We start from the raw sequence: 72089 nt of genomic DNA on the forward strand, positions 1-72089 counted from the left end.
TAAATTAATATGCATATTCAGGATGAGAACATGTTAATGAAATATGAATTTTAACCCTGATTGTACTTGACCGACACTCTGCGCCGGATTTTTAACGTGCTAGTTCACAAGGTTACAGTCCGCAGGAAGACATATCACCTTACCCGGACACATTTATCTGACCTCCAGCTGACCAGTCTTTGTGCTTAGCTGAGAAGCAGCAAATATCAATTTTAAAGTCTTTGGTTTGACCTGGCCGGGGTTGCACTCAAAGTGAACACGCTACCACGAGACCACCGAGGCATCCAAAGAAAAAGAAAACATATTTTTAAAGTATTTCTGAACTAAATGTATAAAAAAGATACTCCTCATTTCATTAACTCAAAAATGAAACAAATAAACAAAATCAGACAGAACACACAAAAGAACAAATAATTTACACAAAATATGGATAATACACACATGACACATACAAAAACTCAGAAAATGCATTGCTTTCAATGACCTTTGATGATTAGTATCTCATTACTCAATTCAATGTACTATCATTTTTTAACATCTTCAAAACCAGTGATATTTTGCGTATAAGTTCTTTAAAAATCAGACAACAATCACATGCATGTGATTATATTTAGGGCTATTTGCCATCTAAAAAATCCATGTTTTTATCAGAACTGCATATTGATAAAAAAAAAACCATAATGCAAAATGAAATTTGTTTTTTTCTAATTTTTTTGACTTGAGGATTTCAGTTTAAGCTAGAAATAACTGACTGTAATTTACTTTACTGTTTTTGTAATTCAAATTTAAAGAGTTACTTTTTTTAAAAGGTATTTTAACAATTTTTTCGTATTTTTTAAAATCTTTATTTTTCAAGACTGAATTTTTTTTACTTTAAACATGTTAAAATAATTTGCTTTATTTTGTATAATTCCACAGTTATAATTTTGTGCCTTAGTCATTAATGTTATTGTATGGGCTATATATGCTAAAATAATAATTCTTATTCAATATTGTGTGTAAGATCGATATTGATTTGACAACATTGAAATTTGTAAGAGGGGAGAACCACAGTTTCCTTGTCTGAATCTTCGGGACAATATTTTTGATAATTGAAATACGCATTTAACAGAGTTTGCGTTAATATTCATACATATTTGCTTCAGGACATCAAACTTCATGAAGTAATGCAAACCTCCAAATTGTGCCGAACTAACCTTATTCAAAGAGCATGTAAATAATATTTAGATTTGAACCACATTTCTTATACAAAGATGTCAAACAATATACAATATCTTATAGATTATGGCTGTGAATCATGACTAATCTTACCGAAAACTGCTTAAAATGGCCACTGATGGTCAAATTTATCTGGTTTCAAAGTATTTCAGTTATCTTCCTCATCATGCTTATTATTTTGCCTATTTTTTTACTAATTCTGTTTGTTGTTGTTGTTAAAGCCAGAAAAAAAATCTGGATTCAAACATGTTATTAATCCACAATTTTTGTTTGAAATTTTACCAATGATAATGGGTTATAAAGAATACCTTTCATCATTCACTGACTGAGGTAAAAACTTGGTGAGCAAAGCATTCAAAACTTTAGTATAAATGTTAGACATTCAAATGTGATAATAAAAGTATGTAGAAAAGTGAACATAATATCAAAATTTGCTTAGTGTCATTTGTAAAGACTTTGCTTAGTGTCATTTGTAAAGACAACACACTTAAACGATGGACAGGTTTTACAAATTTGAATAAAACATTAAAGAGATCAATGAACAAAGCTGCATAAGGGCTTCTTACTCAAATATCTAGAAATGAGGGTGACCATTCACATTCCTGAAGGTCAGATTGATTCTTGACTAATAAGTAGATTCAATGACAATAAAAAATAACATACAAACAAGCTATAGAAATGTATGCATTTGTTCCATCATCTTTATGAGAGAGATGTTACTAAAGCAAATAAAACTGATTAAACACTAAAGATCTTCCTCTTTTTCATTGCACAACTACACAGCTTATTTTACTTGAAGCACCTGAAAAATACATGGATAATGCATAAGAATAGTAATATTAAGTATTTCAAACAAGCTTGAACCAATCTTCATAAACTGTGTCAAGTATCTTAAACAATCCACCTGACTGTTTATGTATATATAATTGATCTTGGACAGATGGATGAACTGACTGGTGAACAGAAGGAAGACAATTACTTATAATCCTCCAATACACCAAACATATGTTGTAACCCATTATTTATAGTATTCGAAAAACACATCTAGACCAAAACACAAAAAAATAATCTTCAAGGTCAGGTGAACCCTTTCTGGTTGATGTGTAAACAATTATTCCATTAACCAAAAACAAAGTTGACCTATTGCTGTCAGTAATCGAGAAATGTATCTAATTTGAAAAATCATGGCATGGTTCAATGAACCATGTATATGTGGTCAAGGTAAGAAGAACTGCCAAATGGACATGTTCACTTTGCAAACACTTTACAGTCATGCCATACACCAACTATTAGTTGACCTATTGCATAGAGTATATGATAAATGGACTTAACTAAAAAAACTGAATAATGACCAATGAACCTTGAAAATGAGGTCAAAGAGAGATGAACACTTCTAAACATAAATGTTGACCTAAATAATACCAAACATTAAATATAATTGATCTTCTACTATTATTATCCTTTTTAGAAACACATCTTATCATAGAAACTTAGCATTCACCAATAAACCATAATGATCAGATCAAGGTCATATGAACCATGACGAACATGTCAAATTCAAGATAATCATGCCATGCAGACATGTACGCCTTAAAAAATATTCCATACACAAAATATAGTTCACCTATTGTTTATAGTATCTGGTACCAGACCTTATCATGAAAACTTAACCTTAATCACTAATCCATGTGGTCACAGTCAGGTGAACTCTGTCTGATGGACTTGTATATCTGTGAAGACTCTATGTACCAAATATAGTTGTTTCGTTACTCATAACTGAAAAATTCACTTAACTAAACAACTATAGCTTTTTAAGCAGTCATTGAGCCATGAACATAAGATCATGGACAGTATTCATATGCCAGATGGAAACTTCAGAACATAAGGCATCTGTGTATGTATATATTCATGATAAGAGGTTTCCAGGTATTTTTCCCTCTGAAATATAAAGCTTTATGCAAAGAACTATTGCTGTTGCCTCTGTTTCCCTATGATTCAAATTCTGGGACATTGTAATCCACAGGCACAATAAATAATTTGCTAAAACAAATTTACTCATTATTTTATGAGAGAACTTGATTCATGGTTTCAGGATCATGATGATAGGACTGTGTTTAACATCCTGTGCTGATGTGAGATGAATTTGAACTCTGCCTTGTGCTAGACCAACATGCTGAGCAAGAACTTTTAAATGCAACTTCACATAAGGTAAAAGTTTGTAAGAAGGCAGTCCGCCCTACCTGGGCACATTATCCTGACTTTAAACCAATCAGTATATGCTCTGACTACTAAATACTGTGTGCTTAGCAAAGGACATCAAATATAAATTTTCAAGTCTTTGGTTTGACCTGGCTCGGAATGGAGCCCACATTACCTGTAGCACTCATGGAGACCACCTAATTAGTGACTTTCAAAACTACTCAATAGAAAGTAATGATTAAAAAAAGTTTCATGACCTTATTAATGACTTTTGGTGCAAAAACCATCAAATGTATTAGAGAAATAATGTAAATTTATTGATCTTTGATATTGCTATGATTGTTAAACAGTTTAATTATTACACTTTCAGGAAATGCTGTAAATAAATGTTGCTACATGTGTACTAAAATTTCAGCTTAATATTTTTTGTGAAACCTGTCCTGTTACATTTTTCGCAATAATAAAAGCATCTGAAAGTTTTCTGAATTAACAGTAGAACAATATTGGAATAAATAATACCTTCTTTCCTGACAGCTAAATATGTGTCCTGAGATTTCTAATGAACAACTGAATCATCAAGTATGTTTTGAATTTTTCTGCTGATACACTTTTTACCAGTGTAAGCTAAAGTATTTTCCCAGATAAGAACATTTCTAGGGTAATGAAAACCTCATTCAAAACAGGTCTTATTCAATAAAAATGTTTTCAAAGATCAAATCAGAGTGAAAAAAAACTTTTATTAAAAACATAAATAAATTACATGAAAAACATAAAATAAAAATGTTCAATAATAAAAAATTAAAAAGGTAAACAAGGTTACGGAACATAGCTGGTACGCTTGCATCAACCATGTTCATAAATAAGCTTCTCAACAATACAGACAATATAAATTTTGTTTCTTATATATGCTTACAGAGGATTCATTAACATGTGTCTATTACAAATGTATAACTGATTAAAGAACAATCGCCCTAAATCCATGTCTTATGTTCTACCTAAGAATAGGGTAGTGGAATATAAGTCTGATGATAAATATGCTAAAATTCATATTTATTTTTAGGGTTAATTAGTTTTCCAAATTCATGTGCACTTTGTTTTTTCTAATGTTCCTGAGGAGAAAGGCCATCCATTTTCACTGAAGTTTTTATCCTGTATCTGATAACAATATTTAAGAATTAGACCCAGGTTAAAAATAGACCTCTTCTTTTTAACAATTTGTGTGAGCCCTATCATAATTTATTTTATAATTAAAAGTAATTAGTGATTATGTAATTCAAATTACACCATTGCACATGCCCTCTCTAATCTCCCTGGAAGTACTCTATATGCTTTAATTTTTCAACTTCACATGTAGGACATTGACATGTAGGATATACATATTTGCATTTCCATTTTAAGAGATTTTTCTGATTCCTGCATTTCTTTTTGAAAACATTGTAAGATATTGCAGGATCCTGGAATAATAAAGTCGGTATCAATGCTCTCTTTCCCAATGCTTGTGCCATGGATTGGTAACCTTTGCACAAAAGGCGATGAAACAAAGGAACAAATTCCTGTCCATTATCTTTACGTATATCAAGTTCTGGAAATAACTGTTCAAAATCTGTCTCAATTATTCCCAAATATGCAGCTACATCCACTAATGAAATAAGTTGATTTCTTGTAGTAGGAAGAGCCACACCATAGTTTATTCTATGTCTAAGATGCTGAAAACTTTCGAAATTTAATCCAGACAAATCAACTAAATAATAGTCCGTGTGATCATCTTTTGTCATGAAAAGTTCCGTAAAAAAACAACAAGTAAAGAACTTTGCATCAAACGGACCAAGACGGATCTCCTTCTCGTCAAATTTCACATGTATTTTACTGACAATAGTCTGCCTCATGTCTGTGAAGTGAAAAGAATAAGAATTATCAAGCTTGTCCAGGTACATATTGTTTTGTTAGCCAATTTTACACCCATGAAATTGTTCACACAAATCATGTTTCTTACAAACATATCACCATGATCACAGGCTTTTTCTTGTTTTTGCTTTAATGAATCAATCTTCAATGTCACAGCCATTTTAACAGCTTTAATAACTTTAGTTATATCTCGGTCGTTCACTCACTCACTCACGGTCAGTGAAGATATTCCATTCATTGATTTGATAAAGTCTTATGTACCTAATTATTTTGTCAGTCAGAGGTCAGAAATGAAAAAAAATTTCCTTATTATAACAAATTCACATTATTTCCCTCTGTCTATAACATGTATAAATTCTGTGAAAATTCCTTAGACAAGTAAATAATGAAATATTGAAAAATTGTAAGACAGTCTGCTGTGATTATGAAGGCTCACAGAAATTTATCATGCCATTTGAAAATGAGTCCCTTGAAAGAGATAACATTCATTCATTGAATTAAAGACTTTTAACATATCATATATATTGACCATTCTCATGATTAACTGAATACTTTTAACATATCGACAGATTTGTAATGATCCACTGATTTATTGCTATTTGTTAAAGATTCAGATGCAAATATAACACATTTATTCAGGAAGAGAACAGTTTTAAACAAGCAATTACAAACTATTGTTGGGTTATTGCAAACTGCTACAGTACAATTTTCTGGGACATTATTACCATAAAATTTTTGGGCATCATTACAACATTAGACCACTTTACAGATTTTGTAACCCTTGATTTTATTAGTTACACTTTGAATTGACTGTTTGAATCTTATTTGCTGATCTAGATCTAGTTACTTGCCCAATCTTAATTGACTGTTTGAATCTTATTTGCTGATCTAGATCTAGTTACTTGCCCAATCTTAATTGACTGTTTGAATCTTATTTGCTGATCTAGATCTAGTTACTTGCCCAATCTTAATTGACTGTTTGAATCTTATTTGCTGATCTAGATCTAGTTACTTGCCCAACCTTAATTGACTGTTTGAATCTTATTTGCTGATCTAGATCTAGTTACTTGCCCAACCTTAATTGACTGTTTGAATCTTATTTGCTGATCTAGATCTAGTTACTTGCCCAATCTTAATTGCTGATCTAGATCTAGTTACTTGCCCAATCTTAATTGCTGATCTAGATCTAGTTACTTGCCCAATCTTATTTGCTGATCTAGATCTAGTTACTTGCCCAATCTTATTTGCTGATCTAGATCTAGTTACTTGCCCAATCTTATTTGCTGATCTAGATCTAGTTACTTGCCCAATCTTATTTGCTGATCTAGATCTAGTTACTTGCCCAATCTTATTTGCTGATCTAGATCTAGTTACTTGCCCAATCTTATTTGGCTATTTAATTTCTACATTCTTCATGTTCTTCAGTACATTATTTATAATAAGCATGATAAGTAGAATCTTTGTCAACAGGAATACATTACAGTTAGCTATAGGTTCTAGGATATATCTCCAAATCAACAAATTCTTCCAGACAGGAAGATCATCCGATACAAGCAATTCAAAAATTTGACATGTATGAGGGATATCAGACTTGTCAAAGTTAATAATATTATATGCATATATCATGGTTCTATAAATTTTAGAAAATTTTGCTTGCATTTATTATTTGCTGCTTTGAACAATGGACAAAAATGCGAAATTGATTATTGCGATTTCAGGAAAAGCTACTTACATTATGATGTTATCAAAATTTACAATACAACTACAACATGTACAAGTTTGTTTTTTTTGCAAAAGCTATCCTGTTGCAATTTTCTAAATGATGAAAACATTGCAAAAATGTCTAAACTTACAGTATATAATTATACATATTAATGCATGTAAAAAACAATTTAAATATAATTTACCTGGGAAAATGTCTGTATCGTCTAGACAACACACAACCATTTCACATGCATCTGTGCTATTTAATCTGTCAAAACATGAAACATAAAATATCATAAATGATAAATGAGAATCAAGTATTAATTAATGTTTTCATGTATCATTTAAAATACAATTCAAAAATCATAATCTCATTATAATTATAGATCAGCCCATATGAACCATGTGTACAAGTCAAAATTCACCTAAAGTATAAAAATAAGGAGATGTGGTATGATTGCCAAACAGACAACTATCCACCAAGGTTCAAATGAAGTGGATGAAAGCAATTATAGGCAACAGTATGGCCCTCAACAGTGAGAAAAACCCATACTGTATAGTCGGCTATAAAAGGCCCCAAAATGTTACCTTTTTGGGACAAGCACCCATAAAGATAAGCATCTACATGACAATGTTAAAAATGTTTTCCACACACATCTTTTTAGTCAACAAAAAATGTATATGAGACTCTAAAAAAATGGATTCATGTGTAATAAACCATTTTGTGTAAGTATGTATTTGTGATAAATTTCGAAAAAGTGTAATGTATCATTAGTAGATTTATATGAAAACCAGCATGTCAAGATAGATTTTGGTACTGTAAAACATCATACAAATATTCATGGTTATTTATTGAGTAGGTTCGCTACAAATATTAAAATCCTGGAAGTTTCACAATCCACTGAACAGAATCTGTCCTAAATAAGTCTGGCACATTCTGACCTTATTAAGTCTAAAAATGATATCATTTCTTTGTAAAAATGCATAATTTGACTTGCAGGAGTCTTTGAATATTCTGACTTGTTTATGTCAAGAGCTCGGACTGTATACATGGTATATATATAGTCTAAATAAAATTATATAAAAAAAAAAAAAAAATCATTTTGCTTACGGTACCTAAATGTACCTACCCTATTTTTTCTAATGAGAGACAGGAAACAAGTACATATTTTTTTTTAGCCTTTAAACATACCTGAACATAACAGCTGAACACTGTGATCCTACTTTAGCTTTTAAACATACCTGAACGTAACAGCTGAACACTGTGATCCTACTTTAGCCTGATAACTAACCTGAACCTAACAGCTGAACACTGTTATCCTACTTTAGCCTTTAAAGTTTAAACATACCTGAACGTAACAGCTGAACACTGTGATCCTACTTTAGCCTTTAAACATACCTGAACCTAACAGCTGAACACTGTGATCCTGCTTTAGTCTCATATCTAACCTGAACATAACAGCTGAACACTGTGATCCTACTTTAGCCTTATAACTAGCCTGAACCTAACAGCTGAACACTGTGATCGTATTTTAACCTTAAAACTAACCTGAACCTAACAGCTGTACACTGTGATCCTACTTTAGCCTTATAACTAACCTGAACCTAACAGCTGAACACTGTGATCCTTCTTTCTTTTCAAAGTCTTTCACTGTTCCATAAGAAGCAATAAGATCTTGTAAAACAGAAATGTCACAATCTACTGGAAGACCATCAAGCTGAATAACTGAATCACCATTCAATTTCCATGACACACCTGCATGATTTGATGGTCCATGACCATTTTGTTGGCAAGCATTAGAATCCATTTGACTCAAATTAGTCTTTTTGCATTTGTTGCTAACTTGTTTATCAGTTTGATCTGTGTCAGTGTTGTGTTTATTTATATCTGGATAATTACTATGAAAACATTTTGCTCTCACTACATCTCTTTTCTTCTTTTTACCTTTCCGACTAATCTTTTCAAAGCTTTCACTAATCTCACTTTCATCTTTATCAGAAGTAGCTGAAGTTCTTTGATTTTCACTCTCAGTTTTTGATAATGACAATGTGGAATGATCAATATTAGGACTAGAAGAGGAATGATCAATATCAGGACTAGAAGAGGAATGATCAATATCAGGACTAGAAGAGGAATGAGTATTGCCACTGATGGCATTATTAGACACATTTCCCTGAGCTTCAACGATACCATCACCTGGTAATGTGAGATCAAATTTGGCATGAGGTAGAATATCACAACCTTTAACCTTGTTGCTAGTTGACAAGGTAGTTTCAGATTTATCACATGGTAAAAGTGACTCGGTAGAAACTGACACATCTGTATCATCAGAATCTGTCCAAGTTTCATCATTTTTACTGTTAGAAACGTAAATTTCATCACTAGAATACCAAATTCCACCTTGTGCTTTAGCCTCTACAACTAAAGGTGGAACTGGTTCTTTTGCACTTTGAGAAAATCCTCGGTTAGATGCTTCAGATACTGAAATGTTTTCAAAATCCTCTAAACTCAAGTTGTCCATTTCTGCTTCAAGTTTGTTAAAATATTCATCAGTTTTCTGTCTTAAATCTGAGATCATTTCAATATTTTGTTTATTTTCCAGATAATCTTCTTTTTTTTTATTATTTTCCTTGTATGAATTACTGTCCATTTCTAAACTGTCATCTTTAAATGATACATCTTCAAACTGAGCCTCTTCAGTAAATTCGTCCTTCCAAGAGTCCATGAGAAATTTGGCCATATCTTTAAAATTTGTTCCATTTTTGGTATCCACAGTTTTTCTTGTTTCTTCAAGAGTTTGTTGTTCACTTTCAGATTTTGCAGACAAATGTGGAAAATCTGATGTCAGAATAAGAGGTTTTGACTTTGGTTTCCTTAATTCATTTTTCCAGCTGGGACTTCTATGTGATAAGCCAACATGATATATTCTTTCATCTGCACTACTTTCAGACTGAAAATAAAAAATAGATAAATAACACTTTAACTTTCATGCTGAATTATACATAGTCTTCAATTACATCTTCCTGCCATGTCACGAAAATTATGAACTGGTCAGGCAGCTACACTATACATACATTTCAATTATTATTAACCAATTTAAACTTTCACTTAGTTATTCATATTTTGATAATTGATGCGTGGTTAGCTTTTTTCAGTTGCATATATTATTCAATAATACATTATTTAAGTCTTAATCATTAATAGATGTGTGATTTGTTTTCCTCAATTATTCATTGCCTAAAATTCAATCATATGTATTTCCATGTGCATTTGGGCTTATTTTTCTTTGTTTTTTCATTGTTGGAAATTGAATTGTTATGTTTTCATAATTCATGTGTGGATCATCTGTTTCAGTTCTTCATTGAATGAAATTCAATCGTTTAATAACTCAAATAATTGTGATTTCACTTATACCTTAATTGTGAAAGGTAAACATGTTTAAGAAAATATTAGAAAGAGTGATAAGATTAGTATCAGAGTTGGATTATCTACCCTTGAACACATATTGAATGATGAATACGAAACAAACTATATACAGTACAAAAAATTAAGTTCACTGTGAATGTGATGGTGTTTGATTCACTTTTAGGCCAAAAAATAAAAGTTAGATTGTTTGATGTTGCCTACCTACCCAACTCAAAACATGAACAAGATATGGACAATGCCCCCCCTCTGCCTTTTTTTCTGCTCTGCCATATGCATGAGTATAGTTCCACATATTTTAGATTTGACAAACAATGATGTTGGCATACAACTTGAAATTGTTACGCTGTCTGTAAGACACAAATGATGCCCCCGCCTGACCAAAAAAATGAACATCCTACAAAATATTAAAGCTGTACCTCCAAAACTGTAGGAGGAGATAGCCGGACAAACAATGTATCCTACTCCAGAGGGACGAACGGACAGATGGACGGACAGGGGTAAATTAATATGCCCCTCAACATTTTGTCGCAGGGGCATAAAAAGGTAGCCTGTAGAAAAATTTATGACACAAGATTTTTTCCTGCTCTTATGTTGTTTTCTTGTTTAAAACATGTAACTTAAGTTGTTGGCCAAAACAAATAAAATCCCTACCTACCCACCCAACCGGTAGGCAACATCAAACAAGGAATTTGTTAAAGGTGGCCTGAAATATCTCTCTTCCTAGCTATATAGGTAATATTTGACAGCAGGGCTCTTGCCACTGGGCAACTGGAGCAAAAAAAGTCACCTTCCTGTCCCTTACTTCACTTTTCCTGATCGCCAAAATTGATATCTAGTTGCCCGGATGTTTCTTGACAGCCACTTTCAGTCGCTTTTATCATATTTAAGATATACAAAGTAAATGATCTTTGACAAGGGATTTGGAAAGGAATATTATGTTTTTAGTGCAATAAATGGATAAACCATTACCTTAAGGCAATTTCAATCAGTTATCATTAAGTAACAAATTTCTTTTGTAGAAAATAATCTTTTGATGTACCCTGGAGTGTCGGAAGTGAAAAAATACTTCGATTTGCATATTTGTTTGCATGAAAATTTGTTTCTTTGAAATGACATACAATCAATCTACATAGTTAATGCTTTCAACAATTTTTAAAGAAATAAATTGTCTATATCTTTAAATTCCCAATGAAAAATTGCTGACCTGTTACATGTACATCAACTTGGTAAAAATGGAAAGTTGTTTATGACAAATAATCTGAATCAACTGGTACTGTAACATGGTATTCTCAGACATGATTTGAACAATACAAAAAAAAAATAAATAAATAGAATACAAAAGGCAAGATATATCATTGTAAAAACTAAACATTAAAGTGTTGTGAGGGAACAAGCACATCTCTTTAAAGTCTCACCACTTTTCCCTATCAGTTTCAAAAAAAGAAGTCACTTTATGATCCTGAAGTAGTATGATCTATGTGACAGAGTAACAAACCATTGTGCAAAGTCTTCAATCAGAGGGAAAACCAAAAATGTTTAAATTGGGGCATCATCTGCAATTAGCATTTTTATTTTTAACTAAGTCAAGCTATTTGTTGGAGGAAGGCGGCCGAGATTTGAGATGAGCATTAGGACATGTTGATTGTATTCACTAGGTACCAATTTTCTCAGATTTTGTTGGTATAGAGGAACTATGTATCAAAATGTTCAATGAAGTATAAATTTTTTATAGGCTTGAAAGCTAACTTTGGCAGCTTGTATGCTAACTTTGGCAGCTTGTATGCTAACTTTGGCAGCTTGTATGCTAACTTTGGCAGCTTGTATGCTAACTTTGGCAGCTTGTATGCTAACGTTGGCAGCTTGTATGCTAACTTTGGCAGCTTGTATGCTAACTTTGGCAGAACCACAAAATACAATTTTTCTTCAAACCTACAAAATTGGTTCCCATGAAAACAAATGAATCCACTGTATATGCACTATCATAAGAAAGGTCAAATGTATAAAATGCTTTTTTTTTCAACAGGGAGAACAATCAGTCCACCCTTGTGCTGTCATGATTTGCTTTTCATGGGCATAATCTTTTAATGAATAACTAATTTTAAATAGAAAAGCCTTGCACAGTTTGTTTTATCATACTTACTGCTGAATCTACACTCCTTCCAACAGGAGGAACATTCTGTGATACAATCTGTCTACATTTAGCTCTGCCTCTTCCTAGCGATCTCTTCTTTATTTCACTTTCTGCCACTCCCAAATGCCTTTGAAAGTCAACCTTATAAAACATGAAAAATTATATAACTTTGTTATTTGTTTATCATGTTTATGTATTCATTTAAGAAGGGGTGATCCTAATTTGGCAAATTCCCGACAACTTCAAACCGAGTGATTTTCTTCAAAAATGAACATGATGAATAATGTGGACACAGTTTCTTTTAACTGACAAGTGACATTACAAGGATAGAAATGTAAAATGTCAGTTGTACGTGTTAAAATTGAGAATGGAAATGGGGAATGTGTCAAAGAGACAACAACCCAACCAAAGAGCAGACTTCATGTAATTGTTGTATGAAGTAGAAGTCATTTTTGTCAACATTCTGTTAAAAAGACCAAAGTGTCATACACCTTGCAACTCTTAAAATTCCAAGGACCCTGTATTGCTACATTGTATATATAAAATTGATACAATGTATTTATACAATTTCTAGTTTCCGGCAAAAATGCACAAATATGGATAATAAATTAATCATCATTCCAGAGCAAAAAAATCCTTTACCTATATCATGTTTATGATGACTTATTCTTAAATCTTATTTTTCTTATCATTCTGGTTATATACAGTTTCCCTCTCAAGTATAGCTACAGTTTCCTCTAAAAACTCAAAAATTGGTAGAATTCATCATTCAAGGGCAATAACTCCTTTGGACCTACTGGCGATTTTGGCCATTAAAACCTATTTGTAGTTATCGTCAAATTGTACATTTTCCCTTTGATCTAACTGCCATGTTTATGTTATCGTCCATCCTCATCAATTTATCAATGATATGCACCCAACTTTATTCATACAACCAAACAACTTCCACAAAATTTTGTACACATAAAAATAGTTTGACTAACTATTTCACTGTGTACAATGTGTGTAGCATAACCAACGGATATAGGTACCCCTGAAGCAGCAGAAAAAACAATTGTGAAGTCAGGTAGGGTCAAATCTTCTTATTTTCATTATATTCTACGTTTTGCTGACAAGTAAAGTTTTGTTATACTGATTCATAATACATTAGCTAGTATTTAGGGCTGATTGTGATTCTTGATTGGCTTTCTCTCTCTTCAAATGTCAGAATCGGACTGGGTGGTACCTGTTCAAAAAAGCATATAACAAGTTCAAACTTGTTAAAAACACATTTTATCCTTCCATTATTCCATGTATTCATTTGACGTCTTTGAAGAACAAAGTTATATCATATGTAAGCTTGAACAACACTGTATTCCGAAAATAAACTATTGTTTTCACATAGCAGCCTTGCTTAATTAATTTTCTTGCTAATAAATTCAGTATCAAAAACAAAAATGCCATTAATCTATATATCTTGTCTTGCTGAAATTTTTTTTTCTCTCTATTTGCTACAGTTTCCACAAAAAAAAAAAACAAGGGTAAAAATCTTCATTCTACACAAAATGTTCTAGGTAAATGATGATATTTTCCCATTTTTGTTTTTTCTTCTTCCTATTTCTCAGTCATGTCAGTAGTAACACAGTATTTACATATACATTGTATCTCAACTTATATGTTATGAATGTGCATGTTCACATTATTCAGACTTGCTAAATGGTGATCGTGCTAAAACTAAGCATTGAAGAACATACCTGTACCTGAGGGGTAGTATCAACATAATATCTGGGCAAGAAATCTAACAAATATAAACTGCCAATCAATCAAATGTACATGTATATTTGTTTGCCTAAGATGTAGCGTTCACATATTACTTGCTATAATACCTTCTTTTTATGAATGACTTTATAACTTGGAAGTCTTGGCATCATAACAGACTGACGTAACCGTCCTCTCGCACAGGAAATACAAATAATTTCTTCTTCACTGTCAGAACTGCCATACATAACATCATGTAAAAAAAAGTCATCCATTTCTGGAGAAATGAATGGTTCCATTCTTTTATATCTTTCTGCAAGTCTACAAATAAATGTTCATATTCAGTTCAGTGATATTGTTTACATGTGGCCAAGTATTCAGTAAGGTTTTACCAGTATGTAATGTTCATATTGTTTACATGTGGCCAAGTATTCAGTAAGGTGTTACCAGTATGTGATATTTTACAAAGAAAATAAATCAAACAATTTTGCTGTATTCCTGGGTTTTTATGGTAGAAATTTTATTGAAGTAAGTATTTTTCAATTCTAACAATCTAAAATATAGTGAAATGTTCTGAAAATCAGAGAAAGTTTCATTTTGGACCCTTTGGACCTTGATGTGGACCAATTTAAAAAGTGGTCTAAAATCCTAAATCTAAATACACGGTTAGATTCAGCATAATAAACATGATAAAGAACCCCAAACATTCAAGACTTTGAATTAAACCCCATTGACAGTCTTTGCGCTCAACCACATGCCCATCAGCCCAGGCTTGTAAAACTTCTGTCCGGCCTGTAAAAATCATCTTCACAGGCCTGTATACATGATATAATTTAACTAAAATTTTCTTAAAATTCAGCTTTGGGCCTTTAGATTCAAAAGTCTATTGTGAAGAATGTCATTGAAATTGCTTAAGAAATAAGCAATTTATACAAAGTATTAAAAAAGTAATGTTTTTCATTGTTTTTGGCTTCTTTTTCCATGTTTTCACAAATAGTTAGAGCCATCACCCCCAAAATCAATCCCAACCTTCCTTTTTTGGTATGGAACTTTGTGGTACAATTTCATAGAGATCCATAGACTTACAATGACTTATACTCAAGTTTTGTCGGGAAACATGAAAATCCTATTTTTTTCCCCTTTTTGGCTTTTAATTTCTAATCGGTTTGGGCCATAACCCCCAAAATCAATCCCAATCTTCCTTTTGAGATATGGAACCTTGTGGTATAATTTCATAAAGATCCATACACTTATACTCAAGTTATTGTCTGGAAACCTGATGTCTTTAGATGACGACAACAACGAAGCTGACAACATAACATATATGAACGCAAAAAATTTGCGGTTGTATAAAAACTCAATATTGGAAATCATAAAGTTTGAAAAGAACGAAAATAAAGAAAATATTTAAATATACGTCGAACCAACTGAGACATTTTGTATCCCTCTGTGTCAAGTTCTCCTTAAATTCAGAGCATTGAAATATTTTGAAATCAATCATTTAACTTTAAGCTCAGCCCAATTCTTAAAACGTGAACATGTCTGAAGATTGACCAATAAGCAAGGAAATAAAAGATCAAAATATTTGTAGTGGTCTACACTGTTGGAGGAACATGCATATATATTCATTGAAAAGTGACAATTTTCTTGCTCTGAATGGAATAATCTAAAATATCTTCTTAAATTGAAGTAAAATATAATATATACATGTATAAAAATTCCAGTAAATGGACTAAAAAAATGTTCAAGCTTGACATTGAAAGAAAAAAATCAAAAATGTCAGACAAACAGACACATATTAGAGGACATAAGTCATTGTAAGTACATGAAGTATCTAAATGTAATTTAAACATGAACATTTTGTTTTCAGGCTAACTTTATTAATTTTCCAAGAAACCAAAATACATTAAATATTTTAAAATTCAATTTTTAATAAAAAATCTTATTGAGGGGATTTAATAAATATGTTGGACAAAGGACATATATGTTTGGAGACTATTGTATTTATATTGGACAGACAAACTAAATCAAGAGATATTCCAAACATAAATGAAGTAAACATGAGGTCAATTCATGACTTATTAACAGGGGAGGTACATGAGGTATTAAGGGTCGTATTATAAGTGGATCAATGGGAAAATTTCTCAACAATTGGACAGACAGATGGTCAAATATTTTCTGGAAGAAAAATTGAGTGGGAAATATTGATTGATTGATTGTTATGAAGTAAAGACAAAAAATAAGAAAAGTATCCTGAATATTTATAACTTTAGGTCATATTTCAATAAAACAAGAGTGCACAAGCTGAAATGTCTCGCCTTCTTTACTAATCACTGATATTATGTTGATAGTCCTAAATATAAAGCTTTATTACAACTGTCACATAAACTTAACATTAACCAAAAAAACTAAACATTGACCAATGAACCATGAAAATGAGGTCAAGGTCAGATGAACCATGCCAGGCAGGCATGTACAGCTAACGATTCTTACATACAACAAATATAGTTGACCTATTGCTTATAGTTTTAGAACAGACCAAAACACAAAAACTTAACACTGAGCAATGAACTGTGAAAATGAGGTCAAGGTCAAATAAAACCTGCGCGACTGACATATAGATCATAAATTATTTCCATACACCAAATATAGTTGACCTATTGCATATAGTATTAGAAAAAAAGACCAAAACTCAAAATCATAACTTTGACCACTGAACCATGAAAATGAGGTCAAGGTCAAATGACACCTGCCAGGCAGACATGTACATCTTACAATCATTCCATACACCAAATATAGTAGACCTATTGCATACAGTATAAGAAAAACAGACCAAAACACAAAAACTTAACTATAACCACTGACCCATGAAAATGAGGTCAAGGTCAGATGACACCTGCCAGTTGGACATGTACACCTTACAGTCCTTCCATACACCGAATATACTTGACCTGTTGCTAATAGTATCTCAGATATGGACTTGACCACCAAAACTTAACCTTATTCACTGATCCATGAAATGAGGTCGAGGTCAAGTGAAAACTGTCTGACAGGCATGAGGACCTTGCAAGGTACGCACATACCAAATATATTTATCCTACTACTTATAATAAGAGAGAATTTAACATTACAAAAAATGTTAACTTTATTTTCAAGTAGTCACAGAACCATGAAAATGAGGTCAAGGACATAGGACATGTGACTGACGGAAACTTCGTAACATGAGGCATCCATATACAAAGTATGAAGCATCCAAGTCTTCCACCTTCTAAAATATAAAGCTTTTAAGAAGTTAGCTAACGCCGCCGCCGGATCACTATCCCTATGTTTACTCATACATGTCATAATTGTTTAAGGAAAAAATATGGAGAAAGACTCAAAGTGGAATTTTTACTGATTTGCCAACGGTTGATTTTTTTATAATTGTATGCAATGAAATTTATTTCATTATAAAAATATGGATATGTGGTATGACTGCCAATGAGACAACTAATAAACCAGAGTTCAAACGAAGTGGATGTAAGCAATTTATGTGTTTACATATATATGGTTTATGTGCTCACCTTTTTGAAAATCCATGACTTTAACTTGGCTGGTAAATGACAAATTTATACAAAATTAGGCCTGATATAAAGCACTCTACAAGATCACCAAAAAAGCAAAACAATTTATTACATTGTAATTCATGATTTATGAAATATCATAGATATTTCAATAAAATAAAAGGGAGACATCAAATGATCACTTTTTTTTAAAAAGCAAAACTATATACTTCTTAATCATTTATAATATTTTGATTTCATTTTTATCAATTTTGTTTTACATCTCTATATGTTTTGACCTTTATTGACACCCAAGAATATATTATAACTGTCCGCAACTTGTGGGTTGTGCTAAAATGTGAAACAAAATCAAAACACAATGAACAGAACAAAACAACAGAAACAAAAATTTGACAAAAAGAAATGAAACGAAATACATCATGTTTGATATACTTACTCCAAAAAGGTCTCAAACGTAATGGAATGTTACTGACATCCTCCGAAAAGGTAAAAGCTTATAGCTATATATAGACAAACTGTTTATTAGGTCACATATATATCTTATTAGTCTAAACTTTAAAATAAACTGAGATTATAAATATTTCTAGGACAGACAAACTTAAGAACAAAACTCTTTATCTAACTATTCTTAATAACTACACCTTTTCATTCTCTTCCATTAACATGATTAAAAACATAATCACAAAAGCATGAAGAGTACACGCTGAAATGTCTCGCCTGCTTTACTGACCATTGATTTTATGTTGATAGTCCTAAATATAAAGTTTTCTACAATTATCACATAAACATAAACATGATCCAAGATATGGGGTCAACACATGGTCAAGATCAGACAAACGAAGCCAGAAATACATGTACACCTAACAATCATTCATACGCAGACTATAGTTGACCTATCGCTTATAGTATACAAGAAGCAGACGAAACTCCGAAAAATTGACCAATGAACCGTGCAAATGAAGTCAAGGTCAAATAAAACCTGACATGTACAAATAAAGACTGACATGTACATTGTAAAATATTTCCATACACCAAATATTATTGAAACAGTGCAGGCACTCATACCACATCTTCCTATATCTACATACAGTTTTAGAAAACAGACCAAAACACAAAAACTTATCTTTTACCACTGAACCATGAAAATGAGGTCAAGGTCAGATGACACCTAACAGCTGGACATGTACACCTTACAGTCAGGGGTAATACTTATACAAGTAATGGTCAATTACTTGAAGATGTAAGTAATATTTACTTGTATCATGTGTATAGGGAAATTGGAAAGATTTTTATTTTATTTTCAAGGTTTGAATTATCTCCCCTTAATCTTCTCCAAAAAATTACTTATACAAATTTGTTTTACAACCCCTTAAACACTGTTAAATTCTCAAGTTTTGTAAGGTCAAAACATGACTAAGCAGATTTTTTCTGGGTAGTTAATTAATTTCTAATTAGAGTTCAACCTTTTACCTCAAAAACTAAACAAAGAATCTATTGCACACTATGTTAAGTAACTGTGCAAGGACTTCAAAATTTGTTCCCTGCAGGCTTGTAAATGAGCAGTATTTTGCAGAAAACAGACAAAGGAGATTTTCATTGTCCATGAAATTATACTCTTATGAATAGTAAAGATAGCTATTAATGACAGACAATAAAACACTTACCGGTAATTATGGCAATTTAGTCAAAAGAAATTCAAGAAAAGAAGAATATAAGACTTTTTTTACTTCTATAAGTAAAAAAAAATCTGAATGTCTAAGGGATATAACTCTACCTCCTAGATAATTTACCTGTACAAGTAAATAAAAATCACTTGTATTATAAGTAGTACATGCATTACCCCTGCCTTACAAACCTTTCATACACCAAATATAGTAGATCTATTGCTTATAGTATCTGAGATATGGACTTGACCACTAAAACTTTACCTTGTTCACTGATCCATGAAATCAGGTCAAGATCAAGTGAAAACTGTCTCACAGGCAGGAGGACCTTGAAATGTATGCACATACTAAATATAGTTACTGTATCCTATTACTCATAATCATAATAAGAGAGAAATTAACAAATACAAAAAAATCTATTTTTAGGTAGTCACTGAACCATGAAAATGAGGTCAAGGAAAATGGACATATCACAGACAGAAACTTCATATTATAAGGTATCTATATACATAAAGTATGAAGCATCCAGGACTTCTACCTTCTAAAATATTAAGCTTTTAAGTAGTTAGTTAACACAGCCTTGTGCCACAAAGGTTAATGCATTTGGTAAAGTTGTGTTTAGAAATCAAACAATTGACTATTTTAAAACGCTTAATTTTACAGGATTTGGACTCATCACAGGTTTGTTTACAACAAGAGTGACTCGATGGATGAGGCTAGTGGATTAAGAACAGCTGGTCTTTCAGGAACATATAATTCCACCTTTCTTTTTCTTCTTCCTTTGGGTTTTTTGGGGTGTGTGTTGCTTAATTATCAACTTTCTGTTGTTTTAGTTGACTGTTATCACTTTTTTTATTTCTCCTGTAGGGTCTCACTAATTAGCGACAAGAAGCGTCAAGTAGCAACAAGAAGCGTCAAGAAGAATAAATTTAGCGACAAGAAGCGACAAGAATAAAATTGAGAATGGAAATGGGGAATGTGTCAAAGAGACAACAACCTGACCATAGAACAGACAACAGCAGAAGGTCACCAACAGGTCTTCAATGCAGCGAGAAATTCCCGCACCCGGAGGCGTCCTTCAGCTGGCCCCTAAACAAATATATATACTAGTTCAGTGATAATGAACGCCATACTAAACTCCAAATTGTACACAAGAAACTAAAATTAAAAATAATACAAGACTGACAAAGGCTAGAGGCTCCTGACTTGGGACAGGTGCAAAAATGCTGCGGGGTTAAACATGTTAATGAGATCTCAACCCTCCCCCTATACCTCTAGCCAATGTAGAAAAGTAAACGCATAACAATACGCACATTAAAATTCAGTTCAAAAGAAGTCTGAGTCTGATGTCAGAAGATGTAACCAAAGAAAATAAACAAAATGACAATAATACATAAATAACAACAGACTACTAGCAGTTAACTGACATGCCAGCTCCAGACTTTAATTAAACTGATTGAAAGATTATGTCTTCATCATATGAATATCAGGCACAATCCTTCCCGTTAGGGGATTAGTATCATACCATCATAACATATATGAGAAGAACACAACCCGTGTCATGCCAACAACTGGTTATTAAATAAATGTGTTTAGTGCCTATGCAAAGACCCTATAAGTGAATCAATATTAACGCCAAATTATGCAATCTTTAATGACCTGACAACAGTATCGTAACTATATCCCTTCTTAATAAGTCTATTTAAAGGTTTTGTTAGCTTCAGAGGTGAATACTGACATTTTTGTGCTTTAAGACTATTTAGCAACAAGAAAACTGAAAAAAAATATTATAAGAATAAATATATTAAAAAAAATATGCATTGACAGCAATAAATTTAAGAGATTTTCATATTTTTTTTATTATATTGATAGATGAAGAAATTAGTCAAGATAACATTTGGAGGTTTGCCTGTGATCTGAACAATTTCTTTCAAAGAATTAATATTGATGACAGCTTGCATATATCATCAGCAATATTCTGTTTGTTTTTAATAGGATAGGTACCTATGTATTCTGCTATTGCTTTATTCATGGTTTCAAGAGAATGGCCAGGCATTTTTTCAAACCAGCGGATTATTTTCTTGTAAGAATTACTTCTTTTCATAGAAGCATATATAATGACGCTTAAGGATGAACAAATTAGAATGATGGTTGGAGTAAAGGACGTGTGTCCCTTTTTGTATTGCTACAATAACCATGATAACATTCAATTAACACCTATAACTTTGTACACGCGTCAGACTATACAACTTCACGCGCCAGAATATACAATAATTGTAAATAGTGAGCAACTGTTGAACACTCAACATGCTCAACATTGTCGTTAATTACCTTTAATCTTCAATCAACTTTAAACTATGCATAAACATCATACATATCGTTTGATAAGTCAATACCCAAATAAAATATTCACGTTTTAGTATCATTATCTTTTCTGGACACTGATTCACTTATAATGCATTTTGCATGCAGTCAGTTTATTATATTTTAGACAAAGAGAGTGTTAAGAAATTTATAAAATAAATATATTATTGTTCTAAAACACAAGAACATGTAAAAATTAATATCATACTATGACAGGGAAATTTCTATATTTATCAATATCTATCAATATATATTTAAAAAAAATGAAAATCACTTTACTTTCCGTATATTAAAATAAAAATTTGTAAGGGTTCCGCTGAACCCAGTGTCTCGCCTACTTTTGGTGTTAATCGCAGGCTCAACAAAAATGAGGAAAAAAATTAATAAAAATATTCCTCTCTATACTATCTTTTGATTGTAAGTAGCTTCTGTCCAAGTTTGGTAAAAATCCAGGATAATTTATGAATCTAATAAATGTTTTAAAAACTTAAACTGCAGAATGTATGTAATGTTGACTGGAAGAAAAACTAAGTCCATTTATAAGCAAAATACGGAAAAAATGGAACAAAATTTTATCAAAATTTCCTTCTAGATACTAGCTTTTGATCATAAACAAGCTTCTGTCCAAGTGTGGTACAAATCCAGGATAGTTTAAGAAAGTTGTTAAAATTTAAAAACTTTAACCACAGAGTGAATGTAATGTTTCCTGGCAGAAAAACTAAGTCCATTTAAAAGTAAAATACGGAAAAATGGATTTTTTTTTTACAAAATTTACTTCTGGATACTATCTTATGATCATAAACAAGCTTCTTTCCAAGTTTGGTAGAAATCCAGGATAGTTTAAGAAAGTTATTAAAATTTTAAAACTTTAACCACAGAGTGAATGTAATGTTAACTGGCAGAAAAACTAAGTCCATTTATAAGTAAAATATGGAAAAATAGAATTTTTTAAAAAAAAATTTACTCCTGGATACTATCTTATGATCATAAACAAGCTTCTTTCCAAGTTTGGTAGAAATCCAGGATAGTTTAAGAAAGTTATTAAAATTTCAAAAACTTTAACCACAGAGTGAATGTAATGTTTCCTGGCAGAAAAACTAAGTCCACTTATAAGTAAAATACGGAAAAAATGGAATTTTTTTTTTACAAAATTTACTTTTGAATATAATCTTATGATCATAAACAAGCTTCTGTCCAAGTTTGGTAGAAATCCAGGACAGTTTAAGAAAGTTATTAAAATTTCAAAAACTTTAACCACAGAGTGAATATTTGTGGACGCCGCCGTCGCCGACGACGCCGATGACCACGCCGACGGAATGTAGGATCGCTATGTCTCGCTTTTTCGACAAAAGTCGAAGGCTCGACAAAAATGTCAATGCATATTTTTTAATATATTTATTTTAATAATATTTTTATTAAGTTTTCTTGTCGCTAAATTTTTTCTTCGTGTCGCTTCTTGTCGCTAAAATTCTTCTTGTCGCTAATTAGTGAGACCGCTACTGTATTTACCTCGAGATTATCACATGATTATAGTTTTTATTGTTATTTTTAGTTCATTGAATTATATACAAAATTATCCTTTCCTACTAAGATTTCCATGAACCATTACCTTTTTGGAGAATGTCACTCATGTTTTACGTTTGAGAACTTTTAGATGAAAGTCTATCAAACATCATATATTTAGTTTTGTTTAAAAATCATTTCATTTTTTGTTTCATTTTGTTTTGTCAACTTTTCGCTTCATTCATAATGTGTTTCGATTTCGTTTCTCAGTTTAGCATAAGAAGCCTAAGTTTGTATATATCTGATTACCGAAAGTTATGGAATAAATCAAACAGACACCGTAAATGAGTTCATAAATTAAGGTAGAAACTGACAACAGGCACTAGACAGCCAGACGTTCTATCATGTCTATCAATAATAATAAAATATGGTCAATGCATACACATTGATAGAGGACTGTCTTTCTGTTCAAAATTTATCATTCTTTATCACATAAGATAGCTTACACATAAATATGAGGAAGGAAGTACAAATCAGTATTGTGTAGTTGTTGTCTTGCTGAATACCTAAACTTTTTTACTTTAAAATTCTAACCGGAAGTCGTCTGAAGAAAAATAGGGAGGTTCGAAAAAATTGCATTCCTCTTAAAAGCTTCAAAAAATGTATTTGACCTATAACTTGAACTGTAGATCATCATAAGTAAAAACAACGTATTCAATTTCATTTTTCTTAAACAAATCTTACACATTGAATATTGCTGTTCAAGAGAATATTACATATTATTATCAATTCCGTTTTGAATTCAAAGTAGTATTTTCGAACACACACTAATGGTTTGAAACTGGTTTCTTAACTGTAACTGGTACCTTGTTTAAAAGAAATTGAAATGGCAGGGTTTATGCAAACAAGATTAGGACGGAAACCTCCAGATAAAGGGAGCTTTCCACTTGATCATGATGGTAACCTACCCAACCTTTCAAAACCGTCTCTAAACATCAATTTCAGATGCAAAAATTATCAGAAACTGAAAGTTGCTGAACCTTGCATAACAATTAACATGCACATGTATTTTTATGATCAAGCCGATTCAAGGATTCATATATATAGAAGTATTACTAAATAAATCCTTGCTATGATTATATTTGATAGTGTCAAATCTATTCAAGCCGCAGATCTATGTCCTATTGTGCATGTGGTGAATTGCGCTAAACATGTAGCATGTATCACTGTGTATAGGCTGGGACTATCATACTAACGGTTCTGGAAACTGATCAATCTGTTGAGATTTCATTGCCCCGATAGGGGATTATTGATTTTTTGTTTTGATTGACAGCTTATCGTGCCACGTTGTTAATTAGCCTTTGATGCATGTAAACAATAGATTTCGGTGAACAAGTCAGCATATACCCTTACAATTGGTGGATTTGAAATTTAAAAAAAATAATTAAATGCAAAAAATAAAAATATATGAATAATTAAACTATTTTAACAAATTAAATACATTGACTTGAAATAAATGTTTTCGTACGGGGATAAACTAATGCGGATTAAAACTGGGACAAGTTCTTCTTTATAAAATTTTCAACTTAATCGTCGAAGTAGTTTTGAAAGATAAATACTTTTCTTATTGTTTACGAAAAATTATTAATAACTAGTCAATTTTTTACTGTTTACGAAAAATTATTAATAAGTAGTCAATATATTAGTGTTGAAAATAAAACAAATTTAGTCGAAATGCTGACGCTTTACTTGACCGCTAAGAAAACAATGTGTCGAAGGTTAACAGATCATAATTAATCCTAATAAAAACAATAAGTGTGCAATAAAAACAATGTTGGCAATTTCAGTTCATAATTAATACCTATAACAAAAGGTATCCTGGGTCTCATAAAAATATAGCCACATTGTTTTGAACTTTTCTAAATTTCGTGTTTACACCTAAATTTCAATATGGCAGCAAAAGCTGTGAAAGGGCCTACTTTTGTAGTTCTGATTGTGGAACCTATTGTACATATTTTCACGACGTCATATGTTTATGCCACCTGAAGACAATTACTAAGCAAAACACACCCCGATTTTAATACAAATATTGCACATATAAATAGGAGTAAGCAATTTTAATAGGAACAGTATAATATATTTGAGCCCTGTATGTGGTTTCCGTTTGTAATGAGAAGGAGATTTAAATTCCACTTTTCACTTTAAAAAGTGACAATAAAAATAGGCCAATCCAACCTATAATCTATAAATATGATTTTACAACAAACGGAAAAAATTTCAACCTTTAGATGTCATTTTTATACGAGTGCAAAAAAATTTTTGGTATGACGTTGACAAAGACACATTGGTTTTCGCACTGTAACTTTAGTTTAAGTGAATGGATCTCTACGAAATTTTACCATAAGGTTCAATACCACTAAAGGAAGGTTGGGATTGATTTTGGGGGTTATGGTACCAACAGTTAAGGAATTAGGGGCCAAAAATAAGCATTTTTGTAACTTCCAGACAAAACTTGTGTGTTAGTGTATGGATCTCTCTGACATTGTACCACAAGGTTCCATATCACAAAGGGAATGCTGGGATTGATTTTGGGGGTAATTGCCTCAAAGTTTTAGGAATAAGGGCCAAAAAAGGGGCAAAAAAACAAGCATTTTTATACGACCGCAAACATTTTGTGGTCGTATATTCATGATATTGGTATGACGTTGTCGTCATCGTCCAACGTCGTCGTCCGAAGACACATTGTTTTTTGCACTCTAACTTAAGTTTAAGTGAATGGATCTCTATGAAATTTTACCATAAGGTTCAATACCACAAAAGGAAGGTTGGGATTGATTTTGGGGGTTATGGTACCAACAGTTAAGGAATTATGGGCCAAAAAGGGGCCTAAAATAAGCATTTTTGTAACTTCCAGACAATAACTTGTGTGTAAGTGTATGGATCTCTCTGAAATTGTACCACAAGGTTCCATATCACAAAGGGAAGGCTGGAATTGATTTTGGGGGTAATTGCCTCCAAATTTTAGGAATTAGGGGCCAAAAAAGGGGCAAAAACAAGCATTTTTCTAGTTTCATGACAATGATTTGTGTGTTAGTGTTTGGATATTTCTGAAATTGTACTGATAGGTTCCATATCACAAAGGGAAAGCTGGAATTGAGTTTGGGGGTAATTGCCCAAAACGTTTAGGAATTGGGGGCCAAAAAGGGGCCAAAAATAAGCATTTTTCTAGTTTCCAGACAATAACTTGGGTTCAAGTGTATGGATCTCTCTGAAATTGTACTGTAAGGTACCATACCACAAAGGGAAGGCTGGGATTGATGATGGGGGTAATTGCCTCAATATTTTAGGAATTAGGGGCCAAAAAAGGGCAAAAAACAAGCATTTTTCTGGTTTCAGGACAATAACTTGTGTGTAAGTGTATGGATCTTTCTGAAATTGTACTACAAGGTTCCATATCACAAAGGGAAAGCTGGGTTTGAGTTTGGGGGTAATTGCCCTAAACTTTTAGGAATTTGGGGCCAAAAAGGAGCCAAAAAACACATTTTTCTAGTTTCCAGACAATAACTTGTGTGCATGTGTATGGATCTCTCTGAAATTGTACTGCAAGGTACCATACCACAAAGGGAAGGCTGGGATTGAGTTTGGGGGTGATGAATCATAATGGGGTTCAAAAAATTGGGGGGGGGGGGGGGGGGTTTCCTTTTTTTTTTAGCTCACCTGGCCCAAAGGGCCAAGTGAGCTTTTCTCATCACTTGGCGTCCGTCGTCAGTCGTCGTCATCGTCCGTCGTCGTTAACTTTTACAAAAATCTTCTCCTCTGAAACTACTAAGACAAATTTAACCAAACTTGTCCACAATCATCATTAGGGTATCTAGTTTAAAAAATGTGTCCAATGACCCCGCCTGCGAACCAAGATGGCTGACATGGCTAAAAAATAGTACATAGGGTAAAATGCAGTTTTTGGCTCATATCTCTGAAACCAAAGCATTTAGAGCAAATCTGACGGGATAAAATTGTTTATTAGGTCAAGATCTATCTGCCCTGAAATTTTCAGACCAATCAGGCAACAAGTTGTTGGGTTGCTGCCCCTGAATTGGTAATTTTAAGAAAATTTTGCAGCTTTTGGTTATTATCTTGAATATTATTATAGATAGAGATAAACTGTAAACAGCAATAATGTACAGCAAAGTAAGATCTACAAATAAGTCAACATAACCAAAATTGTCAATTGACCCCTTAAGGAGTTATTGCCCTTTATAGTCAATTTTTTACAATTTTCATAAATTTTGTAAATTTTTGTAAATTTTTACAAAATATTTTCCACTGTAACTACTGGGCCAAGTTCATTATAGATAGAGATAATTGTAAGCAGCAAGAATGTTCAGTAAAGTAAGATCAACAAACACATCACCATCACCAAAACACAATTTTGTCATGAATCCATCTGTGTCCTTTGTTTAATATGCACATTGACCAAGGTGAGCGACACAGGCTCTTTAGAGCCTCTAGTCTTTTTTTCCTTTTTTTTTCTTTTAATATTTTCCATTTTAAGTTGGTTATTTCTGATTTATATTTAAAAGCAAATAATAATGATATGGTAGGAGATACACACCAAACAGGATGTGTAAAAGAGGGACGAAAGATACCAGAGGGACAGTCAAACTCATAGATCGAAAACAAACTGACAACTCCATGGCCAAAAATAAAAAGACAAACAGACAAATAATAGTACAGATGACACAACATAGAAAACTAAAGACTAAGCAACACGAACCCCACCAAAAACTGGGGGTGATCTCAGGTGCTCCGGAAGGGTAAGCAGATCCTGCTCCACATGTGTCACCTGTCGTGTTGCTTATGTTATTACAAATCCGGTAAATAGTCTAATTCGGTAAGTCATATTCGTGAAAAGGGAAGGGTATTGTAGTTACGACATAAGGAACATATCCGATATCATCTGTGAAACGGTTATTCCATAACGGTCAACCAACTCGTGATGGCGTCCGTAAAATTTACGAAGGGATGATTTCAACTTCACCAGTTGGAACTCTTGGCTTAATAGCTTCCTTTTGAGCAGCAATCCTTTATCAAGGAAATCATGATAGGAAACACAAGCCCGGGAATATTGTATCAATTGGGAGATATGTACTCCGTATGCAGGCACTGCTGGAATGTTGCTACATAGAAATGGAAAGTTCACAATTGGGAAGCTGAAATCATCTCTTTTGTCGTAAAGTTTGGTTTTCAACCGACCCTCATTGTCAATTTCTAGATGTAAGTCAAGATATGAGGCAGACTTAACTGTATCTGTAGTATCCTTTATCTCTAGTTCGATGGGATAGATTCGTTCAACATAGTCACCAAATTTTGTATTATTTAGTGAGAGAACATCATCTATATAGCGGAACGTAGAGTTAAAGGATATTGCTAACTTCTTATCTTTCTTCCTAAGAAGTTCCTGTATGAAGTCAGCCTCGTAATAATAAAGAAACAAGTCGGCAAGAAGAGGGGCACAATTGGTTCCCATTGGAATTCTGACAGTCTGTTGAAAAACACGTCCTCCAAACGTAACAAATATGTTGTCAATCAAGAAATCAAGCATCTTGATAATGTCAGTTTCAGAGAATATTTTGTTTGAATCAGAGTGATTCTTTACAAAGTAGGATTTATCCCTCCCAAAGACAAGATACTTGTATCTACGTTCGCCATTCTTTTTAATGAAACAAAGTAATACCAACTCTTTCAATTTGTCTTTTAGTTTGGAATGGGGAATACTTGTGTAAAGTGTTGAAAAGTCAAATGCTTTAATACTATTGCAAGATGAGAGAGTCTTAGATTGTCATGATTGTATGTACTCTAAAAGATCTTTGGAATTATTTAGTATCCACATCTGATTCACGCCACCTCTAGAATAGACAGTTTCACAATAACTTTGGAGCCTGGCTTTGATTGCTGATAAAATAGATGTTAATAATTTAGAAAGAGGTTTCGTGGAGCACTTGGAAGACCCAGCAATATACCGTTGTTTGTAAGGACACTTATGTAGTATAATAAGTATTGTGCAATAGCAAGAAATTTTCAATTGCACAGTATTGCACAATAGCAAGAAATCTTCAATTGCACAGTACAGTATTGCGCAATAGCAAGAAATCTTTAATTGCACAGTATTGCGCAATAGCAAGAAATATCCAATAGCACAATATTGCGCAATAGCAAGAAATTGTCAATTGTACAGTATTGCGCAATAGCAAGAAATATTCAATTGCACAGTATTGTGCAAAAGAAGATACTTCGTATAAATTGCTTATTTCTTGACCAATTTCAATGGGGTTTTATTCTTGAATTCTTGGGGTTCCTCAATATGCTGAATCTACAATGTAACCTTGTATAAAGTTTTTGGATTTTGGGCCCCGTTTTTAAATTGGTCCATATTGAGGTCCAAAGGGTCCAAAATTAAACTTTGTTTGATTTCCTCAAAAATTGAATTATTGGGGTTCTTTGATATGCCAAATCTAACCGTGTATTTAGATTCTTAATTTTTGGTTCTGTTTTCAAATTGGTCTACATTAAGGTCAGTTTGATTTTAACAAAAGTTGAATTGTTAGGGTTCTTTGATATGCTGAATCTAAACATGTATTTAGATTTTTGATTATGGGCCCAGTTTTCAAGTTGGTTCAAATCGGGGTCCAAAATTAAACTTTGTTTGATTTCAACAAAAATTGAATATATGGGGTTCTTTGATATGCTGAATCTAACCATGTATTTAGATTTTTGATTTTTGGGCCCCGTTATCAACTTTGTCCACATTGAGGTCAAAAGGGTCCAAAATTAAACTCTGTTTGATTTCATCAAAAATTGAATTCTTGGGGTTCTTTGATATGCTGAATCTAACCATGAATTTAGATTTTGGATATTGGACCATAATAGGTGAATGTCCAATTTAAACTTTTTAAGTTCTTAGACCACATTCATTCTGTGTCAGAAACCTATGCTGTGTCAAATATTTAATCACAATCCAAATTCAGAGCTGTATCAAGCTTGAATGTTGTGTCCATACTTGCCCCAACTGTTCAGGTTTCGACCTCTGTGGTTGTATCAAGCTGCGCCCTGAGCAGCATTTTATTCTAGTTTCATGACAATAACTTGCGTGTAAGTGTATGGATCTTTCTGAAATTGTACTACAAGGTTCCATATCACAAAGGGAAAGCTGGAATTGAGTTTGGGGGTAATTGCCCAAAATGTTTAGGAATAAGGGGCCAAAAATAAGCATTTTTCTAGTTTCCAGACAATAACTTGTGTTCAAGTGTATGGATCTCTCTGAAATTGTACTGCAAGGTCCATACCACAAAGGGAATGCTGGGATTGATATTGGGGGTAATTGCCTCAAAATTTTAGGAAAAAGGGGCAAAAAAACAAGCATTTTTCTAGTTTCAGGACAATAACTTGTGTGTAAGTGTATGATCTTTATGAAATTGTACTACAAGGTTCCATATCACAAAGGGAAAGCTGGGTTTGAGTTTGGGGGTAATTGCCCTAAACATTTAGGAATTTGGGGCCAAAAAACAAGCATTTTTCTAGTTTCCAGACAATAACTTGTGTTCAAGTGTATGGATCTCTCTGAAATTGTACTGCAAGGTACCATACCACAAAGGGAAGGCTTGGATTGAGTTTTGGGGTGATGAATCATAATGGGGTTAAAAAAATTTGGGGGGGGGATTTTTTTTTTTTCCTTTTTTTCCTTTTTATTTTCTTTTAAAATTTTCCATTTTAAATTGGTTATTTCTGATTTATATTTAAAAGCAAATAATAATGATATGGTAGGAGATACACACCAAACAGGATGTGTAAATTATTATATAAGTATTGTGCAATAGCAAGAAATTTTCAATTGCACAGTATTGCACAATAGCAAGAAATCTTCAATTGCACAGTATTGCGCAATAGCAAGAAATATCCAATAGCACAATATTGCGCAATAGCAAGAAATCTTCAATTGCACAGTATTGCACAATAGCAAGAAATATCCAATAGCACAATATTGCTCAATAGCAAGAAATTGTCAATTGTACAGTATTGCGCAAAAGCAAGAAATATTCAATTGCACAGTATTGTGCAAAAGAAGATACTTCGTATAAATTGCTTATTTCTTGTCCAATTTCAATGGGGTTTTATTCTTGAATTCTTGGGGTTCTTTAATATGCTGAATCTAACCGTGTATTAAGTTTTTGGATTTTGGGCCCCTTTTTTAAATTAGTCCACATTGAGGTCCAAAGGGTCCAAAATTAAACTTTGTTTGATTTCATCAAAAATTGAATTATTGGGGTTCTTTGATGTGCCGAATCTAACCGTGTATTTAGATTCTTAATTTTTGGTTCCGTTATCAAATTGGTCTACATTAAGGTCCAAAGGGTCCAAAATTAAACTTAGTTTGATTTTAACAAAAATTGAATTGTTAGGGTTCTTTGATATGCTGAATCTAGACATGTATTAAGATTTTTGTCGAGCCTTCGACTTTAGTCGAAAAAGCGAGACATAGCGATCCTACATTCCGTCGGCGTCGTCGTCGTTGGCGGCGTCCACAAATATTCACTCTGTGGTTAAAGTTTTTGAAATTTTAATAACTTTCTTAAACTATACTGGATTTCTACCAAACTTGGACAGAAGCTTGTTTATGATCATAAGATAGTATCCAGAAGTAAATTTTGTAAAAATAAAATTCCTGTTTTTCCGTATTTTACTTGTAAATGGACTTAGTTTTTCTGCCGGGAAACATTACATTCACTCTGTGGTTAAAGTTTTTAAAATTTTAATAACTTTCTTAAACTATCCTGGATTTGTACCAAACTTGGACAGAAGCTTGTTTATGATCATAAGATAGTATCCAGAAGTAAATTTGTTCAAATTTTTTTTTATTTTTTCCGTATTTTACTTATAAATGGACTTAGTTTTTCTGCCGGGAAACATTACATTCACTCTATGGTTAAAGTTTTTAAAATTTTAATAACTTTCTTAAACTATCCTGGATTTGTACCAAACTTGAACAGAAGCTTGTTTATGATCATAAGATAGTATCCAGAAGTAAATTTGTTAAAAAAAAATTTTCATTTTTTCCTTATTTTACTTATAAATGGACTTAGTTTTTCTGCCAGGAATCAATACATTCACTCTGTGGTTAAAGTTTTTAAAATTTTAATTACTTTCTTAAACTATCCTGGATTTGTACCAAACTTGGACAGAAGCTTGTTTATGATCAAAAGCTAGTATCTAGACGGAAATTTTGTTAAAATTTTGTACCTGTTTATCTGTATTTTACTTATAAATGGACTTAGTTTTTCTTCCAGTTAACATTAAATACAGTCTGCAGTTAAAGTTTTTAAAACATTTATTAGATTCATAAACTATCCTGGATTTATACCAAATTTTGACAGAAGCTTCCTACAATCAAAAGATAGTATCTAAAGGAATATTTTTATTGATTTTTTTTCATCATTTTTGTTGAGCCTGCGATTAACAGCAAAAGTAGGCGAGACACTGGGTTCCGCGGAACCCTTACGAATTTTTGATTATGGGCCCAGTTTTCAAGTTGGTCCAAATCGGGGTCCAAAATTAAACTTTGTTTGATTTCAACTAAAATTGAATATATGGGGTTCTTTGAAATGCTGAATCTAACCATGTATTTAGATTTTTGATTTTTGGGCCCTGTTATCAACTTTGTCCACATTGAGGTCAAAAGGGTCCAAAATTAAACTTTGTTTGATTTCATAAAAAATTGAATTCTTGGGGTTCTTTGATATGCTGAATCTTACCATGTATTTAGATTTTGGATATTGGACCATGATAGGTGAATGTCCAATTTAAAATTTTTAAGTTCTTAGACCACATTTATTCTGTGTCAGAAACCTATGCTGTGTCAAATATTTAATCACAATCCAAATTCAGAGCTGTATCAAGCTTGAATGTTGTGTCCATACTTGCCCCAACTGTTCAAGGTTCGACCTCTGCGGTCGTATCAAGCTGCACCCTGCTGAGCATTTTATTTATATATGCCTCCAGTAATAAGATATATTATTTTTACTGCTGGATGCCAAACCTCATTTCACCTTTCATCTTTGGAGACCTATAAATTCATTTAGAAACAAATTATCCAAAAACTGGGACACGGTATTGTAGAAAATACTCCCTTCAATCACATATATCAAAGTCAAGCCAAAGGGGGTACCCGTAAAGTTTTTATTTTCATTTTTTCCTTTCAATTCTCATGAAAAATTGTTCTGAGAAATGACCTTAAAACTGAATTTCCTCTTAAGAACCCCTATAAATGCCACATAAATACAAAAATTCCACTGGGAACACCCCAGGAGTGTTCTGACACCATTACTTTATCAATAGAACCACACACATTGTGTCTTTGATGCTCTAATGCTGTAAAATTTGCATTTTGTGTGCACTGTATAACACTAACTTGGCATTTGGCGGGAGTTTGACGTCACAGATTTGACCAACATCTGTGATGTAGTAATTAAATAAAGACAAAGCTCTGCCTCTGTCCAGACAGTCTAAGATAAGAGAATAACAGGATTGGCCAGCTGCATCATAATTGATATTTAACATCATTATTCTCACTATAAAGAATAATTTTCATTTGAATTTTAAAAAGAAATATAATATGACCATGATGGCTGAAATTAGCTAAAATATTAAAATTAAAATACATGTCCATAAAAAGATCAAGACCATCCCCTTCTTGAAAATAGACTGTCCAACATGATTTATGAGTTTCATGGAATTAAAAAATTTCACATAAACTTAAAATTAGTTAAAATGCCTAAAATTATTTTTAAATGTAGAAGACCAAAGACGAGAAATTAATACAGGCAGTCAGAGGCTTTCAAAGATACTTTCACACTCTTTTCCATAGTTTTTTTTTCATTTTGGTAGATTTTTTCCCTTTACATTTTTTCCTATTCATATCTTTCTTTTTCTCTGTTCTAAACTTCAATGTTTTATAAATTAGTTTTGTTGCAATGCAATGAGATATTTATCTTGTGGTCAGGGATTAACAGCTGGACACTGGTATCAACAGATGATTGACATATAAGCCCCTCCCAAATGCCTATATATTTAGATTAATTACATGTGCTTTTATTTACATACGTTCATTAGCAATTTACTCCCTGTTGTGATATGATAATGACTTTGGGATTTTTACAAACTGTGCAGAATAATACTTAATTCAAAATTATGTGATAAAAAAAAACATCTTCAAAAAATCATTGTTAGACTGTAGTGCTACCTTAAATAGGTTATTTCTGATTTATATATAAAAGCAAATAATAATGATATGGTTTGAATAGGTAAATTAAAATTTTTTAAGTTCTTAGACCACATTCATTCTGTGTCAGAAACCTATGCTGTGTCAAATATTTAATCACAATCCAAATTCAGTGCTGTATCAAGCTTGAATGTTGTGTCCATACTTGCCCCAACTGTTCAGGGTTCGACCTCTGCTGTCGTATCAAGCTGCGCCCAGCGGAGCATTTTATTTACATTTAAGCCGGTATTTGGTGATTAATAACAACTGTCAAAGATCGAGATATCTTTTATCATTATAGTAATCGTGTTTACATTAAGGATTATCATTTCGAATAACTATAAAAGATAAAAACAAATTACAAAGATTATACGATCAAGGCACGCTGTCACTGTCAAAACAATATGGCGTATCATTAAATCTCGCGCAGTTTAAGTCTCGTTCTATCGACCGTGATGTTGAGTATTATTACACTGATTGGTGTAACGGTTTCCAGTCCCGTTAGTATAATAGTCCCAGGTATAGGGGTTGCAAATCCTTGTGTTTTTTTTTCTTTCAAATCTATGTCCTTTACCTGTTTACAAATGGGTTGCCCCGCAATTCTCACACCATGGACACTCTATTAGTCCAACACCCTTATAATCCAACACAGGTCCTAATTGAAAATTTATTTTGTAGAATCGGTAGGCATGGTCATGATGGTATTTGAACTAGGGCATGGAGGGTGGGCTTTGTGAGCCCGAAGAGGTCCATATTTGTTTTTGGGTAAAGATTGCATAAAATGCAATCAAAACCTTTTGGTACCGACTTGATATCTAAATCTTCAAAGGTTTATCACTACTGTTGACATACACAAAATATAGTGCATTGATCATAACATTCTAAACATCCTATCCATGAACATTTCCAGAAATTTATCAATGAAATATATGCTCAGATATTCAAGTTACAATGTGATGTTATATTTGTCAAAAAAATTACATAACTTGTGCAAAGTGCAGGAATCTAATATCTGTTCTAAAAATATCAATGATATCATCATGATCATTGTTTAAGTAATCTTTAAAATTGGAGTAATTTTCCTTTGTCCATAATTCAACTAATGCTTTACACAATGCAATGTTTAATTTTATTTCCCACATAAATTAAAGCAATCTTTACCCTTCAGTGCTAACAAGCACTTTGATTTTTGGCATTTGGAAGATGTTCTGTCTCTCTTCTATCTCTACTCCCTTTTAAATAGGTAGATTAGATGACAATGGCACTTAACAAACATATTGTCCTTTAGCCTAAATGACATCATGAATGCAGATATAATAGAATGTGCTTTGTGCTATAATCTGATATTAGTCAATCCTTTTAAGACTGAGTTTTACAGTTTGCTATAATGTTTTTATTGTTACATATACATAACCATCCAAGAATTAGGGAGGGTTAAGTACTTTAACCCAACCACATTCTATATGTCCCAAGTCACATCAAATTACTGAAGATTCTTTTTTATAAATGAGACATGGATTGGAATAAACAAAGGGTTACAGATTTTAATGTTGTGACGTCACAGGACACAGATCTGAGTAAAGGACACAGATTAGAGGCTGCACAAAGGGCCAAATATTGAGTGTCATGAGGTTACAAGACACAGATCTGCAGAAAAAACACAGATTTGAGGCTGGATATAGATTTGACTCTAGCATATTGATCCCAGATTTTTGCAAAAGAATCACATACTGTATGATAAGTCCCCTACCCGCAAATCAAAGGAGACTTTAGGTTTGCACTCTGTCTGGCCATCCGTCCGTTCTTTTATTCACAAGAAAAACTTAATATATTTTAGTATTAACAGATTGAGTGTTCAATATTTGCACCAGGAGATATTTGGACTTCCTTTTTGGAATAATAGAAAATATTACAAATGACCAATTTAGTTAACCGGTAGGGGACTATGTATTGCCATGCCATGCAATACTCTTAGAATTCTTGTTTTCTTCGTTCTGTAAGATATTGATTTGATATTTGGTAATAGTTTTCTCATAACCAGTTACAGAATTTTGCATTTCCGGTCTAATGATTAATGTTAGAGTTATGGTCCTTGGACTTAGTAAATTCACACAAGTAATGAGTTTTCTGCAGTTTTTTCGACACTCTTGAAGATATTGATTGATATTTGGTATATACAGTAGTTTTACCAGGACTAGTTATAGATCAAGTTCAAATTTTGTTTGGATCGGATGATTTTATTGCAGAGTTTTGGTCCTGTGACTTACAAAATTCACATAAATTTTCAGTTTTCCACACTTTTTTTCATCAAGCTTGAAGATATTGATTTAATATTTGTTATATAGTTTAACCATATTAATCAGTTAACCATGACAAGTTACAGATCAAGTTCGAATTTTGTTTGGTTCGGATGATTTTTGTGCCCCACCTAGGGGCATTATGTTTTTCGGTCTGAACGTCCGTTCATCCGTCCGTCTGTCACGCTTCAGGTTAAAAGTTTTTGGTCAAGGTAGTTGAAGTCCAATCAACTTGAAACTTAGTACACATGTTCCCTATGATATGATCTTTCTAATTTTAATGCCAGATTAGAGTTTTGACCCCAATTTCACGGTCCACTGAACATTGAAAATGATAGTGTGAGTGGGGCATCCGTGTACTATGGACACATTCTTGTTTTGCAGAGTTATCATGGTTATAATCCTCTGACTTACAAAATTCATGCAAATAATCAGTTTTCCACACTTTTTTTTTGTCATGATTGAAGATATTGACTTGATATATATTAACTACAGTTCGCTGGTCAGGTGTACTACTTGTACAAGTTATTTTTATTTACTTGAAGAAGTAAATATTAATATACTTATATAAGTAAAATTGTAAGATACTTATACAAATGTATTTTATTTTCTTGTATAGGTAAATTATTTTAATGGCTTAGTCATGTTAGTTATGTCCCTTAGACATTCAGATTTTTTTACTTATACAAGTAAAAAAGTCGTACTATTTTCTTTTCTTGAATTTCTCAGGTTTTTTTTGCTTTAATAGAATTTTTTATTGTCTGTTCTCTGCAGATGTCTTTACTAATTATTGAATTGTAATTTCATGGACAATGAAAATCTCATTTGTCTGTTATCTGCAAAATACTGGTCATTTACAAGCCTCCAAGGGGCAATTTTTGAAGGCCTTGAGCAATTAGTTTCTCTGTTGAATTAATGACATGAGGACCTTGCAAGGTACGCACATACCAAATATAGTTATCCTATTACTCATAATAAGAGTGAAATTAACATTACAAAAAATCTAAACATTTTTTTCAAGTAGTCACTGACCCATGAAAATGAGTTCAAGGAAAATGGACATAAAACAGACGGAAACTTCATATCATGAGGCATCTATATACAAAGTATGAAGCATCCAGGTCTTTTACTTTCCGAATTATTAAGCTTTTTAAGAAGTTAGATAATGCAGCCGCCGCTGCTGCCGGATCGCTGCTGAGGTAAAGGTCAGATAAACCAAGGTGGAAATACATGTACACCTTTAATACAATCATTCCATACACAGAATATAGATAACCTATTGCTTATAGTATAAAAGAAACAGACCAAACTAAGGAAATTCTATATTGACCAATGAACCATGAAAATGAAGTCAAGGTCAGATGAACCCTGCCAGACAGACATGTACACCTTAAAATCATTCCATGCATCAAATATAGTTGACCTATTGCTTATACATTTGTAGTATCTAAGAAACAAAGTTAACCAGGAAAACTTAACAAAGACCATTTAAATCATTTTCTTGGATCATAAATGTTAATGTGATACTTGTAGTAAAACTTTATATGTAGGACTATCAACATAAAATCATCAGTCAGTATAGTAGGCGAGACATTTCAGCGTTTGCACTCTTGTTAGCTATTATTTTCACTTACCATTTAATAACAAAAATGTGTATTTTAAATTTTTTTTTAAATTAAGTAATTTTTGCTTATATATATATAAATACCATGTTTACTGAAACCCTTTTCAATCTTTTCTTGACTTAGTCATTGTCATTTCTGCTCTTGTTTCCTAATCCCAATTATTGAATCATTTGTATATTTCGTATTTATGTCTTTACCCTTGTAGCTATATATAAATAACGATTTCTTTAATAAAATAGGTTTGCACTAAGGTTTGACCATGTACATGATGTATGTAATACTGCATATTTCCATTTCAGGTGAATGTAAAAAAGAAATGTTAAGATATATTATCTGTCTTCGGAAGAGTGATCATGACAACAATTCTTGCAGGGCAGAATCAAAAGACTACCTTAAGTGTCGGATGGACAAGTAAGTACAACGGAGTACAAATCCATTGGAATGCTGTGAACAAATGAATAAGTGGATGTGGTATGATTGCCAGTGAGACAACTATCCACCAGAACTAAAGTCGTAGATGCATTTTCTTAGACAAGTGCTATGTACAATTTGAAAAATATCCTGTTCTTACAGAGTTGCATTAAGACAACATGCAGTTATAAGATAGGTGAGAGAGAGAAGGTGTCAATATGAATTTCATCTGGCCAAAAAAAAGATAAGTTGACGAACCAAATTCACCTTTAAAAACATAATTTTTATCTGTGGTGCTAAAAAATAATATACTAAATTCAAAGCTATCAAATTATTGAAGTCAGAGAAATATACACCTTTTAAGTGCAGATGTGCTTTATCAACCGGATATCTTTAGAAATTTAATAAATTTTACAGTACAATTTTTTGTTCTTCATGTCAAATTTGTCACTAGTATGACTAGGTAACAGAATCCCCTCAAGAATAAGGGGCCAAAAAGGGGTAAAAAAACAAGGAATTTTTAAAACTTTGTTTGAATTACTTATTTCTGACCAATTTCAATGTGGTTTAAATAATCTTGAAATATTGGAGTCCTTTATCATGTTTATATGCTTATTCTTACCATGTATTTAGAATTTTGATTTTGGGCTTGGTTTTCAAGTGGGTCCAAATAAGGGTTCAAAATTAAACTTTGATTGATTTCAATATGATGAATCTAATAATGTATTAAGATTTTGGATTTTCCTCCATAACTGTTTAACATCACATCAGTTGTCTGCACTACTCTTGAAATGCATGGGTAAAAAGATGCATTACCAAAAGTATCAAATTATCAGTATTCTCATTCAAATATATATCAATCAACTTTATTGATAACTTAAACATTTCCCTAATATACTTTTTCCTCCATATTGACATTTCTGTTCAAAGGTAAATAACTCAAAGTTGACTCAAACAACAATTTAATAATAATCCACTCTAAAATACACAACATGAAAGTCAACTTTTGATATCACTTTTCATAACAATACTAACCACAAATTTTTTTTTTTAAATCTTTAGTTCGTTATAATATAATTCTATTATACTTTTAACTAAGATATAATTTTATTCTCGATTTCATTTCCACTACATCCATTTTTACATCATTCATTCCTAAAATTGCTAAATTATCAATATTAATTTCTAAATGCTATTAACAGTTTAACAATGTCAAGAAAAATGAATTTCCTCCCCTTTCCCATCACCCACAGTCACAATATGTTTAAAAACTTCAATCATTACCTGATGACAAAAATAAACCGCAACTACCATACACATCCATCTGTAGCCCATTTGTAGCAATATTCAAGCACCAAAAAAATAATTGAGTTAATAAAAGTTCCTTACCAATTACAATATAATTTCTTTATGGAGCATTTTAAAAACTTGGCTAATATTGTCCATTAATAAATAAATAAATAAAATTTTTGCTGAATCTAACCATGTTTTTAGATTTTGGATATTGGATCATAATACTAGGTAAAATTCCAATTTCAAATTTTTCATTTCTTTTTCCACATTCAATCTGTGTCAGAAACCTATGCTGTGTCAAATATTTGATCACAATCCAATTCAGAGCTGGTTTAAGCTTGAATAGCATGAATAAAGTGTCCATACTTGTCCCAACTGTACCTCTATGGTTGTATCAAGTCGTGTCCCATCAAGTATTTTATTGATCATTGTTGAAGGCCATGCATTGACACTTTGTTGTTTTCATCCTTGATCTTTTGTTGATATTTGCAATCATATTTTGTAATGGCCTGGCCTTTTATAGCTGACTATGCAGTATGAGTTTTGCTCAATCGTTTATTTGTGATGTTCAAGTGTTTCAATTAATTAGCAAGAAGATAAGGTTACCATATTTTTGAAGAAATTCTGTTTTTTTCAGCAATCTCATGGCAAAAGAAGACTGGAAGAAACTTGGATATTCTGACGATATTAAAAAGACTGAGGACACTTGAATATGTGAAAGATCAAAGACTGTGATTCATTTTATGTCTTGTTAAAAAAAACTGTGATAATCATGTATAGTGATTTCGAAAGGAATCAACATCATAAATTGTAAACTACCTGTATTTTTGCTTTTTATGCCTTAAAATATTATTGTCTCATTTATCAGTCATCTACTTGATCTACTTTGGCCATTTTATAATACCCTCTCAAGGACTTAGCCATATACTGCAATGACCTTGTCCGTCTGTTTTTCAGTCTGTAGTTCTTTCTCACATATTATTCAGCCTCTGAGGTGAAGAACAAATAAATATTTTAGTCTGGAACTTTGTAATGTTGAGTAGTGTAGTGCAAGACAGATTCCATATAAGAAAGTTAAAAAATTCCCATAAAATTGAGAATGGAAATGGGGAATGTGTCAAAGAGACAACAAGCCGACCAAAGAGCAGAAAACAGCCGAAGGCCACCAATGGGTCTTCAACACAGCCAGAAAATCCCACACCCGGAGGCCAGCTTCAACTGGCCCCTAAACAAAAATGTCTACTAGTTCAATGAAAATGGACGTCACACTAAACTCCAAAACATATAAATGAACTATAATTAAAAAACACACAAGACTAACAAAGGCAAGAGGCTCCTGACTAGGGACAGGCGCAAAAATGTGGCGGGGTTAAACATGTTTTGTGAGATCTCAACCCTCCCCCTATACCTCTAGCCAATGTAGAATAAACAAACACACAGCAATACGCACAGGTAATGAAAAGTGCTGCTAACATAAGATTTGACAGAAATGAACATTGTTGCTAACATAAGATTTCACAGACTTTGTTGTTGCTAACATATGACTTGACTGACTTAATTGTTGCTAACATAAGAATTGACAGACTTTTTATACGACCGCAATTTGCGGTCGTATATTGGTATGACGTTGGCGTAGTCGTCCTCGTCCGAAGACACATTGGTTTTCGCACTCTAACTTTAGTTTAAGTGAATGGATCTCTATGAAATTTTACCATAAGGTTTAATACTACAAAAGGAAGGTTGGGATTGGTTTTGGGGGTTATGGTACCAACAGTTAAGGAATTAGGGGCCAAAAATAAGCATTTTTGTAACTTCCAGACATAACTTGTGTGTTAGTGTATGGATCTCTCTGACATTGTACCACAAGGTTCCATATCACAAAGGGAATGCTGAGATTGATTTTGGGGGTAATTGCCTCCAAATTTTAGGAATTAGGGGCAAAAAAAGGGGCAAAAAACAAGCATTTTTTCTAGTTTCTTGACAATAACTTGTGTGTAAGTGTATGGATCTTTCTGAAATTGTACATCAAGGTTCCATATCACAAAGGGAAAGCTGGAATTGACATTGGGGGTAATTGCCCAAAACGTTTAGGAATAAGGGGCCAAAAAGGGGCCAAAAATAAGCATTTTTCTAGTTTCCAGACAATAACTTGTGTTCAAGTATATGGATCTCTCTGAAATTGTACTGCAAGGTACCATACCACAAAGGCAAGGCTGGCATTGATTTTGGGGGTAACTGCCTCAAAATTTTAGGAATTACGGGCCAAAAAGGGTAAAAAAACAAGCATTTTTCTAGTTTCAGGACAATAACTTGTGTGTGAGTGTATGGATCTTTATGAAATTGTACTACAAGGTTCCATATCACAAAGGGAAAGCTGGGTTTGAGTTTAGGGGTAATTGCCTTAAACGTTTAGGAATTTGGGGCCAAAAAGGGGTCATAAAACAAGCATTTTTCTAGTTTCCAGACAATAACTTGTGTTCAAGTGTACGGATCTCCCTGAAATTGTACTGCAAGGTATCATACCACAAAGGGAAGGCTGGGATTGAGTTTGGGGGTGATGAATCATAAGGGGGGTTAAACAAATTTGAGGGGCGATTTTTTTTTCTTTTTTTTCTTTAAAATTTTCCATTTTAAATTGGTTATTTCTGATTTATATATAAAAGCAAATAATAATGATATGGTTTGAATATGTAAATTAAAAATTTTTAAGTTCTTAGACCACATTCATTCTGTGTCAGAAACCTATGCTGTGTCAAATATTTAATCACAATCCAAATTCAGTGCTGTATCAAGCTTGAAAGTTGTGTCCATACTTGCCCCAACTGTTCAGGATTTGACCTCTGCGGTCGTATCAAGCTGCGCCCAGCGGAGCATTTAATTTGTTGCTAACACTAAGATTTTACTGACTTTATTGTTGCTAACATAAGATTTGACAAACTAAATAGTGTTGCTAACAGATGAATTTGACAGACAATATATATTTGGGGTTTTTAACTTACATTGGAGATCTTGTCATTTTTAAAACTCCTGGAAAATATCGCAGCTTGACATTTCATAAGATTTCACCCCAGGACAGATAACTCTAATGTGTAGCACATCTAAATGTTGCTAACATAAGATAACAAGTTTGACAAAACTTATTTTAGCAACATATTTGTTAAAACTATTGATTAAATAAAGTTAATTGAAAGATCCAACTTGTGTTTGTTTAATGTACATTATGAAATACAATTTTAACAAGCCTATATAAGTACCTACAATGCTGTGGCAAGATTTTACAAACATGTTACTATCATAAGATTTATTGACAAGACAAGCAGCTATAAACCAAGGTATTTGAAATTGTAAAAAATTATAGCACAGATGTTTTTGACTAAAACAAAGCAATAGATTTGGAAACAGGGATGTTGGAATAATCAGACTACACAAATAAAAACCATTTTACCAGTGTCAACATAAAGCATTGTAACACATAAACCTTGTGTCAAAAAATGGGAAGTAGTTCTGTCAAACATTTAGCATTTTTATGCCCCCATCGTAGCGGAGGGGCATTAAGTTTTACGCTTGTCCGTCTGTACATTCGTCCGTATGGCCCAAATTGGTTTCCGTTCTCTAACTTTAGTTTACCTCAACCAAATGTACTGAAACTTATACACAATGCTTATTACTACACAACACAGATCAAGTTTGAATTTTGGTGGCGTCACTTTTACCGTTCTAGAGTTATGCCCCTTTACAAATGGGAAAATTGCTGAATTTTTCGTTTCCGTTCTCTTACTTTAGTTTGCCTGGACCAAATGTTATGAAACTTATACACAATGCTTATTACCACAAAACACAGATCAAGTTTGAATTTTGGTGGCGTCACTTTTACCGTTCTAGAGTTATGCCCCTTTACAAATGGGAAAATTGCTGAATTTTTCGTTTCCGTTCTCTTACTTTAGTTTGCCTGGACCAAATGTTATGAAACTTATACACAATGCTTATTACCACAAAACACAGATCAAGTTTGAATTTTGGTGGCGTCACTTTTACCGTTCTAGAGTTATGCCTCTTTACAAATGGAAAAATTGCTGAATTTTTCGTTTCCGTTCTCTAACTTTAGTTTGCCTCAACTATATATATGTTATGAAACGTATAAACAATGCTTATTACCACAAAACACAGATCAAGTTTGAATTTTGGTGGCATCACTTTTACCGTTCTAGAGTTATGCCCCTTTACAAATGGAAAAAATGCTGAATTTTTCGTTTCCGTTCTCTAACTTTAGTTTGCCTCAACTATATATATGTTATGAAACTTATAAACAATGCTTATTACCACAAAACTCAGATCAAGTACAAATTTGGGTAGCGTCACTTCTACAGTTCTTGAGTTATGTTCCTTTATAACGTTAGGGGACGACCATTTGATATTCTGGGGGGGGGGGGGGGGGGGGGGGGCAGGAGGATTTGTTTTGGATCGGTTATTTATTTTTGTAAACTAAGAGGACAGATTATCTATTTTCTGCACTATTGAAGCAAGATTTTTCATTTTCATTAAAGCAAGGGACTGATTATTTATTTTCACAACTATATTTATATATTCGAAAACATACAATTTTTAAATTATTTGTTTATTATAAATAATTCATGTATAGTCAAGTCATTATGTACCATTTAATCAGAATTAATTATTATCCTCTGCAGAAATGAATCTCCTATATTTCCCAATGCATATACATGTATTGCATACATACACAGTATTAAACTTTGTTTGCAACTAAGGCTCTTTTAAAAGTATTGGCAAACATGTTTTGCCGAGCAGAGCGAGGCAAAATTTTTTTTGAAGGGTTTTTGAACCGCTGAAGGCCCAAGAAGCTGTAGAACAAATGATGCAAAATCATGCCTTCTGGGTGTTCCCCAGACCCTTTCTCAAACTGAAAATGCAAGTTCTGTTTTAATAATTTTATGACAATATTTTGGTCTCAAAGCAAAATCACGTTATAGATTCAGTGTAAGACTTAAGTTTCTAGGAACAACATCAAAAGACAAATATGCATGATAAAGCAAAAATGTAATTCACATAGTTAAGTCTGTGGCTGCTGTGTTTTTTTAAACTCATGATCAAGTTAATAATAAAATTACTAAATTACAAAATGAATGCAACACTAACAGAATACAGAAGGGCAATCAATGAACAAAAGACAAATAAATAAGAAACATTGATCCCGAAAAGTCAGGGGCTACGTCTGAGGGAGAACAGAACTTGCTTCTTGCAAGGCACTCACGGTGAACACAATTTGATATGGAGACAAGCGTTTGGTTTTGAAATTTCCTACATGAGGCATTTGTCTCAATGTAGTTACGGCCCTGATTTAATAAAAGTGAGGTAAGTGTTCCTGAGACAATTAACCTCAAGTTAAATGAAACCAATTTTCTGACATTTCAATAGATATAAGAAGATGTGGTATGAATGCCAATGAGACAACTCTCCATCCAAGTCAAAATTTATAAAAGTAAACCATTATAGGTCACAGCAAGTATATTTAAATAATATTTATACTTTTATTATTAATTTAAAAGATATGGGAAGTGTTTCCCGATTTTTTTTTTGGAAAAAAGATGAATTTATGAAGAATCTGGTGCCATCTCATACTTTCGATTAGACCTGCTGAGTTATTTATTTTCAATACATTGCAAGTCAGGTAATTTATTTTCAAACTACCACAGAACAAACCATTTATTTTTGTGATTATCAAGGCTGAGTTATTTATTTTCAAAATCCTCCTGCCCCCCCCCCCCCCCCCCCCAGAATATCAAATGGTCGTCCCCTTATATGCAAGCTGGGGCATCATATGTGTCCCATGGACACATTCCGCATTTATTTCAACTTGTTTTGATCATTTCTACTTAAAATGGAAACAATAATATCCATTACTTGATTTTCTTGCTTCATTTATCATCATTATTCATTAAAACATTCACAGATTATCATTCAAATTGTTAATTTTGACAGACATTTTCTTTTCTTTTATGGAATCTGCCTGTTAGTGATTTCCAGATCAGCTGTGTGAGTCACATCCTGTTTAGTAAACTTTTGAATTTTAATATACCCTCTAAGACAGGATTTTTTCTTGTTAAATAACAAGAGGGAGTATTCTTTGCATGACATTACATTCAACTTGTTTTTCAGTCATGACAGTAATGATTACATGAAGAAACATTTTTGTCTCGCCTTGACGGAGTCAAAAAGCGAGACATAGGTATGCTGTTTCTGGCGACGGTGGCGGCGTCAACAATGTATTAGTTTGTGATTAGGTCTAGTTCATAGTGAACCACTAGTGGTAGGTCAATGATATTTGGTATGCAGTTGTATTAGCATTGGCACATCTCATTACCATGGAGATTATTTGGCCCCGCCCTCTCAGTCAAGGTCTATTGACTTTAAAACTTTTCATAGTTTACATGTATTAGTTTGTGATTAGGTCAATTTATGGGGAACCACTAGTGGTAGGTCAATGATATTTGGTATGCAGTTGTATAAGCATTGGCATATCTCATTTCCATGAAGATTATTTGGCTCCGCCCCCTTAGTCATGGTCTATAGACTTTGAAAATTTTGCTACGTTAACATCTAAGACTACTATAACAAAAAGGCAGGACAGGAGTTAGGAGTAAAAAAAAAGCAGGATGAGCAACTTGGCAAAAAAAAAAGGCAGGATGACAATTTATGTTAAAAAAGTCAGGATAAACTAATAAAAAAAAGGCAGGACCGAATAGAGTGAAAAATAAAAAGGCAGGACAGAGATTACAACTAAAAATGCAGGACAAAATTTTTCATCCTAGCTTAGATTTATTATTTCTTTGTTATATAGGGTTGTAAAGCATTGACCATGAGTACATTTTTAAGATTAAGTGCACAAATGTGCCTTTATAGCTTGCTATTCGGTGTGAACCAAGGCACCGTGTTGAAGGCCGCACTTTGACCTATAATTGTTTAGGTACTTTTTACACATTGTGACTTGGATGGATAGTTGTCACATTGGCACTCATACTTCATCTTCTTATTAATATTTATTAAACGTATTGTTTTTGCTTCAATGAATGTTATTAAATTGTAATAAAAATACCAAAAATAAATTCTCCTTCAAAGCTGTAGCTCCCTGATCCTGGTTACACTCTTCTGTTCATCATACTCTAGCTCCCTGATCCTGGTAAGGCACTTCTTTTTTTTCAAGACCTAGCTAGTTCCTACATCCTGGTTAGGCTGCACTTTCTTCAAGCTCTAGCCCCCTAGTCCTGGTTAGACTTTTCTTTTCATCAAGCTCTAGCTCCATCGTCCTGATTATGAGTTTCTTTTCATCAAGCTCTAGCTCCCTCATCCTAGTTAGGTTCTTATTTTCATAAAGCTCTAGCTCCCTTGTCCTGGTTAGGCTCTTATTTTCAACAAGCTCTAGTTCCCTCTTCCTGATTATGCTCTTTTTAGCTCACCTGGCCCGAAGGGCCAAGTGAGCTTTTCTCATCACTTGGCGTCCGTCGTCCGTCGTCCGTCGTCGTCGTCGTCGTCGGCGTCGTCCGTCGTCGTCGTCGTCCGTCGTCGTTAGCTTTTTACAAAAATCTTCTCCTCTGAAACCACTGGGCCAAATTAAACCAAACTTGGCCACAATCATTATTAGGGTATCTAGTTTAAAAAATGTGTCCGATGACCCCGCCAACCAACCAAGATGGCCGCCATGGCTAAAAATAGAACATAGGGGTAAAATGTAGATTTTGGCTTATATCTCTGAAACCAAAGCATTTAGAGTAAATCTGACATAGGTTAAAACTGATTATCAGGTCAAGATCTATATGCTCTGAAATTTCCAGACAAATCTGACAACCTGTTGTTGGGTTGCTGCCCCTGAATTGGTAATTTTACGGAAATTTTGCAGTTTTTGGTTATTATCTTGAATATTATTATAGATAGAGATAAACTGTAAACAGCAATAATTTTCAGCAAAGTAAGATCTACAAATAAGTTGCAGGACCAAAATTGTCAGTCGACCCCTTTAGGAGTTATTGCCCTTAATAGTCAATTTTTAACAATTTTTCGTAAATTTTTGCATGAATCTTCTTCTCTGAAACTACTGAGACAAATTTAACCATACTTGGCCATAATCATTATTAGGGTATTTAGTTTAAAAAATTTGTCCGATGACCCCGCCTTCCAACCATCATGGCCGACATGGTTAAAAATAGAACATAGGGGTAAAATACAGTTTTTGGTTTATATCTCTGAAACTAAAGCATTTAGAGCAAATCTGACAGGTGTCAAAAATGTTTATCAGATGTAGATTTATCTGCCCTGAAATTTTCAGACGAATCCAACAACCCGTTGTTGGGTTGCTGCCCCTGAGTTAGTAATTTTTACAAAAATTTTGCATTTTTTTGTTATTATCTTAGATATCATTATAATATCTAATATCTAATACTATTAATTATGATTTTAAACTTATTTTACAAGATTTCCAAAGCATCAGTAAATACAGGTGAGCGACACAGGCTCTTGAGAGCCTCTAGTTTACATAAAGCTCTAGCTCCCTGGTCCTGGTTAGGCTGTTCTTTTCATCTAGCTCTAGCTCTCTAGTCCTGATAAGGCGCTTCTTTTTATTAAGCTCTAGTTCCATGGTCCTGGTTAGTCTGTTCTTTTCATCAAGCTCTAGCTCCATGGTCTTGGTAAACCTCGTCTTATCGTCCTTTGCTGATGTCTAATCAGCTATATAACATTTGTATTAGGGTTTGGACTTTCAAATATTTTTACCTCGAGTAGCACTGACGAAACAAATTTAAGAGACATTAATTTTCTAAATGTGCATCTGGTGCAGTAAAATTGGTATGAATGTTATTAAACATGTTACAAAAAAGACTTTCCATAACCAGTTTCCTTCCATCGATGAATAACAAAAGGAGGCATGGAGTATTGATCAATGTGACAGCAACCAAAAAAAAAACATCAAAAAGACATGCTTAACAAATGTATTGATACTATTTTTTATATAAAAAGTATGTAATTGTTAACTTTTATCATATATCTGACATTTTGTTCTGTTTCAATTTATATGTTGTTCATTGTCTGTGGTATTTTATATTTTATTTTTAAAAAAGGGAGTGAAGATCGTGGAGGGGGTAAAACAGTAAGTTGAGGAAAAACATGCAATACTATGGCTAAACTAAAAACAAGACAAAGATTAGTCCTCAAAATACTACACAGAACACTAAAGATTGGGCAACACAAAAACCATCAAAAACCTGGGGTGAACTCGGATGCTCCAACTGAGTAAGTACTTCCTACTCCACTACAGACGCCCGTTATGTGGTTCATAACAAGCATGACAATTTAATGATGTGAAAATCGAGGAAGGCCATGTAGCTACGACAAGTGGAACAAATACGATTGTCATTTTTTACGCAGGTATTCCATAATTCACGGTCATTCTAATCATCAAGTCCTCAATAAAACTTTCGAAGGGGTGACTTAACTACATCATTAGGAACCACTCAAGTTGGTTTGATAGCTTCATTAAAACTTGGCTATGTTTTGTTAGAAAAAAAGTGATACGAAACGTAAATAACTTATATTTAAAGTATAAAAACTATACAGTCACGTACCTTTCACTATTAAATCATAATCATCATTCTAATTAAAATATATGTCTCTGATTTCGTTATACTCAGAACTGTAAAAGAAAGCGCAATAGAATACCCCCGCATTTTTGTTAGTAAATTGAATTAAATATCAAATTCACTTATCTCCCCTTTCATATGTTGGATCTGGGTTATATATTCAGATAGTGTACGTTCTACAACTAGCCGTTAACTAGGGATTACACTCACAAGGTATATGAACATTCAGACGGATAGAAAGACAAGTAATTCCTATTTACCTTTAAATTGTGGGGGGAGTAAAATGAATGATTGTCTCTAATGCTGCGTTCACACGTAATTCGAATTCGATTCGCATTAACTAATTCGAATTAGTTTAATTCGCATTCGAAACGTTTAACGTCCAAACGTAAATTCTAATTCGAATTGCAATGCGCGTCAAATTCGCTTTACTGTCCTAACGACGTTAACTTTTAATTCTTATTAACAAAAACGCATTTCTAATGCGAATTGGATAATGCAATTTAGCCAATTCGAATCAATTCGAATTAAAAAAGAAGAGTGTGTGAACGCGATTAGCGAATTCGATTCGAATTCAATTCGAATTAAATGTACGTGTGAACGAGGCATTACTGTGTTTTTAGAAAGCTTGTGTTGTTACGTTGCGGCCAAATAAGTGTTTATCCAATGATATTATGATGATTTGGTATCTTAGATCAGAAAGTGTACATTAGTTACAGTTCAGAAGAAGCTTTGATTTACGTATTAGTATATACTTATAGAAAGGATCAAGATATTTCCCGGGTAAATATCGAGTCTTGTAAAATGTAAATCGGCGTTCCAAAGGTCTCTAGTACAAGTACTAGAAAGAGAACATTTATGGAAACATCCCACCTTCAAGAATGGTACGGGTATCATTGTCGTATATAAACAGGCGCGATTTCTTGCTTATTGTCATTTATCACAAGTCTATGAAGACGAAGACCTTTTATAACGGTACGTTGATATTTGAGATCGTAGTCTCTTATATACTATTACATTGAAGTGTAATAAAGAACAGGTTGGTGCCTGTTAGGGGCTTTAACAAGTTGTAGCTTTACAAGTTATACTGTATTGGACAAGTGTTGTTGCTTGAAGGGTACATTATTGAACTAAAAGGACAAGTTTGTTCCTGACCGAGTACAAGTTTGAATTGGTTCAAATTTGCATCTCAGTTGTAATATATTTGAAGTAAAATAGTTAAAGAAAGTTCATTAAAGAACGCAAAGATCAGTTGCATATATATATTTTATACGTGGATTCATTTATTTTCGTGGGTACCAATTTTGAGGAAAAGTTGTATTTTCGTGGATATTTTATTTTATGGTTTTGCGAAAGGCTTATGGAAAATTTCACGGTAAATCATTGAACATTTAATTTCGTGGTTCACCTGTTCCCACAAAATCCACGAAAGTTGGAACCCAAAGAACAACCCATTGGGAAGGTTTATATCCAAATCGATCATCGCATAAACTTATATCCAAATTGTTTCATCCTACAATAATGTCTTTTGATGATAAAATTGACGGGTTGAAAAAACAAATACAAGATATTGTTGGAACAATGTACAGAAAGAGTTTTGTTTCTTCATCTCCAAAAGATCAAATAGAGAGATGAAAGATACCAAGGGATTTTCAAAGTCATAAGTCGAAAATATACTGATAATGCCATGACAAAAAACGAAAAACGACGAAAAGAAAAAAAAGTCAACAAAACACATCATATATAACGACAGAAGCAACACGAACCCCACCAAAAACCGGCGCTGATTTCAGATGCTACGGAAGGGTAAGCAAATCCTGTTCCACATATGGCACTCCTTGTGTTACTCATGTAAGTACAACACCGGTGATAAGTCTAATTCGGTAGGTCACATTCGGGGAAAAGGGGACGGAAGTATGGTTAAAAAAATCGGAACATATCCGTCGTCATCTGTGAAACAGATATTCCATATGATGACGCCAAAGTGCACGTCTAAAAGTTGTTTTTTATAACAAGAAATGATTCGGGTCTGGGATCAAAAGGGTCCTCATGTCCACAAAGAGAGATCATAAAAAAGTTGTTTGCCAACATACCTGAATACTATATACAAACTATACACTAGCCCGAATACTATAAACAAACTATATACTAGCCCGAATACTATATACAAACTAAACACTAGCCCGAATACGATATACAAACTATACACTAGCCCGAATACGATATACAAACTATACACTAGCCCGAATACTATATACAAACTTAACACTAGCCCGAATACTATATACAAACTATACACTAGCCCGAATACTATATACAAACTATACACTAGCCCGAATACTATATACAAACTATACACTAGCCCGAATACTATATACCAATATACACTAGCCCGAATACTATATACAAACTATACATTAGCCCGAATACTATATACGAACTATACACTAGCCCGAATACTATATACAAACTATACACTAGCCCGAATACTATATACAAACTATACACTAGCCCGAATACTATATACAAACTATACACTAGCCCGAATACTATATACCAATATACACTAGCCCGAATACTATATACAAACTATACATTAGCCCGAATACTATATACGAACTATACACTAGCCCGAATACTATATACAAACTATACACTAGCCCGAATACTATATACAAACTATACACTAGCCCGAATACTATATACGAACTATACATTAGCCCGAATACTATATACGAACTATACACTAGCCCGAATACTATATACAAACTATACACTAGCCCGAATACTATATACAAACTATACACTAGCCCGAATACTATATACAAACTATACACTAGCCCGAATACTATATACAAACTATACACTAACCCGAATACTATATACAAACTATACACTAGCCCGAATACTATATACAAACTATACACTAGCCCGAATACTATATACAAACTATACACTAGCCCGAATACTATATACAAACTGTCGTTCTCACTCTGATTTAGAAGAAGGGGACACTATGCCGTTTCCTAGGTAACAGTTGTGTTGGAGATGTACAAAGTAAGACAAACATGAGCGATTAAAGTAACGACATAATGATTACAATGATAATTGTATTGTTAAAATTAAACTCTAAATATGACGATAGCACACCGTGGATGGACTATTTGTTCCATTTTGAAATGTATGCACTTGTAAATAATTGGTCCGAGAAACAAAAAGGGGTTATATTTGGCAGTATCCTTAACTGGACAAGCACAGGCTGTACTTGGAGATACACTTAGTGAGAACAGACACTAGTTTTCCGATTTAATCCATTTAGTAAACTTGAAGAGCGTACAGTAAAATGGAAAATAAAGTAAGGGAAGGACGAAGTTATTTACGGCATACTGTGAATGATGACGAGTTAGATAGTGATTGATTGATCGATCGATTGATTGGTGTTAAATAACACTTTCAGTGCTGTTGGCTATTTCGTGGCAGCCACAGTGCACAGAGAGAATCACCGACCTTCGGTAGGTAAACCCACAAGCTCAGGTTTGAAGGCAAGTAATACAGAGGTAAGACTGCTTAGAACACTCGGCCACCGAGGCCCCAGTTAGATAGGGAAGGAAAGATTAAAAATACTGACTCGTCAACAAAAGATATCGCATGTATCAATGGAGAAAAGTCTAGTACTCTTACGACTGAAGTGGCAAAATTAAAAACTATTGGGAAAAAATGGGTCTTCTTATTTTAAAACGGGAAATACTCAAAATAAAGGGAAAAATAAAAAGTGTTACAATTGTGGCAAAATTGGTCATTTTGCGAGGATGATCTGTCATCTTCCCCCTATAAACATAACATCTCTTACGAACAATTATAATAGAAAAAATGGGTATGGTTCTGTTAAAACTTTAATTAAAACTCGAAAACAACATAACCGTAAGACAAATGAAGGTGCAGTAACAACAGCATCGGAAGACTCTGGTATGTATGTCAAACTAAATATAGAGGCCGTAGAAGCATAATTTGTGGTTTATACTGGAACAACTTTGACATTAATTTCGTCCAAGCAATACGATATGATAACTCCATTGGACATATCAGGTCTTAACGGAGTCCAGACAACTGCTAAGTCTGTCTGTGGCAATAAGCTAAACCTTCGAGAAAAATGCAGCTTCAATCTGTGTTTGGTCCAAATAAATTGCAATCTGAAGCTGTAGTGACTGATTTACAAGTGGATCCGATGTTATTCTTGATTTGGGCTTCATGAAACGCCACGAGTATTTAATTGATGCTAAAATGAGCTATTTTATATAGGAAATTTTAAGGTAGATTTGTGTTTTCATGGATCAATTTATTGTTACAGAGGATTTGCTTCAGAAGCGGTAGTCATCCGACAAGGTCGGAAATTGTCATTAATGGCAAGATGTTATAGTGTTCTTTTTATTTGTCTTTGTATTTTTTTTTTTAATCTTTACTGTTTAGTCCATTTTTGGTAATATCCTTTTGGCGTGGCTTGGTATTTATACATCCTACCATTGTGTTATTGTGCTATGGTCATTATTTGTTTTCTTGTCTTTCATTTTTTGCTTATGTGCTTTGTCTATAGAGTGTCTATATGGCATTTTGTTTTTCTTTGTTGACATATTTGTCTGTTTTTTATAATGATTAAGATTATAACACAATGTTGACTACTGTACCCCAACTTTTGACATTTTTACCTATTGTGTCTGTTTGTTTTGCTCACACATTGTTGTTGATATAATGGAATTCTATGCGACTGTCATACAAGTGAGAGGTTTAGCTAGCTATAAAACCAGGTTTAATTTCACCATTTTGTACATAAGGAAGTGCCTGTACCCAGTCGCTAATATGACAGTTGTTTTCCATTTGTTTGATGTGTTTGAGCTTTTGATTTTGCCATTTGATAAGGCACTTTCCGTTTTGAATCTACCTTAGAGTTCATTTATTTTGTTATTTTACTTTTTTTAGCAGAAGGTAAACAATTACCTGTTGACAATGCATAGTGAGAAGCAACTGAAAATGCCGAAAAGTCTATATTTTGACTACTACACATACCTAGATACTAAGACTATGTATCCTGGTACTATTATAGCTCAAATGTCTGAGGTTAACCAAATATTATATAAAAGGATGTAAAATATGCACAAAGAGGAAAAATCCGCAAATGTCCAAAAGAGCTCCAATGGCTTTAGTAGAAGCTAATGGGTCAATTGAAAGGATAGCAGCATATATCCTTGGTGAGTTGCCCGAAACAGAGGATAGCAACAGATATATAATCGTAGTTTCTTACTACTATACGAAGTGGACGGAATGTGTTGCCATGTCATACTGTCATAATTTGCTGGATATGAAAATAATACAACCACTAGCATTTAGACAACAACAGCGCACATCAAGTTTTAGATGACTTGGCAGATAATATCAAGTTAGGACAGGGTATTCGAATGGAAAGATAAAACAATTTTGATAAACATATTGACCGAAAGAGAAAACGTTTTTATACACTTAAAAGAATACGCCATAGGTGTACAAAATTGTCAAGCACGAAGACATTTTCTACAAGTATATCTAACAAATAATCTATTGTTATACGGATCTCTGGTCTTTAACGATGATGAATTACAAGGATTATAAATAATTAATGAGAAGATGTGGTAAGATTGAGCAAATATATATATTAGACAGCAAAGGACGAGATCGATGTTAACAACTACGGGTTACCGCAGCAATGATCTAGAGAAAATCTATACCAAAAATAGCCTATAAAAGGTGCCAATATAATATTTCACTACACTATACGTTTTCTTTCTTTCTTGCCTTGTCAAAATTCGAAATATTATATCAAACATTCAGTCAATGCCGTAGCAATAAGATGGGGATGCAATGTCAACACAGGTTGATGCTGCAGTTTTCATATTCAAATAACCGATTTGCTTCACAAATGGTATGATATATGCTTTTGGGTTCTTGTCCACTGGGGTCGCCACAAGCCCATAGTTTATGATATCGTACGCCTAATTCATGAATCCTGAATAAGGTCCTGTATCTGTTTGAAGTGGCCATCTGGTATTGCAACAAGATAAGTAAATAAACGATTCCATTGAAAAAAAATACCAAATACTGCGTAAAATTCCAAGGAATTATATATTTGGCTATGATCTAATTTGGAAATTTATTGTATTATTGAAATTATCTAGCATTTAATTTTATAGACGTTATGCAATAAAAAAGTCTTAAATTTCTTGCTATCCGATACTGGTTTAAACTAGATAAAAGAAAGAAAGAAATGGCATTCTTTGCCAAATCGGTCATAGTTATTAACTAACACAACGATTTTTATAGTTTAATTAATACATAGGGTATTTAAATATATCAAATAAATAAAACTTATTTATCATATACTTAGAATTAATAAGGTAATTGTTTACGGTTTCATAAAAGGATTCAATATAAGTTCCATATTTTCCGAATAGTGTCTTAAGCAGGCTAAAGATATGAATTTTCATAAACTGCTTCCGATTGTTATCGCATGTCTGTATGTTCGCGAGTAACGTTATCATGGTTATCGGATGGCAATCATTTGCAATTCGGAAAATCAGGGAAAATATACTTCCACTTTTACGTTTGCAATGAAAACACAGTGCATAGTATGTCGAAAATGAAATATTAGGTGGAAGTAGGACTTCAAAATAAACTACTAGTATAAAAATTCCAATAAAAGAGATTCACTATATGAATTGTTGTTTTTGGAGTGTTTAATAAGTAGCGTTAATAGGATGTTCTTTTAAAGTGCCATGCAGTTCATACAACTTCGCAAATTTAGGCCTTTTAAAAAAAAATTATTACATTGTTGTCAGCAGAAAAACATAATTGTGAAGCAAATAGAAAATATTGGTATCTATTTTAATAATGAAATATATTCACTAATGACTAATGTTTTTGACTTGCAGTATAAAATATAAAGTTGAAGTTGCAATTTTTATTCAAATTAAAAGATTTCCATACAATGATATTTTTCGAAGTGCAAGTATATGATAAAAAAAGTCATTACATCAGTTTTCATATTAGATGTATTATCAGCCCTCGGTTAGATCTTTAGACTTCGGCTTTTTGGGTTTGTCTCATAACCTAGGGATGATGATGCATTTTGGTACGTGAACGAAATCGATGATAAAAAAACACTGAGGGTAGATTCCACTATGATCCAGAATTATAATTCAAGAAAACGAAAATAGGAGAATGAATGAAAAAAATAATTTATGAATTAAAAAACAGTCCCATCGGTTCCTGTCTATGCCATTACAATTTTCAGTTGCAGTCTATAATGCCATTACCTTTTCATCAATTTCAAATCAGTAAATAACATAAGTTGAATTTAGATAGGCATTATGAAAATAAGAAGATGTGGTTTGATAGCCAATGCGACAACGCTCCATAAGAGACCATATGACGTAGGGCGTATGTGACGATTTCGCGTTTTGTCTTTGATATTCAAAAGAGAGGCGAAATATACCAAAGAGACATTCAAACCCATAAGTCAGAAAAAAACTGACAACACCATGGCACAAAAAGAAAAATACCAAAAAATAAACAGCAGTAAACAAATTACATCATAGAAAACTAAAGACTGAGCAACACGAACCCCACCAATACCCGGGGTGATCTTATGTGCTCCAGAAGGGTAAGCTGATCCTGCTCCATATGTGGCACCCGTCGTGTTGCTCATGTAATTACAAACCCTGGGATAAGTCTAATTCGGTAGGTCACATTCGGTGAAAGGAGGATGGGATTGTGGTTACGACGATTGGATCATATCCGTCGTCATCTGAGAAACAGAAATTCTATAATGGTCAACCAACTCGTGTCCGTAAATTTTTCGAAGGGATTATTTCAACTTCACCTTGGAACTCTTGGACTAATAGCTTCTTTGTGAGCAGCAACCCTATATCAAGGAAATCATGACAGGTTACTCAAGCCCTGGAATATTGTATCAACTGGGAGATACATACTCCATATGCAGGCACTGCTGGAATGTTAATAAGACACAGGACACGAACTGAATTTGAGGCTTCGTATCTGACGTCAAACTCCGAAACTTGGTCAGTGTTCCTTTCATTCCTATTTAAACAAAAGACTTCAAGGATCGAACTATATTCCTTCAATACCGACAAAAGCCTGGTAAGAGAATATGCTCAAAGCGAATTTGCTAAAAGCTTTCACAAAGAGAAAAAGGTAAAAGCGCTAATGTCTAAGTTCAATTACTTTAAATGTAAATTAAAACGTTTGTATTATGTAATTGTTCTAAAACGTTAGGTTAAAACTTCTTATATGAATTAATACTGTTTTTTGTTGTACTTTTTACTCCTTTTGGTATTAATGATCTTATAAATATCTAAAATGTTTGGACTAGAACACTTTTGGTCATATATAATACAAAATAATGGAGAAAAAGTTTAATAAGAGTGGTGCTGTTTCTTTATTCTTATGGAAAGTAAGGATACAGGGGCACCTTATGCCAACTGCCGTCTCGATCAGATTGTTCGACTATAATTATGAGCTTTAAAAGCAGTTTTAACCTTATTGCAAAATAACCAGAAAACAGAGAACAAAAGGAAATAAATACGTATTTCAATGACACCGGTCTCTTTTGTTTAACCATGCCGTTAGATGTCATGTCATATAACGTGTGAAAACTTACTAAACTAGAGGTTTTTAAATGCTTTTATTATCTTAAAAAACTTGGTTTTGAAGTTTTTAAATGTTTTCTGTGGTTCGAAAATTTTATTGAATTAACTGCACAATAATAAACTATATAAGTGAGTGTTAACATCCTAAGATACAAATGTAACAATATGACGGTGTTAAAAAGGTTATAAAATTCTTGTGTATTTTGCAGTTTTTAAATATCCGCATGTTATGTGATTCAAATATATTTAGATTCTTGTTTCTGCTTAATTTGTTTCAAGTTGGCTAGTTGTATTATATTTGAGTACTGTGAATTCAGAAATTATTGCGTGCATTTATTATTGCGATTTTTTCATTCTAGACCAAAATGCGATTACTATTTTTGCGATACTGAGAAAAATCCCGCTTCATTCATATAGTAAAATCCAAAATATGCAGGGGTTTAAATTATTGTGATTACAACCCTGTCGCATTTTTCGCAATAATAAAAACATCGCAATAATTTCCGAATTAACAGTAGTTGTTTGTTCATTTCAGTAATTTGGTAATTTGAGTAGTTGTCTGGTAATTTAAGTAGTTGTGTCTGGTAATTTGAGTGGTTGTGTCTGGTAATTTGAGTAGTTGTCTGGTAATTTGAGTAGTTGTGTCTTGTAATTTGAGTAGTTGTTGGTAATTTGGGTAGTTGTTTAGTAATTTGAGTCGTTTAGTAATATGAGTAGTTGTTTAGTAATTTGAGTAGTTGTCTGGTAATTTGAGTAGTTGTTTGGTAATTTGAGTAGTTGTTCTGATCATTTGACTACGGTAGTGTCTGTCTTTCAATGAATTATTGATTGTCATCTTTGTATATTTTACTCTTTTGTACATTATGATATTTTGTCATACTATTATTTTTCATTTCAACTTGATTAGTTTATGCAGTATTTCTAAAGATTTCCATTTTTTAAATGGTAATGTTGAATATACCGGTATAAGAGCATGTCGTAAAGCCAATAAGGCTAATTAAAAAAGTTTTCATTGGCCAACAAAAAAGGCTCTTTACCGAAGCTATTTTGACAGAGTTTTCTATGACGATAGATACAGTGAAAAAGGTTTGGCGAGATGCTCAATAACCAAAGTTCGAATCCTCCTAGGGGGTGATAGTCAAGTGCAAAAGCAATCTGATTAAAATTCAGACCTATATTAACTCGCGTGCTCGTACAAATGAGTATAACGAAATCAGAGAACTGTATTTTAATTCGATTAGTGCAAAAGCAGTTATAACATGTTGGTCTGAATTCTAGAAAACCAATACAGGGTCTAGACCTTCATCGATCGCTGTGTGTGATTGATATAAGTTTCATGTATACGGAAGCATAACTGATCGTACCCTTTCATTGGAGGCAGGAAAACTTTGACGAAAAGTGCTCTGAGTGTTGTAAAATATTCACAAACACGAAGTGGCTGCACGGCAGTAGTAAAAATTGTTTACAAGTTACAACTCATCATTATCAAGCTGCAGACCAAATACTGTGAAAGTACTTTTATTCGTGGGGTACCAATTTTCGTGGTTTTCGTGGATGGCTTTATCCACGAATTTAACTGTCCAACGAATATAATAACTGTTGTCAAATTCCAGACATGGAAAGATCCCCATGTAGGTTTGATTACATGGATACGGTCATATAAACCAACCTACTATGTACTAAATATACTTTTTTTTGTACAACTTCAGACCGGATTTTACCCATTTAATCTTTAAAAAATCTAAAATGTACGACTGTTAACATTTTAATTCTCATGAGAAATAATTTTTTATCGATGAAAGTCAGATATCCGATGATGATATGCGATAATGAAATAATCCTTTTTTCATAATTCTCATACGAAAAAAAAAAACTGATTTCATTTTGGGCTTGCTTTTTTATGTCATAATAATTGATTCTAGAATTCAAAATATTATGAATTTGTTATTAATGAAGGACGAATAAGTGAGTGAAAATGAACACCTTATTTAACAATGCCCCACAAATCATTATAAAACAACATATGATTAATATCATGAATATTCGATTCTGAAGTCTTCAAATTCGTCACACGATTTTTTTTTCAAAAACTAATATCAACGAATTTCAGAACCCACGAACATGTAACTTTTGCTGAAACCACGAAAATTGATGCCCACGAATAAATACTTTCACAGTACAAAATAACTCCATTCAATAGAAACAAAGAAACTTTGACGAAAATAGTTCTTGTACAATGAGTGTTGTAAAATTTCAAACTATCGACAAACAGGAAGTGACTGCACAGCAGATGTAAAAATTGCTTACATGCTACAAGTCATAATTATTAACCTGCAGACAAAAAATAAAATCATTCCCTTTAATAGAAGGCATGAAAACTTTGACAAAGTTTTATTCCCTAGGTCTTTCGAACGGACGGACGGAGTAGAACGGTTACTAGGCCAGCTCGCATTCGGCGACTCAGCCGTAATCATCATATGATAAAGTGGAAGCCCTAATTTCCTGTCCTATACATGTGTAGAAAATGAATATCGCAGATATGTTACATGTTAAAGTATACATTGTATGTATGTCTATGTGCGTATACAACGTCTTAATGTATCATAGGATTAGTATGCTATTAGGCAAAGTTCACCATCCATGAATTTGGCTATTTTTAATTAAGGTCCCTTTTGGTAAAGTAGCTCTAGTTCTAATACATCATTCGCTTTCCAATGTTTGGGTTTAAACTTTCCAGATGAAGGCAAATCCAGAAAAGCGCTAGTACGATATCAATAAACTTTATTAATGAGAATAACCATCATGTTTGTTTGTTACATATTCCTTGCGGAGCCGTGGAGGTTTTAATATATTTGAGAGATAAATGAGTGGTTTTAGAGATGTGTGAAAGTATATAGCAAGTTCCTTAAAATATATTAGACGTAAATTGCTCCCTAAGGTTAAAGGTCAGTTCATCATAATTAACATCGATATTTACATTCATAGAAAAGAAAATAACATTATCGATGACTGTAAAACATAAGTGTAAATGATATAAAATAATTTTTTTAAGATATGTGTTTTTTTTTCTGTACAGTAGTTGAAGTACGAAACTTTATTTACATTTCCTGATAAAGTAATATATCTTGGCTTTAAATGATTCTTTTTACATCGCGATGACCGTGAGGGCATTCCGATGTATTGTTGCCAGAGATATTTCCATTACGTAACTTTCGTGTTTGACTGGTAACCGATGTATAATCTAATACGCGGACATCATCGAGTGCAAAATAACATTCCATATCGCTTGTTATAAATTCATTTCTTCAATTAAAAAGTTTTTAGAACATAAATTAATAATATGAAAATGTTTTGTTATATATATATAAAAGTAAAAAATCATTAATATCTATGCACACGTACAGAAAAAAATGTGTTAACGCATGCGGAAGAATATCTCAAGAACGTTTGCAATCTCCCATGCAGAGTTATCGGTCCTTGCCTCTCTCAATCTATTAGAAAAATCGAATTTTTACAGAAGAGTGACCACCATGCACTTGCACTGCGCTATTAATAATGTAGTAGAATAGAATGATATGCAAATGGATGAAAATTATATATACATGTAACTGTAATATACAAATATTAATATAATATATAACAACAAACCAGAGTATACTGATTTGTATCACTACAATATAATAGTTATTACGGTGAGGTTGAATTCCCTGTCATTTATTTTTCATCCACGCACGAACTTGTCTCAGAAAATTTTTTTTTATATCTGTACATTAACTTCACTTTCAGGTATAGAGATATGATTTTTTTTCTGAGACAAGTGCTTGTGACCATCCACAAGAACTTGCGGTCATCCGATGTTCAGTACTTCAGTACTTTGATTTACTTTTGGGAACCAACAAATGTGATTGTCATCTAAGTTGTTATTCTACAAAGTTATGTTCGACCCGGTTAATTATTTAATAAAAGTTGAAGGACACATTGGCCTAAAACAGTGAAGTGTACATCTGATAAACTTTTGAACTTTTAAATACAGGATTGTGGTCTTGATATTGGACATCACTTGAAAATGAAAAATGTTGTAAATAAACATGACAAAATTTTTAATGCATGATTGTTCAGTTTAAACAGATATTTTTCTTCAAGATTTGTGCAACGATACTGATATAAGATAGTATTATACGAGAAAGACGTAATAAAATCGTATTCAATTTGAATTGACAAATATTTCGGTTCAACAAATGGCCTTCTTCAGTGTCAATGTTTCAATCACGTATTCAATTTGAATTGACAAATATTTCGGTTCAACAAATGGCCTTCTTCAGTGTCAATGTTTCGATCAAATGTAATACAATACTAGTTTAGTATGGCGTTCATTATCACTGAACTAGTATATATATTTGTTTAGGGGCCAGCTGAAGGACGCCTCCGGGTGCGGGAATTTCTCGCTGCATTGAAGACCTGTTGGTGGCCTTCTGCTGTTGTCTGTTCTGTGGTCGGGTTGTTGTCTCTTTGACACATTCCCCATTTCCATTCTCAATTTTATAGATGTTTATGTTTGAAAATAGCTCAGTTATCGTGGTAATAAAGGTAAATTTGAACTAAAATGTATTTCAATTTCCACACATTGCCGAAAAAAAAAATTGAAGAAAACCTACATTTCAGAATAATATCAATAACTTGGAATGTTAATAATATTATAATCTTACGATTTGTCACTTATACTTTGCATGCAGTGGGTAATGTATTATAAAGATTACTGACACTGTTGGCATATTTAACCAAGAGATATTGCTTTGATGAGTGGATGTTTGTATATATATTTATATTGCACTCTTGGTATTGATGTTACTTGAAGAAATATATGTTACGTAAACAAGACAATAACATGATATCATCAGTGTCAACAACGTGATGTAGTATATTAACGTTTGTAAACATTTTAAATGTATAAATGTAAATTTTGTACAAAATTTATGCATTTTTACTCCAGTTTTACATAAGTATTAGTTATACACCTTCGAGGTCGTTAGCCCGGCCGATTAGGTGTATCTTCTTCGTGACATTATGGTTAATGCAAAATGATAGCTTTCAATAACTGGGGATGGCCGGGGTCTTTCAGCAATTTGATCTTATTGCATGATAAATGCAGGATAACCAATTACACAGAAAATTTGCATACAAGCTATTTTTTACTTATTCAATTCAAATATGCAATCAAAAATATACCTTCATGTGCTACTTTTAGAGATAAATGTGGTCGATATTTTAGACATTTACTCAAAATGTCGGTTTCTTTGACATTTCTGTTCTTTGAAAGACATACCTAACTTTTTTGTTTTAAAAGATACTCACAAGCGGATTTTTGGACAAACATTTAGAAAATCGTCTTTATTTAAGTAAACTCTAAATCTGTGTAACAATTCTCTGGAAATAATTTCTTTTTAACTTTTTCATGATTTTAGAAATAAAACGGCATTTTTTGCTGTATATTTATCCAATTTAGAAAAAAATCATCGGCCATTTCTTCATAAAAATTGGTATAAATAATCTTCATACTTAATCTAGCCACATCTCATTTAAAAAAACGGGGTCCATGTACTCGTTTTCAAGCTGATGATTAGAATCAGTCGAAAAATGCATCTTTTCCCGATATTTCACAGTTTGACGACGCGAAAAATAACATTTTACGTTAGCGACGTCATTTCCTCCCCGTAACTGTATCGTATGCCCTTTTAAAAAATGTAATCCTAAGAATTGAATGCTTCTTTTTATCATTTTATTGGGGTGTACAAGCGTTGACGGGCGTATATTTTTAGTATGAAGTGCTTTAGCGCGTCATACAAAATGTGCTTCGGTCAACGTTATTACACCCATTAAAATTATAAAAAGAAGCATTCAATTCTTCTTTACATGTTTAAACATTGTAAGATCTGACATAATAACAAATTAACCTGTAAGAGTGAAATTTGTTTGATAAACCTTTGAACTTCTAAATAAAGAATTTGTGTTCTTGATTATGGACAGCGAATGTTTTCAAGCTGAACAAAACATGCCTTACCTTCTTATTTTAGTTATGATTAAAAAGAACAAACATTTGACAATGTATTAGTATTTTCTATGCTTTTTCAATTGTATCAAGAAAAACAGATGAACAATTTTTAGAATAAAGCATCAGATTTTTAAAAAGGTAAATTACTAATGAGCTCATAATTATAGGTTTTTGCCACTAGAACATTTCTTCCCCAATTTTACACAAGTTAATTTTTTTTGGAAAGAATCAATATATCATGTATATATGAGGGTCTTGATGTGGTTACAGGGCTAAAATATTAAGAATAGAGAAAAATTGAAAAATTGTCAAAAGAAAATAAAGAATAATCATCGGGTGTTAAAATCTTAAAGAAAAGTGAAAAGTGGGCTCAACCCAGATCCTCATATATGTATAATTGGTAAAATTAAATTGTTTTTTTCCTAAATACATATTCTGATTCCCAACTTTGAGGAGAAAAGAAATATTTTGAAATTTTGATCAGGAAAGGGAAAACAAGTTTCTCATTGAGAGTATTTGGCATTAAATGATAAGTTCTGATAAAAAAAATTCGCGGTTGCGCTAAAAAACAATAAATAACATTATGCTTGCATGGTAAGAAAAAAAATCAGAACGACAAAAACAGCCCTCGCTCCCCTTCTAAAAGTGTAATGGTCGTTCACTAATGGTTTGGTTTTCGATTCATATATAGACCCTCAAACGAACCTTAAATGAAACACTACCTAGCATTTAATATAGACCCTCAAACAAACCTTTTAAGAAACACTACCTAACTAGTATGTCATATAGACCCTCAAACAAACCTTTTAAGAAACACTACCTAGCATGTCATATAGACCCTCAAACAAACTTTTTAAGAAACACTACCTAGCATGTCATATAGACCCTCAAACAAACCTTAAATGAAACACTACCTAGTATGTGGTATAGACCCTCAAACAAACCTTAAATGAAACACTATCTAGTATGTCATATAGACCCTCAAACAAACCTTTAAGAAACACTATTTAGTATGTCATATAGACCCTCAAACAAACCTTTAAGAAACACTACTCAGTATGTCATATAGACACTCAAACAAACCTTTAAGAAACACTACCTAGTATGTCATATAGACCCTCAAACAAACCTTTAAGAAACACAAGTACCTAGTATGTCATATGATCTTTTTCAGTACAACATGATCGTCTTTAGTACATTCACCTTTAAAAAAGTGTTAAATTTATTACATAACAGGTGTGTTTTTCTGTTGGTACAAACAGATTTGTCATCAGTATGAAGTCTATTAACATATGATATATTATAAACTTTTCACATATGATAAAAATGTGTAGGTGTTGAAGTGAAGCTATTCATCTAAATAATAGGAAACACAATTTTTTAGGTACACAAATTTTAAAACCTTCATCACAGTAAATCTTTTAAGTTATACTTATGAAGAACAAAACCATGCTCGATTACTAAGTATTTTGTTGTTCAAACTGGGTTTTGAATTAAGATCTTTGGTATAGATTTTATTACTAGTACTTATTTGGTGTTTATCATATTCATTGAAACTGATGTATTTTAAATCCACGAAATATAAGATGTCTGTTCTCAAGAGCTTGACATGTTGCTTAAACACTTGTCTCTTGTTGATGACCGTATGTTGAAATATTGCTTAGACATTTGTCTCTTGTTGATGACCGTATGTTGACCATTTGATGTCTTATTTGTGTTGGTGGGTTAGACACTTGTCTCTTGTTGATAACCGTATGTTGACATATTGCTTATAAACACATGTCTCTTGTTGATAACCGTAAGTTGACATATTGCTTTTAGACACTTGTTTCTTTTTGATGACCGTATGTTGACCATTTGATGTCTTATTTGTGATGTTGGGTTATTGCTTAGACACTTATCTCTTGTTGATAACCGTATGTTGACATATTGCTTAGACACTTGTCTCTTGTTGATAACCGTATTATGACCATTTGATGTCTTATTTGTGATGGTGGGTTATTGCTTAGACACTTGTCTCTTGTTGATAACCGTATGTTGACCATTTGATGTCTTATTTGTGATGGTGGGTTATTGCTTAGACACTTGTCTCTTGTTGATAACCGTATGTTGACATATTGTTTAGACACGTGTCTCTTGTTGATAACCGTATGTTGACCATTTGATGTCTTATTTGTGTTGGTGGGTTATTGCTTAAACACTTGTCTCTAGTTGATAACCGTATGTTAACATATTACTGAGACACTTGTCTCTTGTTGATAACCATATGTTGACATATGGCTTATAGACACTTGTCTCTTGATGATAACCGTATGTTAACATATTGATTTTAGACACGTGTCTCTTGTTGATAACCGTATGTTGAAATATTGCTTAGACACTTGTCTCTTGTTGATGACCGTATGTTGACCATTTGATGTCTTATTTGTGTTGGTGGGTTATTGCTTAGACACTTTTCTCTTGTTGATAACCGTATGTTGAGATATTGCCTATAGACACTTGTCTCTTGTTGAAAAACGTTTGTTGACATATTGCTTTTAAACACGTGTCTTTGGTGAGGCCCCTCATGTGGGTGTCCAAGTAAACACATAATCACAATTTTTTTGTCAATATAATCAAATAATCATTAAAACATTTTTAAACAAGATAATCAAATAATCAAAAATACAGTCATAGATTATCAAATAATCAAATAATCATGAAATATTTGGTCTGGTAATCAAATAATCACTACAAAAAAGGCCAAGTTATCACATAATCAAAAACCCCATGAGGAGGCTCTCTGGTTGATAACCGTATGTTGACATATTGCTTTTAGACACGTGTCTCTTGTTGATAACTGTATGTTGAAATATTGCTTAGACACTTGTCTCTTGTTGATGACCGTATGTGGACCATTTGATGTCTTATTTGTGTTGGTGGGTTATTGCTTAGACACTTGTCTCTTGTTGATAACCGTATGTTGACATATTGCTTAGACACTTGTCTCTTGTTGATGACCTTATGTTGACATATTGCTTATAGACACCTCTTGTTGATAACCGTATGTTGACATATTGCTTAGACACTTGTCTCTTGTTGATAACCGTATCTTGAAATATTGCTTATAGACACTTGTCTCTTGTTGATAACCGTATGTTGACATATTGAGTTTAGACACATGTCTCTTGTTGATAACCGTATGTTGAAATATTGCTTGGACACTTGTCTCTTGTTGATGACCTTTTGTTGACATATATGCTTAATGACACTTGTATCTTGTTGATGACCGTATGTTGACATATTGCTTAGACACTTGTCTCTTGTTGATGACCATGTGTTGACCATTTGATGTCTTATTTATGTTGGTGGGTTGCTGTCTCATTTACATTTATCCCGTGTCTCCGTTCATTCATAAATAATAAACTTTCGATCATTACAGTTTGTTTATGCCGAATGATAGCTTGGTTCGACACCAAGCGAAAAACGTCGTGTTCATCTTTTATCATTTTTTTGTGGTAGGATAACTAAGCTTTTTCAATGAGTTACCTCTAGTGTTAATAGATGAAAGGTTAAAATGTGAATAGACTATAAGTGGAAGAACTAACGGACACTTTTATTTACAATATTTTCTTAACAACTTTTCGACTACAATGAAAAAAGATTAAACCTTATAGCGAACTTTCTAGTTGAGTGGATGGTATTTCAATCATAATCCTTATTTCTTTAACAGCACTTTAAAGACAATTATGTGAATATGAAATTGTAAAACAAAACGTGACAAATTCTTAACACGGAGTGAATTCTGGTATAAACTTATAAACTCAAGCCTATGGTCGACAGAGAAGAAGAAAACAAAAATGTGACACATTCTTCATAGTCATCGTGTAGTTTTTGAAAATATGAGTCGTAAATATAAACGCTGGTGCCATCATGCCTTAAATCAAGGTCAAATGTCATTACGTATACATTTCCTATTTTAATCTAGAGAAACAAACCACTGATTTGTAGTATTATTTATAAATGCTTAAGTTTCGACTTAGAAGTGTTTCATATTTGCAAATGAAGTCAAAAATCATAACGTATTATTGAATTTTTTCAAAGATAAAACTTTTTATGGAAATTTTAAAGTCTAATAAATAACTGTTACATAATGACCTTGATCTTTGAACTCGATAGATAGCATTTCTTGACAAGAAATACAAACGTTTTAGAAAAATGGATATTAAAAGAGTTCCCGAATTACATTGATGATAAAATGCAGCAACATTTGCAGGTTAAATTTCGTCTTTAATTCGACATGTCACTGAGTTTTCTGAAGGTAAATTTTCACTGTTAGTCTAAATACACGATACGTTTTTCAGATGATGCCAATAGCGCGAGTTCATGAAGTTACAACATTTGATATTATTGTAATGAATGCTAGCGGGATTTATGGCAAATTCTAAAAGTAAGACATAACCGTTTTCATACAAAATGAAAGCTGAAAAAATTACAGGAAGTTAAAATTCACATATGAACTGAACCCCAATGTAGTTAGAAAATATTTCCAATAGATAACGTTCATGATATTTCATCTGTTTCATCAGTTATGTCGGCTGATACGACCCGGACATTATTGAAACTTTATTCATTTTCAATTAACAAAAACACAAATCCGTGCAACACAGACCCTGCTCCTATCATACACATGCTGCCTGGCATGCTTTTCCCCCATATGTACCTTCAACCATCGCCTGATCTACCGTGCTCTTAACCATGGACTGATCTACCGTCCCCTTAACCATCGCCTGCTCTGTCATATCCTAAATCATCGCCTGCTCAACCGTGTCATAATACATTTGCATGATCTAATGTGTCCTAAACCATCGCCTGATCTAATGTGTCCTTAACCATCGCCTGATCTACCGTGTCCTAAACCATCGACTGTTCTTATGTGTCCTTAACCATCGCCTGACCTACCGTGTCCTAAAACATCACCTGATCTTATGTGTCCTTAACCATCCCCTGACCTACCGTGTCCTAAACCATCGCCTGATCTGTTTTTACTGTCAGGTGACCTAGTAATTTGACTAAGTAGAACAAATCAAATGTGCATGAGATAAGGAAAAGTATACCATTCTGCACTTTACCTGAATTTAATAGTACTCTCAATGATATAGTGAACTTACAATTACTGCATGATTGTGTGTGGAAGTTTTTACTATAAAGTGCGGGATATAGATATATACGATAGTTAACGGTCAATACAAGTGATCTATTTAAGCTCATCTCTAAATTTATTGAATGATTCCAGGATAGGGGAGAAGACAAGGGGAGTGGAAAAGTCTTTACACATTAAGCAAATAATCGAAGCAAAATTCAAATATATTTTTACTGATATCATACAAACTAACGTTTTGTTGTAAATTTACGATACTATGTGATTTTCGAATCTTGTTGGACCAGACAAAATGCCTTATCATACCTTCTTCATTTCCAAGTCATATGCCAAATCTACCACTGTTCCAAAAGCATATTGATTAATTGATTGTTGTTTCCTTAACGTACAGTGGCAAGTATTTAACGCATATTTAGGACGAGAACAAATTTAAAGTTAATGTAATAGGAAGGTTCTGCAATGTTGTCCGACCGAAGGTGAAAAGAGGAATTTCGACTGCTAGTGGAAATTGAGCGCATATTGGATACGGGCAGAAATTTGGCCTTGCAAAGACCATTTAAGGACCCTCGATATAGTTGTAACAATGGTTATTTAACGTGACACTTTCTTTACACGAAGCGTCCGATTTCTTGTCGCCATTCCGACCGGACGTGGCTGTGTAATATACATCCCGCACAGCCATCAGCCTAAAAGACTCCACACAAGGTTTTTAATGCCGGACGGGAAAAGTCCAAAGGATTACCGTATTTCTACACCTAAGTCAACCGTTAGAAAAAGATGATCAGATTAGAGAATCATAAAACTAAAAGGGAAAATGAAATATTAAAGATGTTTGGCATGTAATAAGTGGAAAAAGTAGCTTCATTTGATTTTAAAAGTCATTGGTTCCCTTAAATAACATTTTTGTCGAGTGTAAAGTATCCAACTTAGTAAATTTAATAATTTCAACTATTGAAACTGCAATCTAAAAAATAACGAAATCAGAGATCCATATTTTAATTAGATTGTTTAAACTGAAGTCACTATCATTTTTACAATGGACGTAGAACGGTATATCAGATACATGCAAATAATGCATTATTAACCATCTGGTAACATTAATCTATGAAATATCAGTAAAATAATGCCGACTATCAAATAGCGTCCATATATTTACCTCGTTTTCAATTCAGTACAAGGTATAATAATAAATTGTTGTAGATTATTGCTAATTTAACCAGAAAACTGTGGATTAGCTCATAAATCCGTACCCGGTCATAAATCCCTTCCCCTTTCACAAATTTGAATGTTAGTATATGTGTCTTCAACAATGTTCTAGTATTCGTGTTAACTTACAGTAATGTACAGTTTTACGTTTTCTGTATTTTATTTTTTTTTTATTTGCGGGTCGGGGTGGGGGTTGATTGAACTAATATGTTATTCATTAAAAAAAATCATAAGGGGATGACTTTTCGTTATATCTGTTTTATGTATAGTTTTTCTTTATTTTACTTACGGATTATAACGTTTTATCGGCAATTTCTACATTTTCTCTTTGATCTTACTGTCTAATATTTTTCTAGATTATTCGAAAATAATAGGCAATGACGTCACGTATCAATGCAGCAATGTAACGCGCTCATGTCCATCCGCGTCAATTGATCAATGAAATCCGACTCCTTTCATACAACCGAATAACTTCACAACATTTTGTACACATAAAAATAGTTTTACTAACTATTTCATTTTATTTAATAATCTGAACAACAAAAACATATCCTGCTAATACAAATTACCGATAAAAAGAATAATGGCATTTTATTTTTTAATACTAACTTTATCAGCTCGAATATCAGCTCGCCTTGGCGGGCTCGCTTGATATTCTTGCTGTTAAAGTCAGTATCAAAAACAAAAATGCTATTATTCTGTATGTATAATTCATAATATTGTTGTTCATATCATTAGATAAAAACACTTACAATGAGATATTTTTCTTCCAATTAAAGGGTCCATAAAGAGAAAAATAATTTAGTACAATCAATTTTATAATTGACACAAATAATTTTGATAATCATATATAAGCATATAAGTAAAAAAAAAAGCAGTAATAGAACAGATTATATATAAAATATGTTGACATTGGTTAAATGTTTGTCAGTCCAGTATTTGAACCAATATTTAAGTATCTAAAAAGTCAACCGTTTAATATTTTTGGCAAACAAACATCTATAT

General features: G+C 32.8%; 2 protein-coding genes across 3 annotated transcripts; one reads left to right on the forward strand and one right to left on the reverse strand.

Annotated features, from left to right (window-relative positions):
- Positions 1-1112: 1112 nt before the first annotated feature.
- LOC127708968 (uncharacterized) lies at positions 1113-24006 on the reverse strand. Of its 2 annotated transcripts, none has more exons than XM_052214199.1 (6): positions 23922-24006; positions 14450-14642; positions 12594-12725; positions 8626-9977; positions 7230-7294; positions 1113-2020 (listed from the first exon to the last, which is right to left on the reverse strand). In XM_052214199.1, the coding sequence occupies exons 2-6, from the start codon at positions 14618-14620 to the stop codon at positions 1983-1985; spliced, it is 1758 nt and encodes a 585-aa protein (XP_052070159.1). In that variant the 5' UTR covers positions 14621-14642; positions 23922-24006; the 3' UTR covers positions 1113-1982. The 2 variants fall into 2 exon arrangements, with proteins under 2 accessions (XP_052070159.1, XP_052070158.1); XM_052214198.1 differs by lacking the exon at positions 1113-2020 and adding an exon at positions 4141-5305.
- A 244-nt stretch (positions 24007-24250) lies between these two features.
- LOC127708992 (cytochrome c oxidase assembly protein COX19-like) lies at positions 24251-41172 on the forward strand. The gene is made up of 3 exons (XM_052214248.1): positions 24251-24374; positions 38948-39059; positions 40990-41172. Exons 1-3 carry the CDS (start codon positions 24302-24304, stop codon positions 41060-41062), a joined length of 258 nt encoding a protein of 85 aa, XP_052070208.1. The 5' UTR covers positions 24251-24301; the 3' UTR covers positions 41063-41172.
- Positions 41173-72089: the final 30917 nt, after the last annotated feature.

This window comes from Mytilus californianus, unplaced genomic scaffold, assembly GCF_021869535.1.
Source record: "Mytilus californianus isolate M0D057914Y unplaced genomic scaffold, xbMytCali1.0.p SCAF_7, whole genome shotgun sequence".
NCBI lineage: Eukaryota > Metazoa > Mollusca > Bivalvia > Mytilida > Mytilidae > Mytilus > Mytilus californianus.

What these genes read in the sequence shown, in the direction of transcription:
- LOC127708992 (XM_052214248.1), top strand. Translation starts at nt 24,302, where the DNA reads ATGGCAGGGTTTATGCAAACAAGATTAGGACGGAAACCTCCAGATAAA. An exon ending in CTTTCCACTTGATCATGATG is followed by an intron (nt 24,375 to 38,947) that starts GTAACCTACCCA and finishes TTTCCATTTCAG; the next exon opens with GTGAATGTAAAAAAGAAATG. An exon ending in CTTAAGTGTCGGATGGACAA is followed by an intron (nt 39,060 to 40,989) that starts GTAAGTACAACG and finishes TGTTTTTTTCAG; the next exon opens with CAATCTCATGGCAAAAGAAG.
- LOC127708968 (XM_052214198.1), bottom strand. Translation starts at nt 14,620, where the DNA reads ATGGAACCATTCATTTCTCCAGAAATGGATGACTTTTTTTTACATGAT. An exon ending in TGTTCAGCTGTTAGGTTCAG is followed by an intron (nt 7,295 to 8,625) that starts GTTAGTTATAAG and finishes ATGTTTTGACAG; the next exon opens with ATTAAATAGCACAGATGCAT. An exon ending in CGATACAGACATTTTCCCAG is followed by an intron (nt 5,306 to 7,229) that starts GTAAATTATATT and finishes TTCACTTCACAG; the next exon opens with ACATGAGGCAGACTATTGTC.